Below are 71,652 nucleotides of genomic sequence, written 5' to 3'. Positions count from 1 at the left end.
ATATGGTAGTGGGATGTCAACAGGCCGGTGTTGGAGTACAACCTCCCACTCCCTATGAGATAAGAAACAAATATTTGGATATGGAGTATAAAGACATTGGCGAGTATGTTAACAAGTTGAGGTCAAAGTGGGAAACTAATGGTTGCACAATCATGTGTGACGGATGGACCGGCCCGACCAGATTGTCTATCATAAACTTCATGGTATACTCCAAGGGAAAGACAATTTTTTTGAAGTCTGTTGATGCTTCAGACCATATAAAGAACTACAAGTATATTTACAAATTATTGAGGGATGTAATCATGGAGATGGGAGAGCATAATGTTGTCCCAGTCGTGACCGACAACTGTTCTGCATTTGTCAAAGCTGGAAAAAAGTTAATGAAGCATCATAATGTGTTTTGGACATCATGTGCAGCATATTGTATTGATCTCATATTGAAATCATGTTTGAGGCAATGGGGAAGAGAGAGAATGTTGCTACTGTGGTCAAAAGAGCTAGAACAATCACAAATTATATTTACAATCACGGTTGGTTGTTGGCAAAGATGCATGAATTTTGCAAAGGAGAAATTATTCGTCCAGCTACCACTCGATTCACCACCAACTATATTGCATTAGACAGCCTACTTAAGAAGAAAGCAGGGTTGAAGCAACTATTCACTAGTGATGATTGGGCCAACCACAATTTCAGTCGCTCAAATGCAGGTCGTATGATGGAAAGTATAGTGCTTGATCATGCTTTTTGGACTCAATCAGAACATGTGTGCCAAGTGTTTGAACCTCTTTACAAGGTTTTACGGATTGTTGACACAGAAGTGTATCCTACTATGGGGCAGTATATGAGTTGATGTGTGAAGTGAAGGATGAATTGGAAAGAAAACATGGTGCAAGGTGGGTCATAAAGATAATTGAAGACTGATGGTATAAAACATTATACCACGATTTGCATGCAGCAGGTATAAATTATGTCATAATTTGCAATTCATTTCTTTAGTTGCATAAGTATTATTTCTCTTATTAGAGTATGTGTTTCTTTGAATAGCATATTATTTGAATCCTCGTTACCAATACAGACCTGGTGTTGGAGATGATGGTACCCTTATACGTGCTGTACATAATGTATACTCTAAATTAGACCCTGCATCACCAGCAGTTGGCCAATTTGGAAATGAGGTACACAATTTCTTAAATTATAATAATTACTTTTTTGGATTAAACTAACACGATTTATTGAATTCAGCTAACATGGTTTAAAGATTCAAGAAGAACTTTTGGAGAACCAACATCAGTTGCTGCTTGAACAACAATGTATCCTAGTGAGTGTAAACATGTTTCACTATAAGTTTATAATAGAATTTGTTGGAGTTATTAGGCTTATCAACATTGTTTTTCATTGTAGCTGAATGGTGGATCATGTATGGGACCGATGCACCAACTGTGAGAAAGTTAGCAATCAAAGTATTATCGCAAACAGCTTTCTCATCTGCTTGTGAAAGAAATTGGAGCACATTTGCACTCATACACACAAAGCAAAGAAATAGGTTGGCTCATAGTAGGTTGGAAAAATTAGTTTATTGCTACTACAACATGAAGCTTCAAATTCGAGATAAGGAAGCAGAAATAGATCATGTCAACCGTGGTGACCCACTAGATGTGTTTGATATTGTTGGTGAAGATGATGATACAGAGGGTAACCAACTTTATCAATGGATTAGACCTCTTCATTTAGATGATGATGAAGGCAACCCAGCTCCTAGAGTTGCTGAAGAAGCACGTAATGAAGGGATAAATGTAGAAAGAGTATTAGAGGAGGAAGTGGGATCTAGCAGCGCTGACTCTTTGGAAGAACTTTTGCGCCCAAGACCAAGAAACACTGGAATTCCACATTCTTCCAATCCTACACAACCACAACATCGTGCTGATACTAATGATAGCTCTAGTACAAGATCAGCAGACTTACCTACCACCGGAGGTGGGAATGATGAAGGATATAGTGGAGCTGGAGGTAGTGGAGCTGGAGGTAGTGGTGGTGGATATGGAAACTATGTTGGACCACCTCCCCGATTTATGAGCCCCTTCATTGGTGAGGCAAACTTCACGCATGCAACACAGGATGATGACCATGGCAGTAGGCGGGCAGGACCAGGAATTGGTGCCATAGGGAAGGACTATACTTGTAGAGAAAGAGGCCAGGGGATTTTGTCAAGTCAAGAAGATGACTCGTTATCTATAACTTCGGACTCTGTTGGATTGGGAAGTAGTAACTATGGTTATACTCATAACCAACCATTTCCCTACCCTTCATATCCCAATCATGTTGGGATGGAATCGAGCGACTCATGGAAACAATCCGAGACTCAATCTTCAAATGATTTTGCTTATGGACAAGGTCAACCAATCTCGGATCCATATGGGTGGCATGTTAACAATTACATGCAAAACTATTTTGGGGATTTATCATTTGATAACTACTCTTCACAATACACTCACTCTACACATAGAGATGATGAAGATAGTGAAAAATTTGAACCTAATAGGAACTCTATGTGGTACTAAGTCACTCATGTATCTTACCATGCAATGTATAAAGTGTAAAATATTGTACTAATTCATTATATATAAATGATTATGGTGTGTTTAGACTTTTTTCATTAATTACTACATATTTTCTACACTCACAATGTTTGTCAGCTCGCTATATAATCAACTTGATAATGTTAAATCCATCATGCAATGCATTTCCTTCCAATTTTTTGTGATAAACTAATAGATAATTGACTAAATAAACATCCTGCAAAGTTTCAATAAAAATTTCCAAGTTTTTCTTACAATTTCCGTGGTTTCCATGTAATTTTTATCGATATCGATATTATCCCAATATTTCCATCGATATTTCTGTGTTTTCGGACTACTGATATGTCCGATATTACCGATATTTAATACCTTGAGTATAACATAAGATTTTGTGGTATCCACTAGTGTAAGTATTTTAAATTGAAGATCGAATTCATTCATTATATTCATATAGGTTCAAGGAGTGTAGCTGTAAAAAATCATTAAAATCAGAGTTAAAATAACCATTAAATCGTGATTTTTCGTTGATATTCGTCAAAATTTTTTGTCCCGTTACTTGATCTCTGAATGTTTTTTTTTTGTGATTTTTGGCGTATGCGATCTTGAAGCATATACAAACAAGTTTGACGGTTGGATCATTGAAATTAGTTTCGTAGAATGCGTATCCAATCAAAACGATAGATTCACTAACACTTAAGAGTTTATTTATACTTTCATTCAGTATAACATAAGATTTTGTGGTATCCACTAGTGTAAATATTTTAAATTGAAGATCAGAGTCATTCATTGTATTCATATAGGGTCAAGAAGTATAGCTGTAAAAAATCATCAAAATTGGAGTTGAAATAACCGTTAAATTGTGATTTTTAGTTTATAACCGTCGAAAAGTTTCGTCCTATTACTTGATCAATGAATGTTTGTTTTTTGCAATTTTTGGCGTATGCGATTTGAAAGTATATACAAACATGTTTGACGATTGGATCGTTGAAACTAGTTTTGTAGAATGCGTATCCCATCAAAACAATAGATTCACTAACACTTAAGAGTTTATTCATACTTTCATTAAGTATAACGTAAGATTTTGTGGTATCCACTAGTGTAAATATTTTAAATTGAAGATCGAGTTCGTTCATTGTATTCATATAGGGTCAATGAGTGTAGCTGTAAAAATCGGAGTTAAAATAACCGTTAAATCATGATTTTTTGTTGATAACTGTTGAAATTGTTTGTCCCGTTACTTGATCTCTGAATGTTTGTTTTTTGCAATTTTTTGCTGATGCGATCTCGAAGTATATACAAACAAGTTTGACGGTTAGATCGTTGAAATTAGTTTCGTAGAATTCATATCCCATTAAGTTCAATGGTGTGTGTATATATATAATATTTATTAAGTAGATTTAAATTTATTTATTTTGTACATGCAACACTTAAGAAATTGAATGGTATGTATATTTAAGCTGATCCAATGGTCACCAATTTTTAATATTTAATTATATATATATATAATTATAGTTTTTAGGGGTATAAAATTATTAAATCAATATATATAATTATTATAGTATTTTTTAGGGTTATAAAATTATAAAATTAATATTTTACTTATTGTGTATCGTGTTATCCACGTGTATACCCGAACCAACCCGTTATTTTAACAGGTGCTTATCGGGTTACCCAATAACGACCTGATTCGTTATCGTGTTGACCCGAACACCTGTTAATTTTGTGTCGTGTCGTGTCAGGTTATCGGGTTGTATCAGGAATTGCTAGACCTATTCATGCATCATGCGAATGTTTTTATGCTTCAAGTTCGTTTCAAATATCTTAATTTATTATAAAAGAACCTGATTGGCAGAAAACAACTGAGTCTTTTAATTTGTAGAAGATCATTCTCGAAAAGCCGTAATTACATCTCCAATGCACAATATCACATTCAACAAAGAAAAATTATATTGAATCAATAACATGTAGATCAATTCAATAAAATAATAAATTAATCATAAAAAGAATGATTAAAACGTAACAAACTCTTTTTAGTGTAGCGTCAAGAGCGTGTTGATAACGTGTTGTAGGCCTAATTTATTGAACTATATAAAGGACAGATAGAGCGGGTGCGGCCCAGTAGAGAGAAAGAGAAATGTGTATTTATGAGATGTGTATTATTCCACCAATTGTGCCTTTATTTATAGTAGTAGGGAAGGTAAATTCCTTACCCAATAGGATTACAACTCTAATATGATAATATCTAATCTAAGAAATATTCTGAATATGATAGGATTTACATGATTGCATTTTTAATCTAATAGGACTGCAACTAGTCTAACCCTTTTTATTAAAGCTTCTAAAAAAAGAAACCCCTAAAAAACAAATCTAGAGCTCGAATGAAAAGATGTAGAAAATTATTTAATTCATTCAGGCTGGAGTGACAACTTATATACCACGTACAGCACCACCCTCCATTAATTTGTTACTTCAGAATCTCACGTGTTTCTTTAAAATTTTCAGAATCCTCCAAACTTATCCCTCAACCTCGTTAACACCAATCTTGTCCTCAAGCCTTCCCATCTGTTTTCACTTTTCATATCTAAAAAGGAAAGAAGCCTTTCACATTGTTGTTTCTATATTTGGTAATTTGGTTTCACACCGCCATTGGACTAGGTAGTTTATATATACCTAACGTAGTAACACCGTCTTTATATCAATAGAGACACAAATACTTCAACTGGTACTACTATGGTAAAGTTCCATGGACAAGTTGATCCTCTAAGCCTTGGAGTAGTTGCAGAAGATGAAAAAGCAGCTGAAGATCACATCAGCTACGACGAGCTCAAGAAGCGAACGTGGAAGGATAGTATTCGCTTACAAAAGCTCAACGAGAATCGTAAAATCATTGAGGCAGAAGAAGACGAAGAAGAAGAACTTGCAGAGTCGTCGGCAAACCAAGAAGGGTCTCATCGAAAGAAAATGGCAAGAGCCCAGGATTCGATACTTAAATACATGGTGAAAATCATGGAGGTATGCAAAGCAAAGGGCTTTGTGTATGGGATTGTGCCTGAGAAGGGAAAGCCAGTGACGGGCTCCTCTGATAGCTTAAGAGAGTGGTGGAAAGACAAAGCGAGATTTGACCACAACGCCCCCATTGCAATCGCCGAGTACCTGCCAGCTCTGATATTTGAAGGTGAGTCGGATCATGGCTCTTATGCTCATTTGCTTCATGAACTGCAAGACACTACTTTAGGGTCTCTTCTTTCTGCTCTGATTCAGCACTGCGTGCCGCCGCAGCGGAGGTTCCCTCTGGAGAAGGGTTTAGCTCCTCCGTGGTGGCCCACAGGGAAGGAGATGTGGTGGGGGGACCAAGGGCTTTCTGTAGAGCACGGCGCTCCTCCTTATCGGAAGCCCCACGATCTTAAAAAGGCATGGAAAGTGAGTGCCTTGGCTGCTGTGGTCAAACACATGGCTCCTAATTCGGATAGAGTGAGAAGACTTGTGACGCAAAGCAAGTGTTTGCAAGATAAGATGACTGCTAAGGAGACTGCTATTTGGTCCAAAGTGGTTAACCAAGAAGAATCTCTCATACAGCTTACAGAGAAATGCCTCAAAATCTCAGATCACTCAAACAAAAAGGGTAAGAATTTGAAGTGGCCTGCTACTACTAGCAATGAAAAGAGGAAGATGATAAGTATTGATTTGGGATTAGGGTTTGTGGAAAAGAAATCAAGGGCAGACTATGATCAAGGTCAAGATCAAGATCGAACACTTTGTGCTTCTGATCAAAATAGTGGTGCTGTTAGTGTGGTGGATTGGATTAATATGGAGATAGAAAAGGCCAATCGGATTGATGACAACAGTGGTACTAAAGTGGCAGACGGCTATGGATCAGCAAGCTATTGGGGAGGTGGTATTGATGATGATGATCTAGCTATGGATGGAGCACTGGAGATCCAAAGGGGAAACATGGATTTAAATCGTTCTTCCGAAGATATGTCACATAATTATGACCAAGACTCAACTTCTATTTGGGATTTGGGATATGATTAATTAGTGAATGCACTACTCTTGTATCTTTTAATTAGTTTTCATTTTCATGTAGTTGTTTAAAATGTACCAATAAAATAATTTGTACTAGCGAGACCAATAATTAATTTGTATTACTTGTCATATTGTTCGTCGCATCTCTCATATGCAACAACCACATTGTTGGGCACTTTTTATTTATAATAGCATGACTACTACATGTTAATTAATTAGTTGATTCAGAGGGATAAAGATTTCATGCATTTTATTTGAACAAAAAATTTTCTCACCCACACTTAAATGTACACATCGTATTAATTATTGTATCTTCCTATCTGGAAACTACGTAAGAATGCCTCAGTAGTCAATAGTACATGGATTTTGTTACTTGCCTTGCTAGTTGTTCATTTGGTTTAGAACAAAACTTTTTTTGTGCTAGATTCACTGGCAAACATCTTACAAAGCGAGATCCACTTACATAGAGAGATGTCATGGACAATGCTTACTTTGTTCTCTCTTTCCTTTGTTTTTCATTAACCTTTTTCACTAACCAGAAAAAATATGAACAAAAAGAAAGTTTCGTTGGGGGGGCAAATAATTACTTTCTAGCTTCCTAGTGCAGTACATAATATTCTGTTTTTCACTAACCCGAGTGATCGGATTGGAGCGTCGTTCAAGGTTGTAGGGTGGTTTTGTCTTTGTCTAGAATTCCCACCCTCTTAGTTGCATATGCATGGTGGTTTTTCCTTTGATGACCAAGGCATCAACGTGGGAGGAGTGTATGTCTTTTAGCACTTTGAAGACCAAGGCATCGTTGATCAGTGAACATCAGGATGCTAGATGATGGGGAGGGGTTTATTGATGGAAGCTACCATCTTGGCTCCTTTCAACCTGTTTTCTTTCTTTTTTAGTTTTATCTAGATACTCTTGTCCTCCATAAATGCAGTTGACGTTGAGAACCAGTGTCTCCATTAGCTTTTGGTTTCTAGAAGATTCATGAGATCTCTTGGATCTTTTGCAAAATGTTTTGGGAGTGGGGCGATGGCGCTTCGCATAAGGGTTCAAATTAACAGTTCTCGTTGGGGTCTGAACAAGAATTGCCTCAACTAGTGGCTCTTCAAAACCATAGACAACGTTTTTAAGGGCCTTCACACGTTGACCGCCCCTTCATTCATGAGGCCTTTCGAAACTTGTTAACTGACGCGTTAATCTTTACCAAAGTTTTCCAAATTCGATCCACATCGGGGGCAACTTCGCTACCAGAAGCATTGTCGCGCTCTGGGCTATGGAGATGCCCTGACATTGCTTTTAAAATAGCCATTGTTGTGGTAGAGTCAATTGTTGGAACCAAATTCGCACACTGCTAAGAAGGGTGGAGATGCACAAACTCGTTAACCTGTAAAATAGCAAACAACCATAAGCAGCCAATGACTGGGGGTGGTGCCAACCAAAGGCTTTCTGAGGATCAAGTTAGTAACTTAACTCAAGCAGTATACAAGAGAATAAGTGTATGATTATTGCGTTACTAGAGATGAACCCTAGAAGGGTGTATTTGTATAAACAAGTTGTAATAGAGACCTTTAGGATATGGAATTTGTCTTTAAACCAGGAGAATCTTAGAGGATATGTACGAGTAGATATTGCATCCTCCTACTAGTTGGATTACTTGCGGTACAAGCCAATCTTTAGATTGTAAGGATTCCAAAAATATAGAAAATATGGCTAATTCTTTACTAGATCATGTTTTTGAATCTTGCAGAACAAGCAAGGTGAATCTAAGCGAAGTCGTTGGACTTCGCCCACTGTTCCGAAACAGGATGATGGTGGCATCACTGATCTGTCTGTGCACCTCCATTGTGGAAGCTGTTGAATCCATGATCGAACTTCTAAGGTATTCTTATTCTAATCCATCTTGCTCCAGCCCTAGAAAATCATGGTCCCACAAAAGTGGTGGCTCAAGTAGTGCCATTTTACTCAATGAAATTGATTCTCGGTGTCGATTTGCAGAGAAATTGATTCCCTATTAGCAAGGTTTTGGTGGAGTCAAAGAAATAAACAAAGAAGTATTCATTGGATTAGCTGGGAGACTTTGGGCTTAACAAAATATGAAGGCAGTTTGGGTTTAGGAATTTACAGAAGTTTAACGTAGTCCTTATTGTAAAGTAATGTTGGCGTTTCATTCATGAACTAGATTAAGGGTGGGCAAACGGGTATAGGAACTGCGAGTCGGGGCAGGTAATCAAGGTTCGGGGTGGGTACAAGCCGGTTCCAATATTTTGATAAGAGAAACGGGGCAGGGCGATGAAATTTTAGGGGCTGGCCAATTCCATATGTATAGAAAAAGGGGCCTCAGACCGGCCAATTTGTAATTTCAATGGAAGGACGAACGAGATTGAAAAGTAACCTACCATCCAATCTTAATCGTTAGTTTTATCCTAGGTCTCATTGAGCTCGACTTTGTCACTCGAGTCCTCAAATTCGATTCTATCTCACCATCTTGCATGTGTCGTTCCCTCCCCTCCACGGTTCCACCTACACTCCGTCACTCTCTGTCAGTCATCTCCTCCACCACCTCGACATCACCGTCGTCGCGAGTATGGGACTTAACGACCATCACAACGGCCCAACAACCTCGATTGTCCTCCTTAAGTCCGCGACGACATCCCAGACTTAGAGATTCTCACTGACCCAGTCCTCACTTTCACAATCTCTCTTTGAACCCAGACTAAATCTCTTCAACATTCCCTCTCGAATCTCAATCTCGAATCTCAATAGTTGACAATCAAGTGTTTATGCCAGTCCATGGATCCAACTGCTGAGTTTCCAGCCTCATCTTTCAATTTCTAACCGAGACCGATGTGGCGTTCGTGGCTAGAAGACGAGGTCATATCTATAATCCTACTTGGTAGGAGTTATGGCGTCGATTTGGGAAATCAGTTTTGGTTGATCAAGAAGAACAGTTACGGCAGTGGAAGCAATCTGGAACATTTTGGAGCTCTGTATCAAAACTGAAAAAAAAAAAAAAAAAAAACCAATTGGACACGGGGACCCGCCCCGTACCAACTCGTTTGAAACGGGCCGAGTTAGGTCCGGTTCCCAAACTCAAAATCCATCTACTCGGATTGGCCCGCCCCTAAACCAGATTGTCTTTCAGCTACAATTCTTCAATGCAGATAATTCTCCACTACTTCGTTCCTAGAAGCAAAAAAAAAAAAGTAGGGCGTCATGGGTGTGGGCTATTTGTTGGAGAGGAGGGAGGTTATCCCAAAGAGTGTTCATTGACAGGTAATGGATGCTAGCTTTATTAAGCTATGGGTGGACCAGTGGCTTCCCCCTGGACCCATAGGCCTATCCCAAGCAGAGCAGTTATTGTTGACAACCAAAATGTGGAGTCCATAATCTATCAAACCATAAAAGATTGGGACTTGGAGTTAATTTAACCATTTATTTCACCCCATGAGTACTCCATCATAAAAGAGACGCAAATTGGGGACCCTCAAAGCAATGGTCGACTTGTTTGGCTTGTGGATAAGAAAGGGAAGTATACAGTGATGTCGGGACATCATTGGCTGCATTATAGGGAATTCTGAATCTGATCTCGATGTCTCTCATTCTCAATGCTAATTAGTAATCAGGTGTGGAAGCATATTTGGAAGTTGGAGGCCCCCTAAATTTTATGTGCAAGATTTTGAAGAGAGCTCTTGCATCCAGCGGATATTTTTAGAAGACATTTTTCAAATTCTTCTATCTGTCCCAATTGTAATGAGCAAGAGAAATCGATGGAGAACATGCTTCTATTGTATCCATGGGTAGATCTAGTTTGTTTTGGGGGACATCTACATTATAAGGTGAACAAAAATGAAGTCACTGCTTTTAATGCATGGTTACAATCTTTAATTTGTGCAGATGTGAGAACCAAGCTAGAAAAGGAGAAGATCAAGACCCATGTTGAATTCACTTGTTGGCGTATCTAGAAGGCTAAATATAATGCGGCTATCAATCACAAACCTCGTTCTCCTCTACATGTCATTTAGGCTATTTAATTGTTAGTGGAGCATATATGGAGGCAACTATGAAGATGCAGGATGTGGAGCATATATGGAAGCAACTATGAAGATGCAGGATGACCAACAATCTGACCAGTGTGTTCTTCCTTAAAATATTGTTTGGCCTCCTTCTGAGCCTCCTTTTATTAAGATAAATGTTAATGCTAACTGGAATTCAAGTACAAAATAAGGGAACGTCGGAATTGTGATCAGATATGCTAACTGCAATTTTTGTTGCAGCCATGAGAACCACTATCAAAGCTCCAAGGGTTTCTATGGCTGAAGCTATTGTAATATTGGAGGTTTGTATGCTTGCTAAACAATAGGGTTTTCGCGAAGTCATTGTGAAATCAGACTCAAGAGAAATAATTCTATGTCTACATAACTCCATTGAGAATGACAATTAGGAGGCCTTTCCTATTCTTAGAAAAAATATTTTAATTAGGGCAATCCTTTCAATCATTCCGCTGGTCTTGGGTTCCAAGATCAACCAACATGATGATGGATCTCTTGGCATCACATAGAAGTGCATAGATGAATATTTCTACATGGGTCAACAGACTCCTATCTTCACTTGTGCACATCCTTAACAAGAATGGCTTATCGTGTTCTTCATCTGTTTAAGGTCTTTTGGGAGCATTTTTGAGGTGACATCTTTGCTTACACTGCAACATCTATCTCCTTATATCCCCCCTTACAGTGTTTTTTTTTATGTAGGAGATGCTTGTTTTTCTCCTTGGTTAGTCCTTTGTCTGGATTTTTTGTAATCTTTGGCATTTTGCCCTAGTAATACATTTTCAGTTCAACACAAAAAGAAAAGCTTTAAATTTCGTAAACATATAGTTTGCTCAAGCACGTACGATCGAGGGGTATTCCATTCAGTTTGACATAACTCATCCATATATTCTAGAGAGATGTGACATTTAGCTTGTTAAATACTGACATGACAGATAACTAAACTACGTACCAAATACATAAATAAAACACATATAATGAACACTATGCTTCCAGTCTGATAATGTTCTCTTATCAAACAGTACGAACAAAACTTCTTACATTCACAAGTTTATGATATAATGAAGTGAGGGAATAGGGACTCCATGGTTCTAAAAGACACTAGACCCTAGTTGGGCGGCGGGCTGGGGCCTAGTGCCTATGCGGACTAGGCGGATTTGTATTTGCTAAATAAATTTATAATATTATATATATATATACACACACACATAAAAATCATGCTTGTTGAAAAAAAAAAAAAACATACAACACTAAATATTGTATAAAACTTTAGAGTTGTTTTTTTAACATCAAATATAAGTATATAAAACTCTAGAGTTTTTTTTAAGATCATAATTATTATTGGGCATTATTTTCTTTAAAAAATAAAAAATAAAGTTGGGCCTGCTAGAAATCTTGAAAATGAAGTCCATAAACTTTTAATTAAAAAAACCCTATTAACCCTAGAAAATATAGTCGCACCCACCCCACCTTTCTTTGAATCTCATATGCAGGCTGCCATTTCTCTTTTCTATCTCACTCTCTGCAGTGCTCTCTCTCCCTATCCATTCCTCTCCGCAACACATCATCTCTCTCCCTCTCTCTATTTCACTCCCTCCTTGTCGGATTTCATCAGGGAACCTGAGGCGGGCGCCTAACACCTTCCCATTTTTTCCCACCGATTCGCACCTAATTGGAGTGGCATCCATCATCAATTGGCACCTAGGTAGCCGCCTAGGCCGATTTTTAGAATACTGGGAGACTTAAAGGATGATTTCCTCAAAATACTTTGCCACCGATTTACAGAATTTCATGTTTATGATTGGAACTGTTAATATTATAAATCACTTTGTATAGATCACCTCTGCAAAAAATCAATAAAGTATGAAATCATTTAGTCATTGAATTGTATAAAAACCGATTGACGAATTCAGTAAAAGCATTACAAACTGTCTCTCTATTTGTTACAATTGATTGACTAAACGAGTTTCAATTGATTTTTACAGAGTAATTAATAATACAAATGACTCCAATTATAAACATGAAATTCTGCAAATCGGCCACATAGAGTTTTAAGGAGCTCGTTCTCAACCTTGAGTGGCTAAGTATTATTCTATATAGAAACCCAATTCTCAAAGCTCACCCTCATCATCAAAGAGTCAATTAGATACCTGATTTGCTTATTGCGAATCAACGGTAATTAAAAGGTAATTAGGAGCCAATGACGAATCCAAGAAATTTTCATCATGGAGCTAATAAATACATGCACCTACTTCGGTGTCTTTGACGAGAAATTCTTACATTGATCGTTGCTTCATTTTTTTTGTTTATAAAGTAGCATCTAAAAAATACATATAACGTAGTCGTTTTATAATGCAACTGAATGTTGGGGGACTTTAGGTTGAGGTGGACTTGGGCTTTGATAATGTCCTCTTGTTTGCCTTGGCGCAGGTTCACAACAAGTCTTAGGATATCTCGAAAGAAATACCTTGTCTTAGGAAATACCCCAGTAACATAAATGACCTGGAGATAGCATGAAATATCAAGATAATGACTTGCTCAAGTGAAGTGTGGTGTGGAAGCTAGAAGATTATCAGTTTACATTAGAGAGAAGGTTTGCATGGTTGCATGGCATTCTTAGCTGCATGATTTGGGCTTTTCTAGGGTGATAGTAAGCCTTCTAATGGTTGAGATGTTTGATGGTAGGCTGTAAGAATTACTAAGGTTGCATGAAGGTGATGCTTGAGGCTTGGAGTATACTTCTAGACTAAATGGAACTCTGTGGGCTTCTTCTTGGGTGGTCCCCTCTCACCACGTTTTCTCGATCTTTCATTCTGTGTTTTTTTAATCCCTTTAATATGTTCTCCCCCTCCTTATGTAAGTGAAGGGTTCATCTTTAGGCTTCAAGGGAATATCATTTTGTGGCGTGGTCCTCCCTTCCTTTCTCCCTAGCGCTCATATTATTCCCATTTTGATGTAAACTAGTTGCCTGCCATTGTGCTCCCTTGCTTTCCGTGCACATCTAATCATACAGAGAAACTCTGGGTATTCCCCTGCCTTCACTTGGTAACTGTTGCAAACTGCTCTTCTCCCTAGGACAAGTATTTAATTTGTCCTTGCTCTTCCTCCCCTCCTTTAATTCTCATTCCTTCTTCAAATTTTTCATAATTGCTTTTCTCTCCAAATTCTTTGCTTTCTATGCTGGGTTATGTTCTACCGTTCATACTTCTTTAAGTTATGTGACAAGGCTTTGTTCAGGTAAGGAAATTCTTCCTTTAACCCCTTTTTGAATTTTTTTTTCTCCTTTTTGTCTTTTGTGTTTGCCATGGTGATGAAATTAAGCATGCATCCTTTCTTCTTGATTATGCATTCCAAAGATTTTAGGGTTTCAGCACGGACCCGCAAGGGGTGTTGATATTTCCTTCAAGAAATGAAACTCCACTCCTTGGGTAGCCTTACTGCTTCGAAATTATATGTGTTTGCCCTCTACAATTTCTCTCTTGCTTTCCACATATGTTGTGCAATTGTCATTTAGCCTAGCCCTTTTGCATATCGGTGCGCACTTGAGCAGGATCGATTGGTCAATTGTGTTGATCTACTTGGCATGATTAGCTTGACTACATATAACCTGTTTTTGCTTGGGTACACATATAGTACACCTTTACTGGCTAGATTTTTTATTTTGGGCTTTGATAACATGGCATGTGTAGGGAGAGATGCATGTGTTTTGTGTGATAACATGTAGGAAAATAGTCCCATATTAAAGTCTTAGATTTTTGCATGAAAGGCCTTGAATTTTTTATGCACATACCAGCACATTCGCCTACTTTCCCAGGATGCCTTGCTTGCTTGCTTTCCAGGGTACATCCCTTATTGTGTTTTGCCCTTGTATATTTGCACATTCCTTCTTGCATGTTGCACTGACTTGTAATGTCTATGGTTTGACGCTTTCTTTCCGTAGGTGCATTACTTATTGCCGTTGATGAGTCCTCCACTACAAAGGACCATCTTTGACGAGGCAAGCCACCGCCTCCTCTTAGTTCTCAGAGCAAGGCCTTCAAGGAAAAAGAGCCTTCCTTAAATTCGGTGCCTCCTATTGATCCCAGGCATATTTCTCGATGCTGCATCGAGAGCAGGTTGTTTCCCACTGTGCTGATCCACTTCAAGTTCTCCTATGGTGAGGTTGCTAGCTGGGCGGATTGGGTAAATACTGAACTCAACTTTATGAACCAATGTGTGACCTTGATAAGTGCAGTTTACTCTCAGTCCCTTTCTTCGAGAATCAAGATTTTCCTTCACTCACCAAAAAATCATTGGCTTTGTTGGCTCCCTCAGTCTCTTTCAAAGGGGAAGATAGTGAGGAAATAAGTGCAGTTTACTCTCATTTTCGGGTGTGACGGCAACTGGGTTGTGATAAAGGTGTGTTAATATTTTTCCCTATCGAAGTTGAGGCCTCTTTCAACAATCTGTTTTAGAGTTCTCTGTATGAGCCTCCGACATGTTTTCGTCCTTTCCAGTACATTACCAATCGGACTTGAGTAGGTGGCACCTCTAAAGGCTATGCTACTTACTAGCTGAAGTGTTTTGCTGCCATCGCCAAGTTTCATGGTGACAAATAACCGCGGTTGTCTTCCAATGTTGTCAACCATCCTCGACTGGTACTAAAGCCTGCAAAGATCGTTTCTGGTTTGAAATGCCAGTGCCTTACTGCAACTGAGGAAAGCAATCCTTCTAGTGATTCTTCTCGGAATACGAAGAAGAGTAGGGCATCTGGTGTCAACGAAGGGAAGCCTACAAGTTAAGGGAAGAATGTGGCTTTGGGTATATTTTCTTAGCTTGACATCTCTTGTTAACTTTCCTCTTGCATGTTTTTCCTAAGTGCTTTACATGTTGTGCCTCAGATAACGCAGTGAAACACTTTAGGCCTCGGGTGGTGAATGACGGTCCACCTAGCAATAAGCCTGACTCTTCCCTTACTTTGAAGAAATCGAATAGTGAATGTTCCGCAGCAAAGTTAAAGACTGGTAATAGACTTTGTTCCATTGTTTCTCGCTCCTCTCGCTTTATAGCTGCATGCTAATTATAACTTTGTTACATTTAAGACTCATGCCAAGGAAGTTGCTCATGCTGGCCTTGCCCGTAAGACAAGGGTGCCCAATCGTCTGCTTCTTCCGACACTCCCAAACCTCCTGAGTTTCTTAATATCACTGAAGCATATGAGGAAGAGCTAAGCACTAGGGAAGCTGACAATGATGAGGCAGCTATAGGAGGCTTGGTCGTTGAGGAAAACAGTAATAAAAGTCCCGACTCTGACCTTGGAAGCGGAGAACATCCTCAGGCTTCCCTAGGGAAGGACACAGAAGATGAAGACAATGGTAATGAGCCAAGCTGCAAGGATGATAGTAAAGCAGCAGAGGATGTTGATATTGACTAAGCTGGTGATTTTTTGAATGATGACGTTCAGGCAGAAGCGGAAAATATAGAGGTATGTCTCCCTATTCTTCGTTGATGCTTGCCCTCATATGAATTTGCTACTATCAACCTTCTCCTTAAGTCTTGGAATTTTTATTAGGCTTACATGTGCATGTAGAAGGTAACTAAACTTCGCCTAGAATGTTTTACTCATGTTTTTGAATGTGTGTGTATAATAAGCATGTCGATCGGTTGGAATTATGCCTTGGATACTTCCTGTGAGCCGGGCTCCTTTGTGTCTCGCCTTGTTGATATGTTTCCTTACTTGTGCATGTTTTCTTTGCTTTCCATGTAGGTGAATGATTGTGTTGCAGGGACTATAGAAGATGTTCAAGCCCCTAGTGGCGTTCTTCTTGAGCCTACAACTTTTCTGGAGAGGTTATTTCCCGTAAGGAGCAGGCTTCGATCGAAGAGTGGGCCTCGTGGCATGAGGCTCTCAGGAAGCTCAAGCATAACATTGCTAATGAAGCCAGGGTGTTAAATTTGATTGAGGAACTGATCCCTTCAGGTGTTGGGTAAGTTCTTTTTGCATGCCGGTGATGCAGATGTGAGCTTGATAGGTCTATCTCCCTTCATGTGTGGAATAATTTTTAAGGAGTTGGGGACCCTGCTTTAGGCATGGAGCATACTTCCCCATTGGAAATCACAGAGCATAAGCTGCTATGTTGGTGGGATATGATTAACGATGGGGCAGCTTTGGGTGTGCCAGTGGGTTCCTTAATCAAGAAATTGGGAGAGTTACGTGATACCATGTTTGGGCTTCGGGTATAAGAAGGAGAAAGTTGTCCTGGGTCAATTTGTTAAAGTTAGCAAATTGACGCGTGCTCTCGAATTGCAGTGTAAGGAACTAGAGGTCGAGAAGCTGAAGTTGAAGAAGTTGGTTCGCGGGAGTTCTAGGGAAATAATAGCTTGTCTTCAACTTGCGGCAAATCAATTGCACGCTAATACCTCTAGCAGTTCATTCGAAAGGTGGTGTTCTGAGCTTAACTCCTCACCTTCCCTCAGCTGCGTGCTTTGCATGACTGTTTGCATTTTTCTAACCATCGGCTTCTTTTTCTTAACAGAGCATGAACCTTGAGATGTCAAAGTAGAGTACCATGAAGAAAGTCATTTTCCTCTCTCCACCTTTACTTTTAGTTGTAATTTCCATTTGAACAACTAGCTTATTGCTTTTCAAATAATGACCATGGGGCCGCTTTGCTTTGTATTTTGCTTATTTACCTTTGACTTTAGCTGCTGACATTGAATTTAGCATGGTGCATTTAATCTTGCAATGACATTGGCTTTCTCCTACTTCGAGTGCATGAGAATTTGCTAGATGCAATTCTGTTTAGTCTTTGAGACATAGGCTTGAACTTTTACTTGCTTTCCTGGGGGAAATAGCTGCTCATGTTGCTTGGCACTTTGCCAGTGAGTCCTGAGGAAAGATGGAAAAGATGTTGCAAGTTCCATAGGGAAGCAAAGCATGTCAGGAAAGCTTGACTTTCTAAGCACTGATTTGCATTGGTAAGCTTAGGCTTAGCACTGCTTTGCATCGATAGGCTTAGCATTGATTTGCATTGATAGGCTTTGGCATATTGTGTAAGCATAGCTTTTGGAAAAGCTTTAGTTGCTTGACTCAATGGTTTTTCATGGCGTGTTGACTTGGCATATTGCATAAGCATTGAACCAATGAGCAGCTTGCTTTGCATCGATAGGCTTTGGCATATTGCATAAGTATAGCTTTTGAAAAAGCTTTAGTTACTTGACTCAATGATTTTGCAAGGTGTGTTGGCTTAGCATGTTGCATGAGCATTGGACTTATGAGTAGCTTGCATGGCATTGATAGGCTTAGTGTGGGCTTTTATTATAGCCTTGGCATGATTACTGCTATAGCTTGTTTAGAAGAAATCCTTCTAGTACCCTTGCCAATGTAAAGAAACGAATGTACCAAAGATTTTGACAAAATGCTCCTTCATTTCATTAAAATTTGGGGTACATCAATTGTTGCATGGCTTTACAAGACCTCATAATAAAATGATCATTGCCTAGAAGGAGCTTGCTTTTCTTAAATAAGCATGACCATTTTAGCGGTAATACGGCTTTAGCCACTTTGCATTGACAGGCTCCATTAATGTACCTTTTTTTACTGAGGTCAAGTAGTAGTAGCCACTCTGATGGGCTTCCTTGATCACAAAAGGTCTTTCCCAGTGTGGGGCGAAATTTGAAGGTCTAGAGATCTACCTCTTTATGTGCTTGGCTGTTTTGAGGATGAGATCTCATTCCTTGAAGTTACGTGGCTTGACTATGCGGTTGTAGGCTTTGGTAACTTGTTGGTGGTATAGGGCCACTTTCCTAGTTGATTCTGCTATCTTTTCCTTGAGTAACTCAAGGTCTTTCCACCTCTAGTTTGTGTATGCTACAACATCCCATTGCACATCGTTGAATGCTAAAACTCTTGTTTTGGGCATCATTATTTCCACAGGGGAAATAACTTTGGACCTGTACACCAAGGAGTAGGGAGAGAAACTCGTAGCTTTCCTTAGAGATGTACGATAGGCCTATAGGACGTTTGGAAGATGAGTGTTCCATCCCTCAGCGTAATTGTGCACCATCTTGTTTAGGATTCTTAGCAGTGTCTTGTTTGTGGCTTCGGCTTGACCGTTTCTCTGAGGATAGTACAGTGTGGAGCGACAATGCTTGATCTCGTAAACATCAAGTGTGGCACTTACTTGTTTGTTCACAAAAGGTGTGCCATTGTTGCTCACTATTTTGTAAGGTATACCAAATCGGCAAACGATGCATTCCCTAATGAAATTGGATATTGCTGCTCCCGTTACTTTCCTGAGAGGGATTGCCTCTACCCATTTTATGAAGGATCCATATGTGGCCTTCGGAAGCTGGATTAATTGTTCTATCAAATCAAGCCCCCAAGTATGGAATGGCCATGGACTGAGCATGTCTTGCAGTAACGTTGGAAGCTTGTGGATTAAGTTTCCATGAACTTGGCATGCATGGCATCGCTTGACCATGTTGTGTGTGCCTTCCCTCATGGTTGGCCAATAGCATCAAACATGTATATGGTGCATGATTTGTGATGACTCAGCTAGCCCAAGGAATTTCAATGGTTCCCCATTGAATCTCTTCCGATATAGAGTTACCCTATCCACGAAGTACTTCTTAGCTATCCCTTTTAACTTGCTTGCATCCCTGACATTGCTTGGTAGTGTTACATCAATAAAGAAGGTTAGGTATGGGGACCTCCAATCATCAGCGATGGAAACTGCAAGTGCCTCGTCTAGGGAAAAAGTTATGCTGCATTTTGGACAGTCAGCTTGGATGCATATGGCTTGTTGCTTCATCTATGGCCAGTAGTACCCTTTTCTTTGTAGTCAACAATAAAGACTCATAACTTGGTCGACTCTACATGTGGTCTCATGGATGTTGTGCGACCGCCTTTGTGATTCCTTTGGTTCAAGGCATCAGGTTAGCACTACTCCGGGCAGAAACTTGTAGAGTGTCCTAGTAACATTGATGTACTTCTTAAGGCATTTGATGTTGAACTCTCTACTTGGCTTAGAAAGTTCCCTTCTAATAGTTTCCCTTTAGTCGTCACCTTTTGGAGCTTCCTCCTGGAATGGTGCGTTAATGGTTAGGGTCTCTCTTTTAATTACAGCAATGTTGTGTTGTTCTTCGACGAAGGTAAGCTTGGAGCCAAGTATAGCTAGGGTATCCGTAAACCTGTTGATTGTGCCGGGAATGTGTTCCAACACCACCTGCTTGAAGCTTGCCATGAGTTTTATGGCTATAGTGCAGTATGGTGCCAAGGTTATTTCCTTCACCTCGAAGCTTCCCTAGACCTGGCTCAGGACTAAATTCAATTCCTCTATGACTTGTATCTTCCTTGAGCCCATTTCCTTGGCTGTGGAAATGCATATGATGAAAGCCTCATACTCAGCAACGTTGTTTGTACATGGAAAGCTTAGCTTGAAGGATAATGCAATGACTTAGCCTTCTAGATTGATGAGTATAACACTAACTCCTCCTCCCATGGTTATGGAAGAACCATCGAAATGCATGACCCATGGCTCATCTTCTATCTCAAGCAGCGAACCAGGGACTTCCTTAGCAATGATGGCCTCTTCTTCCTTGAGGAATACTGCTAGCATGTCTATCACAGCTTGGCCTTTGATAGCCTTAGGCGCTACACATATAATATCGAACAAAGAGTTGGAGCAACCAACGAGCCAAAATGCCAGATAGTATAGGTCTAGTAAGCAAATACTTTACCAAGTCAGACTTTACCATAAGGTGTAGTTTGTGGGCTAGGAAATAATGGGGCAGTCGTCATAATGCGTAGACAGGAGCTAGGCAGGTGCGTTATGTCTTCTCATAGCGGGTTTCAGCGTCTCTTGGTTATCTGATGACATAGTAGATTGGTGCTTCTTCCTCCGTTGGACTGTCCTAGGCAAGTAGGGCTTTTACGTCAGTGCTTGTTGAGGCTAGGTAGAGCTTGAGCGGAATGCCCGGGATTGATGCCTTCATGGTAGGAAGGTTGGGGACTAATTACTAGACCCATTGATAGGCTTCACTACATTCTTTGGTCTACACGAATTCCTTCTATTTCTTAAGCAGTGGGGTAAAGGCTCATGTTGCTGCTGTTAATCTTGGGATGAAACGCCGAATGTAGGATAGCTTCCGCATCAAGCTTTTCAACTTATTTGCATTTGTTAGGGGTATGAGAATTCTAATGGTGCACACCTTGTCTAGATCTACATTGATGTTGCACTGATGCACCAAGAAGCCTAGGAACTTACCTAAGGAAACACCGAAGGCGCATTTCTTGGGGTTCATCTTCAACCCATATATTCGGCATCTTCCCAACATTTTCCTTAACATTTCCTAGTATCTTCCCTTAGCACTTCCCAGTGTCTTCCTTGGTCTTGGATTTCACGACAAGATCGTCCATATAGTCTTCCACTTCCTTCCCTATCATGTCATGAAAGACTGCCGTCATTGCTCGTTGATATGTGGCACCGGCGTTTTTAAGTCCAAATGCCATGACGGTGTAGTAAAAGTTTCCAAACGACGTGAGGAAAGTCGTCTTCTCTGCATCTTTGGCAGATCTCTTGATTTTATTGTACATGTTGAAGCCATCCATGAACAACATTAAGCCTTGCTCTGAGATTAAATCGATCATGATATCCATGTTGGGCAGTGGGAACTCATTTTTTGGGCATGCTACATTGAGATCTCATTAGTCAATGCATATCCGGATTTTGACAGTGTGTTTTTTCTTTACTAGGACGATGTTGGCTAGCCAAATGGGGTGCTTGATATGCTTGATAAATCCGGCAACCAGAAGCTTTTCTACCTCGACTTTGATTTTAGCCTTTGTTTTCGGATGAAAATTCCTCCTTTGCTACATAACAAGCTTGATTCCAGGCTGTGTATTTAGCGTATGGCATATTAAATTCGGATCAAGGCCTGGCATCTCTTCATAGCCCCAAGCAAAGATGTCTTTGAACTCTTTTAGCAAGCTGACTAGTTCTTTCTTTTCCTTAATAGTTAAGTAAACACTAATAGAAATCAATTTTTTTGCACAGAGGGGTCATCACTTAGGTTTACCTCTTCAAGCTTTTCCGCCACTGTAGTGGATCCATCTTGCATGCATAATTTTCTGCAGTGATTCATCTTCGGCAACAGGTGTATGCATGTCTTCAGATTCATTGGAAATTTCACCTGTTTGGCGTGCAACACCTCCATACTCGGGGGCATTCCCACACAATGTGGTCAGGCCCCCCAACCTATCATAAGAGGTAGACAACGTGACTGTCGGAAAGCACGACCTTGGAGCATTGAGGTGGAATGTAGACAAGAACATTGGCCTCTGGCTGTATGCGTTCTCTTTTTGCTAGGAATTCTTGGTCATTGAGGTCTCGAACTTCTTCCTAAGGGGGTAAAGTTATCCCTAAAGCCTGTGATATCCCACTTTTTGTAGAAATCATTGCAGAACTCAACATCAGGATAATGAACTTCATTTAGGTTGAACAACATCTGGTTTCCTGGGATGCGAATAGGCCTCAGACCAATCCTTCCCTTGACGCACTGGTGGAAGGTGGGAACTACGAGTCTGTGCTTGTTTATCCATGGCCTTTCGAGCAAAGCATGGTAAGCCACGTTGAAGTCCATCATATAAAACTTAGTAAATGATCTAATATGGCCGATCTTCAAGACAATCTTGATATATCCAATAGTTTCCTCGTTGTTATTCCCAAACCCATTGATAGAGATTTGAGACCCTACCACCTTTGACGTTGGGACACCTGCTACAGTAAGCATTGCCAAGGGCAGAATGTTGATGAATGAACCAGTGTCAACCAAAGCTTTGCTTGATGAAGACGTTATTGATCTGTCCTTCCAAGTACAGTGGCCATCGATGGTCAGGGAAAGCCACTTCCATGTCTTCGTCAATGAAGATGTTGGCGTTGTTGCTCTCAAAGAAGGCCCTTTGCAGTTGGGCAACATAACATTGAGGGCCATAGTCCTTGAAAACATGCATGAGAGCTTCAGCAGCAGTAATCCTTACTTCCAGACCGTATTTAAGCCGGTTGAATAGGGATTTAAACTTCGGGTTTTCCTGGAAGACCTTAGGAAAGGTAACGCTCAACCGCGTCAGCTTCCATGTTGGGAAGGCTATACAAAGTCACAACCGTCATTTCCTGGCTAAACAATTGCCCTTCCAAGGCTTCCTCATTGTATTCTTCTGGCATATTGATCGTGAAAACTTCGTCACTTAAGCTTGAGGCAAAATTCATAAGATTTGCATCCTCATTTCCCCATCATTCAACTTGAGGCCACGAAGTATCATAGCTCTGTGGCTTTGATTTTTTGCACCAGTAAGCCTTCTCCATGTTCTAGGAAAGTTCCCAAATGGCTTCCGGTGGCTTGGGGTTGTTGATCCAAGGGTGGTAGTCATCATCATCTCTGGAGCATGTGATGACGGCTGTCATCTCTTTCCCTAGACGCTTCGGCAAAGGGTCAATGTCTATGGCTTGCGTCTTGCAAGGCAGCTCTAGCGTTCCTTCAGGGATTTTTGCATAGATAATTTTTCACAAAGTTTGGCATACAATAAAGGGATATCCCACATACTGATGGTAGCGACAATACTTGGGATCCTTCATATCTTCCTTGGAAGAGGTTTTTTTATGAACGAGCAGCTTGATGGCCCCATTTGTGAGCATGGTATCGAGGATGGCTTGGAATTCCTCATCGTTGCATGCTAGTGGAGGATAGGTTTCCCTATCACTCTCCCTTTCCATCTTTTTCTATGGGTTGTAGTCAGATCTGTCATCCACAGTTAGAGCATGATGAGCTTCTTTCTTGTTAGTTTTCCAGGATCTCCTCATGGAAGGCTTGATTGACAAGATGGTCTTCCTTAATGCTTCTAAGAGCCTCGAGAATTGGCTGATACCGATGTTCTCCAATACACCCTGTAGTCAGCTATAATGTTGTTGATGCATATCTCCACAAGAGCTTCCTTGTCCTTCTCGTCATAGCAGTCAAGGGCGAGGTCTTGGAAACGTTTACCAAAAGTCACCACATCTTCCCCATGCCTTTGACACGTATTGTTGAGCTGAGTTGTTATGACCCTTTCCTCATACTAAAAGTACTTTGTATAGAACTTGTCTACCAGCTCTTCCCAAGTTTAGATGAAACCTGGTGTGAGGGTGGTGTACCAAGTATAGGCATGATCAGTTAGGCTTTTCAAGAACTCCTTGAGACGTAGGTTGCAATTATGAGGACCCAAAGTGTTAATGAAATGGCTGATATGTTCCTTAGAGCTCATATCCTTTAGGATATGGCATGTGGAAAATGCTTGTTGGATATGGTGGCTCAGGAACATATTTCCAGTCATCAAAGCTCCTATACAGCTCATTTTTTAGCAGGGCTATGACATCTACTTGAGTGATAAAGGATAGTGTTTTCTCAGGACCTTTGCCAGCAGCAGCAGCTGACTCCTCTTGAGAAGCCTTTTTCCTGGGCATGCAGTCCTTGTCACTGGCCTTTTCACTTGGCTTCGGGATTCAATATTTCAACTCTTTCCATGACACAACAAGTTCTTTTTGGGCTTCACCCAAGGCATGAATGGCTGCGATGATGTCCAGCATGTCATATTCGTCCAAGTTTTCCGGTCTTTCTTGGCGTTGGCCTTCACGTTGAGACTCGTTAAGTCGGGAAGCAGCTTCGCCTGCGTCTGAGGCATTACCACTCCTGGTAGTGTTCCTTCTAGATCTTGAAACCATTGAATGAAGATTGCGACCTGTCCCCAGCAGAGTCTCCAATTTATGTAGGGGACTTTTAAGTCGAGGTGGACTTGGGCTTTGAGAATGTCCTTTTGTCTCCCTTAGTGCGGGTTCACAACAAGTCTCGAGATATCTCGAAAGAGATAGCTTGTCTCAGGAAATGCCCCTGTAACATCAACAACTCGGAGATAGCATGAAAGATCAAGATAATGACTTGCTCAAGTGAAGCGTGGTGTGGAAACTAGAAGATTTACATGAGAAAGAAGGTTCGCATGGTTGTATGGCATTCTTAGCTATATGATTTGGGCTTTCTTAGGGTGATAGTAAGGCTTCTAACGATTGAGATGTTTGATGGAAGGCTGTAGGAATTACTAAGGTTGCATAGAAGGTGATGCTTGAGGCTTGGAGTATACTTCTGGACTAAATGGAACTCTATAGGCTTCTTCCTGGGTGGTCCTCTCTCACCACGTTTTCTCTATCTCTCATTCTGTGTTTTTCTAAATCCCTCTAATGGCTTCTCCCAGTCCTTATGTAAATGAAGGGTTCCTTTCTAGAGGGTTCAAGGAATATCCCTTTGTAGCTTGGTCTTACCTTCCTTTCTCCCTAACTCTCTTATTATTCCCATTTTGGTGTAAACTAGCTACTCTGTTGAGACATGCAGATCGCTTCTTCCCGAGACGCAGCTTCCCCAAGGCGGCCTTCCATAGACGCTAATTATGGTAGCGTGCCTCGTGGCTTTTGCGTGTTGGCTGTATGTGCAAGCTGGGAAGGGAAAGTTAGCATTAAATGCTTGACTTGTTAGGCTTAACATGCATTTATTGCAAGAATCTGGTTTAATTCTAACTAAGGGAGTTCGCCTACTAAGGAAAGGGATAAACTAGGCTAGTTCTCTCTCAATGTTGCCCACGTGAAATGCAAAAGGTATGAGCTTGGATCTTTGAGCTTCCAAGCATCCCAAAGTCTTCCATAGGACTAGTTCAGTATGGGATCCCAAACCAAAAAATGAGATCTTGAATCCCAAACCGAACATTTTTAGGACGAGAATCCGAAGACCGATCCCAAACTGAAATTTCAATATTCTCAAATTTCGGGATTCCCGAAATATTTTGGTGATTTTGGTACGGTTTCGGGATTTCAATTCAATAGGAATTTCCCTTCTTGTTAATGGAAGGCCCTGATTAATTCAATTCAAACCTATAGATATTGAACATACAAATCTAGAATTAAAATAGGAGAAATTGACCATGCAAATCCATAAATCCAACCAACAATCCACATAAAATTAATCAAAAAACCAAGGGAAAATTAATCTAGAAATCCAAATCTAGAAATAATCAAAAGCCCTAAAATGGTAAATCCCTAATTCAACATGCATCCTAAATATAAAATTAATCCCCAATTTGTAAATCCTCATTCGAAACCTCATTCAGAGAGAGCTTCATAAAGGATAGAGAAGGAAATGGATCAAGGCCAGAGACGAGAGAGCTTCGAAAGTTTGAGAGAGAGAGCTTCTTACAAAATGAGGCTCTCGGCTATAGCTCCTTCGTATCTCTGCTTCCCAACACGAAGACTGCTTCTCTTTGCCTCAAGAATCAAAACCAAAACAAAAGCTTTGTGTTTTTCTCCCAAACCGACAAGGCATCCCCATCACATGCCTTTTTCCTTTTTATTTTATTTTTGTACCTCAAAAGGCTCCTGCTTTTTATTCTTTGTTCTTTGGTAGCGCTAGGAAGTAGGAACCAAAAGCAAAAGGAAAAGAAGATTTCAGGATTTCAAGATTACCGAACAAATGAAATCTAGAAACCAATCCCATACAGAATATCTCGGTATTTTTCGGTACGAGATTACCAAAGTTTGAGATAGTTTCGGTTTTGGGATTTTTTTTGGTTTGGTTTGGAATTTTTGGGAATTTTTTCCAACCCTAGTCTTCCATGACCCCATTTTCACGTAGGCCCGATAACTTTCCGTAACCATCCACACCACAATCCACTTGGCAAGTCCCGAATATGTGACTTGGGCTTAGCATGAATTGTGGCTAAGGAAGCATGGCGTGATGAATAGGCTTGAACATGGTGTGAATATCCGGCTTAATCACCGTGCCATGGCATGCTTGTAAATATATTCCTCGTTGATCTCGTGCCTTGGCATGTACTTGGGCTGGAATGTAGACTTTGCATGACAATTGGGCCTTAGGACTTGGTTGGATTGGTGTGTGACTTTTTTGGGCCCTAACACTGAATTATAAATTACTGCTACCATTTTGATGTTACAAAAAAATAAAGGGTAAATTACACAAAACCACCTCAACTATAGGTCACACCACAATCTCTTACCTTATGTTTTAAACATTGTAATGTCATACCTCACTTTTTTTTGGGTTGTTCTGAACATAAGAACAATTGTTTTATCTGGTTCATGTTCATCGTTGGCTGGTGAACAATGGAAGTTTTCTTGCCGGCAACTTTAGGTCCAAAGACCACGAAGGTCATGTTCATCTGGGTCGTAGCAAAAGCAATTATGGACGATGTCTTGACAGGGGCTTGTGGGAGAAATTGTGAACGACAATGTGGCTGCTGATTTTTGAAGAAAAATGTGAGGGTGCAGCTAAGTCGTTGATTCCGAGGCTTCGTGGGGTGTCAAGAAGAGGAGGGGTGTCGAAAGAGGTGCAGGCGGGGCTGTGGTTTTGGTTGTGATGAAAGGAAAACGGGTGGATGTAAGGGTAGGCACGGGTCAGGCTGGGCCCAATTTTAAAGGAACCGGACCCTACCCGCTTTAAACTATAACGACACGGGTCAAGCCGGGTACAAAGATTTTTAGTTTTGGAACCAGACCTTACTTGACCCATTTCAAACGGGTTGGTTTCGGGAGGTTCCACAGGTCTAACTTTATTTTTTTTCAAAAATACATTTTTATCAAATGGAGCTGCAGTTGCTGCACTGCAGTGCACAATAACAGCACAGATTACACTTACACTTATAGGAGCATTGAAGGCTTGAAGTAGAGATTGTGCACAATAGCACATATTACTATAATCTCAAACCCGTTTGCCCACCCCTAGGTGGATGGATGGGGAAGAAAGAATGGAGGGCTTGGTTGGGGTGGACCCCACTCCTCTTATTTAATTTTTTTGACAAAAATTACTTTTTAAAAATTAATTTATTTTTATAATTTTATTTTTTTCATCTACGTGGCCTTCCATGTCAAAAAAAATATAAACCTTATATTTGCCACATCATCACTTAATGTCCAATTTAACGGATTAATTAATGAAGGTCTAGCATTGCAACAATTTCATAAGTTGAGGTATGACATTACAATGTTTAAAACATAACGTATAAAATTGTGCTGCCACCTATAGTTGAGATAGTTTTTTGTAATTTACTCAAAAATAAAATATACATAAAACGAAAATTGCTCCTCTTCCACTTCTGGAAATTAAACGTAAGAACTCAAAAATATAGGTTACCCCGTCCAACCGTCAGCCCAGTGAGGCCAAGGTGGATAATCATGCTATTCAACCAAGGTTCAGAGGCGATTCAAATTCATGTATGCCTAAGTTGTCAACCACTGCCTAAAACTTCAGAAATACTAGCAATTACATGTCCCTTGTGACCCTTTTCAACACGCGACATTCGAGTATATAAGTTTCAAGCTTCAATGGTATACATATGATCTGTTTATCTGGTTTGTCTAAAAAATTTCAATGTTAGGCCTGTGTTCTACAACTCTGTGTTGCATTTTAGTTAGCGGCCGCAGATCTGCAGCTTAGAAATAAACTCCGGAAAAGCCCGAACAGGTTAAAAATGGTCGTCCCCTGCAAAAACGAAGAATATATGAGGGAAATAATGGTACAATTGCAGAGAACAGACTGAGTTATATACGTTGGCTAATAAAAACGTAAGTGAATAAATACAACATAGATCAGCATCTCATGAATATTGGACCACGGAACCAATTCTTGCGTAACTGAAGGTTGACATTCAACGGAAAACACAGTTATACTGTACATAGGTCCATATGAGATAGGCATAGCTAATCCAAAATAGTAAAAATTCAGTTTGATAACTCCACTCTTTCAACAGGTAAAAATATGAAGTGCAGATGTTAGGTATAGAAGTTACCTGCTTTTATAGAGTTCAAGGCAACCTTTTATCCAATTCTTGCCTGTAAAGTGCTAAACTCTGCATGCAAAAAGTATAGCAAGCAGCAAAATAAAACATCTAGGAACGATGACTAGAGAAAGAGAAAAATTGGACTACTAGGATTAAGCAACAAAATAACAGATAAGTGCATAGAGAAAAACAGAAAGGAACAAAAAAATATAAAAGAGTATTTTTCCACGTTCATCACCCTCTTAGATTGACCCATAAAAGACCTATTTTTTATATCTAACTACCAGAGTTAAGGGAATATGGTTTCATGTGCCAACTAAATATAGATCAGAGTATTTGAGGCAATTTTATTTCAAATGAATTATTATCTTGCTCTCCCAACAAGGGACGGGTCCAGTGGTATTCCTCCTCACTCGTAAGTGAGAGGTCTTAGGTTCGATTCTCACCAACTGTGAATTTGAACCACGTAATTGCTAGCACATTGTAAGGCTAAGCCCATTTCCCTCCCCTTTTGTGTAGATAATATCGTTTGTTCAAAAAAAAAAAAACCAAGGAATGGGTCCAAGATTTAAAAATAAGGTGGGCCCAATTTTCCTCAGCTGAACTAAATTTTTTTATATAGACTAAATTCATTAGCCAAAACAAAACTTAACCTAATAAAAGCCTAAAATTAGGTATTGACTGAAAAATATCTAAATTAGAGTTTTTTTTCCTTTTTATAGGAAAACTAATGAAAAGGTCTTGAAAACTTGAGTTTTAACGATAAAGACAAAATAAAGGGTAAGATGAATAGTACCAGGATAAACTATCTAAATTAGAGTTTAGAAACAAAATTATAAACCAAATTAGAAGAAGAATAATCGTAGAAGACAAATTGGAGTATTAAGAAGAAGGATACGAGCAATGCTGAAAAAGAAACAAGTTAATCATAGAGAATGGACAGTGAACTATCGAGACTAATCCCAATGAATAGGCTAAGTTCTTTTCTTTTGGGTTGAAGAAGTATGTGCAAGTGGGATGGTTGGATAGATATGAGTTGGGTTGGCTGGAACTAACCTAGCTTTATTTCTAATTCTTAGAACTAGGATGGGCTACAGCCACCTCAGACTCCCTGGATCCATCCCAAACTCATAAAAAACCAATATCATTGATTATTCGCCTTATAGTCTTAGGGAAATGACCTCTGCAATCCATTTTTCCCCTCCTGCACACCCGTCCATTTTTCTAGCCATTCGGTTGAATAAATCAAAGGAGGAGCGAGGGCCAAAATTAAGAGGGATGTGCATAAAGTAAAAAGAGAGTGCACAGATCACTTCCCATACTCTCAATGACAACAAATTCTGAAGGACATGTGAGACCCTTTACTGCCTTGGCTAAACAGCATTGAGCCATGTTGTTCAAATATCATGACAAGACTAAAGTAACATATTAATTTAAAGCAACTTCGTGAAATTGTAAACATGAAAACTATATGCCTCTTTTTTTCAGGAATGAGCACAATTGAAATAGGCACAGTATAGTAGAGGAAGGAAACAGGTTGGGGACATGAGCATTTGTGCAGCTCTAGGGGGAATTCATGAACACAAAGAGAACCCAACTAGGCACAACTCATTTAATACTATTAAAGATAAAGAAAAATATCATAATCAAATTCAAATGGTCGCAGCTTAAGCCAATGACTCTTATAACCAGAGGAAAAACTAGTGTGAATTTTCAATTAGTTTTAAGATTATGTTGCCTATAAAAGTTTCAAATTTTGAATTGAAACCAGCGTTGATACTTTAGCCCTTTCAAGTAAAAGCTTAACCCTGGTTCTTTTGATAAAATAGCCTAAACCCTAAATGTTTCAAAATATATAGTCTGAACAGTCTCCAAACCTCTGATTGTTCGGGATTGTTTGAATGAACACACTACTCCAATTCCTCGAAGGCCCCTAATAATTGAAATGAATTTGAGGGTAATTGAAAACCACACACAGCAAGATGCAATGTTTCAAGATTGCAACAACCTAGAAGAGCAGAGAGTCCATACCTTAGTATGTGCATACACACCAGGTTCTGTTGGTCCAACTGGACTTCCCCTCCTCATAAACTCTCCCTCCTTATAGATATAGAGCAGTGGTACTCCGGTTGATAACTCTAACCTAATAACCTGATTGACATGAAATACTGAAGATTATTTTTACTAATAGAAAATACTCATAGGTGGTACGAAATTTTGAAGGTACGGTTGTTACCTCTTGAGAAGTTAGTCTCTCGAGATACATAATAATAGACCTCAATGAATTTCCGTGGGCAGCAACCAGAACGTTCTTTCCAGATTGTAGTTGTGGTTCAATCTGCAATGTAATCTTTTCTCTTCAGGTACTTACACATCAACATGAGTTGAACCTCTAGAACATACACCCAGCTTTTAATGGGAAATGTATGTTAATATCAAATACTAGAACTTATCTGCTAACCTGTTCTCTAAAATAGGCTACAGCTCTTTGAGAACACATTTCCAAACTCTCACCACTGGGAGGAGGAATATCATAACTCCGACGCCACTCATGCACTTTCTCTTTTCCATATCTCTCAGATGTCTCCAGCTTATTAAGACCTTGTAATTCACCATACCTGTAGAATACAACAGCTGGTAATGCTAGCTACTCAACTTCTGTTAAATCTAAGATGATTACAAGTTAAAGAAAAAGCAAATAAGAACGTACATTCTTTCGTTTAATTGCCAAGCAGTTATAACTGGAATTGATTGCTTTTTAGTATCTCCACTGTAAATTTGACTCCATGTTTCCGCCTGTCTACTCTCGTTATGCACAATGATTGGCACCTGAAAAGCATAACAAAAATGTTTATGTGAAATCGATATTCAAGTAATGATTAATGTATTTCTCTAAAAAAACAGTCTAATTAATAAGTCAACCATAAAGTTAGAATATCTAGATATTAAATGGTAAGATCAAAATCAGCTTGCTTTCTCTCTCCTTCGGACCTGTCTTGTAACGCTGTTTAACAATATTGTGTTGCAATCACAAGTACAGTCAACCTGCTAGATGCTAATCATGGTAACAAGGCCTGTGAGTGCTGCAAAGACTTTTGAACTTCCCCCGATGGTTTGTTTTGTTGTTAAAACCTTAACGATTAATATTGTGAAAAGTATAAATTAATGAGTGAAGGAACCAGAACAAAAAGAACCACCATTTTCCAGAATGTGCATTATATTGGTTTTTTTATGATCTACACCAAACAGGCAACAGAGGGTTCTAAAAGTCCCTGAGTGGTTGATAAAAGTATGAAACAAGAACATTTGGGTGGATATCTCTAACAACTTCAACCAAAAGTCCGGATACAAAATATAATTGGACATTTCTTCATATGAACGTCAAAATCTTAAAGATCTTGTTGAAAAGGTTCAACTACATTTTCCATTCTCAAAATCAACAGTTGACTTTGTTCTATACATAAATGTGATAAATCAGTGGATGGAGAATTCACATTATCTCTGAAATTAAATTGGAGGAGCAATGATGCATTGCTTTGGCTTAGGTGGAAAGTTATGGGTAGGTTCTAAGGTCAAAATCCTTGCCATAAATATGAAATTCCTAGACCACTCACATATTGATGCTTCACACCCTCCACATGTGTTGCTGATAAATGAACCAATAATGTACTTAACAAATTACTACATTTATAGTAACGATTCAGTATTTCAAAAGTAAAATTTGTGCAAAAAAAATCTCAAAACTTGAGCAAGATACCTTCTTCCGGCGGTGTTGAGTCATGGCAAGCATAGCCGTCATCTGTGCACGAATTAGCGAAGATGTGTAAATCATATCTACAGGGATGTTGCTAATTCTCTTACCAGCTTCTATTGCTTCATCAACACCTCTCTTGGTTAAAGGCACATCAACACAACCGGTGAACAAGTTCTTCTCATTCCACAAAGATTCGCCATGACGAATTAAGACCAAAGAACTTTCACCTACAAAGAAGAGTATAGACAAAACAATTAGCAGAGGACTCGCTGATTCACAAACGAATAATTAGTGTATTGAAAAAGAAATGAACACACTTGATATCTTTTGAGCATTGTTGGCAATACCTTGCGAGGTAGACAAAATTGGATCAGTTGTCGAAGCTTGGGAAGACGATGAACAAACTACGTGCAGCTTACACTGTCTAGAGCTACAATGTTCTTTTCTAAGCAGGCGAACATCGACCGCAAAATTTTTAGAGATAAATCTGAAAGATGACTGCCTACAATTTCTGGCAGAGCCAGTCTCACCAACTGAACAATGGAGGTGAAAAATTCCAACAGGATGGCGAAAAGCTGTCGCAACCATTCTGCTAACATCCAAAGAAAAACCCAAAATCAAAACCAAAGTTAAAAAGGACGTCGAAAACCACATTGAAACAACAATTTCATTCCCTTTTGACAATGCAGAGTTACTAAAAGTAAGAGAATGGAATCTAATTCCACCATCAAGCTGATACCCAATAATCATCATTCAATCGGGTCTTTATATAAAATTTCCCAAAGTTGAAATCACTGAAAAAAAAAAGCATCGAATTCATGAAAATAAAAGCTGCAGAGTTTAGATTTAACGACACAGGACACAAGTCAGCTCGAATGAAGAAAAAACCCAGATCGAAGTTTCATTCCGAATACGAGTTAATATACCTTCTCAATAAAAAAAAAAGGCCACAAGAAAAGAAGGAAATACAGAAAAAAAAAATGAAGGATCATGCTTTGGAACAGTCAAGAAGTTAAAGAAGAAAGAAACAGGAAAAGTTACTCACATGAATAGAAGATGGGTCTGTGGGGAATCTGCGAGTGGACTCGATCTGCAAAGATTTGGAGGGAACGATGCCTTAAGAGAGAGAGAGAAAGAGAGAGATGGAGAGAGATGGAGAGAGATATGGAGGTTTTTACAAATTAGCGGGGGAAGTGGGGAAGGGGAAACACAGAATAAGAAAAGAGGTGGCGAATTTCTTGTTCACTTTTCCCACGGCAAAAACTAACATTTCACCAACCCCACCTTAACGACGCCGTAGAATCCTTTGAAAAAATCTAAGAAAACTAATGAAAGGTTTTGAAAATTTTGAGTTTTAACGATAAGGACAAAAGAGGTCGCACTTGGTGCGATGGCAAGTGCCTTCGCCCATGAGCGGTAGGTCTCGGGTTCGAGACTTGGGAGCAGCCTCTCCATAAATGGGGGTAAGACTAGCCGACATTCACCTCTCCCAGACCCTGCGTAAAGCAGGAGCCTTGTGCACTGGGTACGACCTTTAACGATAAGGACAAAATAAAAGGTAAAATGAATAGTATCATAATTGACTTTTTAGTATAAAAATATGATTTTTTGTTAAAGTTCTCTTGAATCTAATCAAAGAGAAATGATTTTTACGCACAAAAACTTATGTTTTCTTTGGAAAGCCGATTTGTATAAATAAAAAAAAAAAATCACCTGATAAAAATAAATAAAAAATGTTTGGAAGGATAAAAAAGACACAAGTGATACAATTGTGTCTTTTTTTTGCATTTAATGTGTTTTTTGTCACATAGTATTAGGTCTATAGTGGTATTCGTGATCAATTATAAGTAGGGGTAGGCTAGAAAAATTGAAAACCAAAAAAGTCGGACCAAATACCGTATCGAAACAAAAATAAATAAAAAAAAGTAACTGAAAACCGAATTGGTTTGATTTCGGTTTTGGTGTTTCAAAAACCAAACTGAATCGAATAATATAAATTAATATTTTATTTATTTAACAAGCTTCAAATGGCTTCACAAATGAAGGAACAATCAAAACTTATTGACATTGAAAGGTGTGTGAGAGCCTTTGAAGATATTCTCTACGGTTTTGAGGAGGCACTAGTTGGGGGAATGCCCATTCAGACTTCAGCGAGGATTGTTGATTTCAACCCATGTGGGAAGCGTGGTCGCCCCACTCCCAGAACATCTCGCAAAAGATCTAAGATATGGGATTGTGATTTTTCCAGAGTAAGAGTAAGGTGGATAGAAATATGCCTACTTTAGAAGTCCGGTCATGGACTCAACTGACTCCATTGCAGAGCTGATTGAACAAATCAGTGATGCCACCAGCATCCTATTCTGGAATCAATGGGCGAAGTCCTTTGACTTCGCTGAGATAGACCATGCTTGTTTGGTAAGATTTGGGAACCTAATTGCACAATAAATCAAAAGGTTTCCTATAATCTTAGAGTCCTTACAATCAAAGGAATGGTGTGTGCCGAAAGTAATCACATTCCTGAGAGGATGCAATATCTACTTCCTAGTTTTCCTCTAGGATTATCCTAGTTTAATAAGGATTCTACTATCCTCAACTGGTATAAATACATCGTTCTAAGGTTCGTGTTTGGTAACGCAGTCTCTGCATACTTATTCTTTTGCCCACTGCTTGGGTCTTAATATTGCTTACTAACTTGATCGTTGGAGAGCCTTTAACCAATACACACCCATCCGGTCTTTGGCTCTCACAACAGTGGCAAATTTGGTTCCAACAATTGGTGCTCTCGTTGAAAGTTAAACTCAAGATTCTCCTAACCAGATCACTCTACCACAACCACGAATGTTGAAGAAAGCTTTGTCAACACTAGCGTCAACTAGGCATCTAACGATGGTCCGACCTTAAATGTCTCTGTTGCACAAGTCGATGGTAACGCTACCCCGATGCCACCACTACTCAAGGAGCAAGCAATCAAACTCCTAAGGCAACAACCACCCTAAAAGAGTGGTAAGGATCGTTGTGAAAGGCCCTCTCTTGCCATGGAACATGTATGACATACTTAACTAAAGATCAACTCTACTATGGAGCAAACATATGCTGCCTCCTGCATGGAGAACCAGGCGAACTTTGTGGATGTGGAGAAAATGATGAAGGCTTTGCAAAACTCCAGCGTGACTACCCTAAAATCTCAGATCCCTATCTTTGGCTATGGCAATATAAGCACCATAACCCCAAGTGGACAACCCATCGAGCTAACTTCTACTCGAACCCTAACAGACGTCTTTGATACGAGTACGAGCTTGCCTCATGATGGTCAAATCGTCCGCCGTGTTGCCACGGCCAAGATGCAAGCTCTACAGAATCAATGACCCTCAAGTGATACCAGGGCTCACCTAATGCAGCCTTGACAATTGACTTTCGAAGAGCTCAAGAGATGCCGAATCACTAATCATGGAATAGTCGTAGATGATCTAAGGGATACTTAGCCGCATATACCTGAAAAGGTTGTCATGAAAATCAGAAGCCCACTCACTTCAACAATCGAGTATGCTCCTCCACCATACCAGTTCTCTCAGCCCATATTCAAATATTTCATAAATGACTTTGGACTACCATATCATGCATTACAAGAATGCCATGACGATGTATAGTAACAACGATGGGTAGATATACAAGATGTTCCCCTCCACCTTGAAGAGACCAGCCATGAGATGGTTCTCGGAGTTACTGGCATGGCCGATCGAAACGTGGTGTGGAATCTAGAAGATTATCAATTTACATGAGAGAGAAGGGATTTGCATGGTTGCATGACATTCTTTACTGGATATTCTAGGCTTTCCTAAAGTGATAGTAAAATTTCTAATGGCTGGGATGTTTGATGCAAAGCTATGGAAATTACTAAGGTTGCATGGATGGTGATGCTTAGGGCTTGGAGTATGCTTCTGGGCTTCTTCCCAGGTGGTTCTCTCTTACTACGTTTTCTCTATTTCTCCTCAGTGTTCTTCCAATCCCCCCTTTGTAATGGCGTCTCCCTCCTTATATAAGTGAAGGGTTCTTCTCTAAGCTTCAAAGGAATCTCCCTTTTGTGGCTTAGTCTTCCCTTCCTTTCTCCATAGTTATCTTATTATTCCCCTTTTGGTGTAAACTAGCTACACTGTTGAGACCTGCAGATTGCCCCTTCCCGAGACGCGGCTTTCCCAGGGCGACCTTCTACATGCTCTAAATCTAGTAGCGTGACACCAAATAGAATTTGGAAGGTTGAAGGTTGTTGCTTAGTAATTTAATTCAAAGATGGTTCATGTTCTCATTAAGTTTATGCTTAGTAACCTCTTCATGGAAGGTAGAAAGTTGTTCCATGCCTAACTATTTAAAACCACTACCCATGTATGAAAATCATTCAGAAATTAAGAATTACTTTTAAACTTGGTTTAGTGAAAAGTGTTTTTCTTCCTATCCGTAAACTCTTATCTCTTTGGTGGATTCCTTAGAGTGGCGAGTTGTTTATCTTTGAGTACTCACTTGTGGTTTCTCTTTTATCTCCGTTATCCGGTGTCAAATTGGTTATCAGAGCTCTATTCGATCATGGTTGGGAAGCATAGGGGTCGTGGAGGCCGACAAGCTCGCCAGGACTCACCACATATGCGTGAAATTGAGATGGACAACCTAAGGAGACAAGTGCAGCAGCTTTAGCAGTGTCTTGAGCGCTATGAACCTCTAGAACATGATGATCCCCGTCATGAAACAGAGAATGATGAGGAGGAGAATCCTTTTATAGGTGACCAATTTCTAAATCTTAATCTTCCTCCAAAGTTTGATCTTTGTCCAAGTGGTTCTTGTGAAATTTGTTGTGTTATATGTCGTTATAATTTTGTGTATAATGATGGTGATGATGAGGGTACAATTGATGTGGTTGATCAAAAAGTTTTTCAGTCTTTGTCAAATTTTTATTACAATGGTGATGAAGATGTGATTACAATGGTTGAAGAGTTCCAAGAACAACTACATAATGAGGCAAAAGTTGTTGACATCCATAGAATTCATGACACTTTTTGGGAAGATTTCATTGTTCGAGATATGAGAAGGAAACCCTTGGATAGAGGTTTTCAAAATGATTTGAATTATTTCTTCTCAAAAGTTATGAGTATGAAGTAATTCGGAAGCACTATCCCAATGTGATTGTTTTTAAGAGGAAACAATTGGTTCATGCATGGTTTATGAGAATATGGAAAATCAAAATTAATTTGGACTGTTTTGCTACTAGGAATTTTTCAAGGTCTTCAAATTTATTGGTGCTAAATTGGCTATTATGGAAAATGTTAGTTGGACATCCGAAAGATTGAGGAAGACCAAACAAAACTCAAGGACGAGTTATCGCGCAGCAGAAGCGTATGACACTGAATAGAATTTGGAAGGTTAAAGGTTGTTGCTTAGTAATTCAATTCAAAGATGGTTCATGTTCTCATTAAGTTAGGTTCATGTTGTCATTAAGTTTATGCTTAGTAACCTCTTCATGGAGGGTAGAAAGTTGTTCCATGCCTAGCTATGTAAAACCACTACTCATGTATGAAAATCATTCAGAAATTAAGAATTACTTTTAAACTTGGTTTAGTGAAGAGTGTTTTTCTTCCTATCTGTAAACTCTTATCTCTTTGGTGGATTCCTTAGAGTGGCGAGTTATTTATCTTTGAGTACTCACTTGTGGTTTCTCTTTGATCTTCGTTATCTGGTGTCATAATGCACTTCATGGCTTTTGCGTGTTGGCTGTCTATGCATGCTGGGATGGGAAAGTTAGCATTAAATGCCTGACTTGCTCGGCTTAACATACATTTGATACTAAGGGGGTTGGCTTGCTAGGGAAAGGGATAAACTACACTAGTTCTTTCTCAAATTTGCCAAAACCAAAACTGAACCGAAACTTCAGTTTGGTTCGATTTTCTTTCAGTTTTTTTCGGTTCGTTTTTTTTGTTTTTTTGGCTTCTGTTCGGTTCAATTTCGGTTTATTTTTTATTTTTATTTTTTATGTTATAAACTTGATCTTTTTTTAATATGGAATTTAGAAAATAGGCTTGAATTGGTAGATTGATAATAAGAAAATGGGAAAAGTGAGAAGGTAGTTGTACATATACAAGATTGTATAAACCAATCTTATTCTATCACCAACCTCAATTGCAAAGACATATGATCACCGTATCTATTTCAAAAGCAAACAAATAGCGAAGCTCTTCCAAGTTCCAAAGCCTAGCAAAACTTTTTCTATAACTAATGTAATATCCTCACTAATTGAATCAAGTATGCTCTTTGAAAAAGCCCTAGGCTTAGTTTCAAATATGGCAACAAATTTTCACAAAAGAAACATCATGGGCATACATTCATAAAGTGTAACGGGATTCGGTTTGGTTTGGTTCGGTTCAATTTTTGAACCTCCAAAACTGAAACCAAACCAATAAGGTTTGATTCAGTTTGGTTTGGTATTTCCTTTTTCGGTTCAATTTTTTTGGGTTTTTTGATTTTTCGGTGTTGGTTCGATGTTCGGTCCGGTTTTTTTTTTTTTGGTTTTCAGTTTGTTGAATCACCTCTACAAGGAGCTGCATGTGATTTATTATGCTAGTCGAACTCTCAATGATGCACAATTGAATTATGCCACTACTAAGAAAGAGCTTCTAGCCGTTGTCTTTGCTTTAGACAAATTTCGTTCTTATCTCACTGGTTATAAGGTAATTGTCTACATCGATCATTCAACTTTGAAGTATTTATTATCCAAAAAAGATGCAAAGCCTCGGTTGATTCGATGGGTGTTGTTGCTACAAGAGTTTGATTTAGAGATACGGGATAAAAAAAAAAAGGGGGTTTAAAAATGTGGTGGCAGATCATCTTTCCCGAATTGTACATCATGAAGGTGACAATGAGTAGGTCCCTATTTCCAAAACATTCCCTGATGAGTAGTTCTTTACCGTTAAATCTTCAGTCACTCCTTGGTATGCATATTATGTCAATTATTTAGTTTAGTGATATCATGCCTCCTAGTTTGACTTGGCAACAGAAGAAAAGATTCATTTCTTTAGTCAGACATTACTATTGGGATGAGCCATATTTGTGGAAGCATTGTCTAGACCAATATAAAAGACTATGTGTGCCTGACGATGAGATGGAGGAAATCTTGCGACATTGCCATTCTCTAGCATGTGGTGGTCATTTTGGTGCTACAAAGACTGCTGCCAAGGTACTACAATCTGGTAATGTCTCAAGTAGACATCAATGTTGTTGAATAATATTCTAGAAGTTGAACTTTTTGATGTATAAGGTATTGACTTCATGGGACTATTTCCATCATCTTATGGCAACCAATACATCTTGGTAGTTGTGGATTATGTTTCTAAATGGATAGAAACAATCGCTTTACCCACTAATGGCACCAAGGTTGTTGTTCAGTTTCTTCGGAAGCATATTTTCACTCGCTTTGCCACCCTGCGTGCCATTATTAGTGATGGAGGCAAGCACTTTTGTAATCGTCACTTTAATGCTCCCTTGGTGAAATTGGAATCATGCATAACGTTGCTACACCTTATCATGCACAAACTAGTGAGCAGGTTGAGATTTCTAATTGAGAGATCAAGTGGATTTTGGAGAAGACTGTGGGACTTTCACGCAAAGATTGGGCTGCAAAGTTAGATGATGTGTTATGGGCATATCGGACTGCATACAAGGCTCCAATTGGCATGTCTCCGTACCGATTGGAGTTTGGGAAAATGTGTCATCTACCTATGGAATTGGAGCATAAATCTTATTGGGCAATGAATAAGCTTAATTTTGAGATAGAGTAGTGGGAGAAAAGACAGCTTTTTAATTGAATGAGATGGAAGAATTTCGGAATGATGCATATGAAAATACTAAGATCTACAAGGAATGTACCAAAAAGTGGCATGATCAACACATTCTTCATCATGAATTCTATATTGGTGAACAAGTTCTTTTGTTTAAGGGGTGTGCTATCCACACACCCCTTTTTACTTCTCACACATCCTTTGTTAATTTCTGTCTGTTGATCTTCTTCAATTCATCTGATCTGACGACCAAAAAGGGTGTGTGAGAAGTAAAAAGGGTGTGTGGATATCACACCCCTTGTTTAATTCTCGGTTGAAACTCTTCCCTGAGAAGTTGTGAACATGATGGCCTGGTCCTTTTATAGTTGTTCAAGTTTTCCCTTACGAAATGGTTGAAATTTGTGACTATGCAACGGATACTACATTCAAAGCTAATGGACAACAATTGAAGCCATATCTTTCTGCCAATTTTGAGCGACCAAAGAATATTGTAACCCTTGCTTCTCCCGAGTGATTGCAATGCCAAGTCCATTCATTATTTTTCTTGTTTATTATTTTTGCATTTTCTTCCTTTCTTGCCCATACTACTCATTGCATCTTTTTGTTGTGGTTTTACTTTGAGGACAATGTTTAGTTTAGCATTGGGGGAAGAGTAGATTTTTAATAGTTGTTTTTTTTTTTTTGTTAGTTGTTAGGTTGAGTTATTTGAATTGCTATTTTTTAAGGTCAAAAGCTAACGTTTTTTATGTTCCAAGTTTAATAATATCAATTTCTTCACCCATATGATGATTTGAACATGTTTAGCTTGTCATTTCAAATGTGTTTGGAGTGGTATTGCTGTTATAAATTTGTAATAGTTTCGACTTTTCAATATCCGATCGTATTTATGTCGTTTAATTTCCTAAGATCCCTGAGCTTCCTCAGGGGCTATGCTAATGTCTTTTTCAGCGGTTTGCCTCCCAATGTAATGGACTAATTCAGAAATTATCAAACAACCTTTCGGTTTTTATCCCAATCCTTGATAGATTCCAGAAAACCTTTGTTTTTAGTGTCATACGTTTGTAATCCTTCACGGTTGTGCTGCATCATAAACCATTGGATGATAGCTTCATCAATACTATCAAGTTATTAGAATGAAAAGCAATAAATTAGAATGAGAAAGCGTTGCAAGTGGCTGGAAAGCAATATTTAGAATGAGAAAGCGTCACAAGTGGCCATTTACCAGTGGTGGAAAGGTGTTATGCTCTTGTATGATGGCGTGGTTCAAACTCAGTTGGTGGCTAATCTAACATTTAACTTACTAACGTTATTGCTCGAATAAAGAAAAGAATGAGAAAGCATCAAATTAGAATGCTAAATTCTAATTTAACTAGCAAATACATGTGCCTAAAACGAATTAATGAAGAAAATATATGATACCTTGTGCATGAGGAGTGCAGTCTGAACCCAATAACTACACTCTTCATATATGGTCTAAAAGCCAAATTTTAAGAGTAGATTTTGAGTAGGGAAAGTCAGGTCACTGAGGTGCATGAGCGTATTTTATTTATTGTAAGTGAGCCTGTCAATTGAGCCTTTTCTTCTAATTGAACTCGGCTAGAAGAAGTAAAGAATATCGAGGAGGACCATAAGATGGTCTAAAACATGGGAAAGGACGAGTATGTGGCCGAGGAAGATGAGCCTCAACTTGTTGAAGTATCCATTGTAAGCTTTGTTAGAGCTGCTCACTTGTTTAATACATGCTTAAGAGATTGAGATCATAAGAAATTTGGATTGACTATACTTGTAAGCTATTAAGGAATGTATGTGGACTGATATATAGCTAAAGTAATTCTGCTATGAGTAGATATATCTATACTGATAAATAATATGGTTTCGTGGTGATAAGGGTTATCAGTTTGATAGTTTGATAAGGATTACATGATGGGAAGTATCCTTATCAAACACCACCATTTAGGATATAATAGGGTCCCCTGCTCTCACACTAATTACACACAAAAGATATCAAGCCCCATTGGTTGTAGCAGTGCATTTGGTCTGTGTTGAGAGTATAGTTCATTGCAGCAATGGCGTCACAAGGTTAGTGGTTAATTTGGTATCGTGATTTACTTGTTCTGCATATATTGATCTTACATTTGGTATTAGAGCTTTCACATAGCAATTAATCCTAAAGAGGAAAGCATAAAGAATTGTTTTTTTTTTTTTTTCTTTTTTTTTTTTTAACTTTTAGGTTAAAAACTAATTACGTATTATACGGGGAGAACATGTGTATGCATATGATAGCTAAAGCTATCTGTGCAATATATATGATTGTCATTAAGAATACGAAATTAGTATTGGCACTGGGATTGAAGCATCATCACTGATCATCTAAAGATGTTCAATAGCCTATGTTTTGATCTCAAGTGGCATGGCACTCTACAATCCAAGGTATGAACACAGTTACTTCTTGCAATCCATAAAGGATTGTAACAATGACTACAGAAAAAACGTATGTTGGCTGTGAAGGTGCTATGATTAAAGAAAAACCTTCATATAACTCGTTAATTAATGTGAAAATTACTTGACACACAAATTAAACCCTATTGATGACAATTGTAGCAAAGATGTAAGTAGGGATCGTTCTAAACCGGGGATTAACTAGGGCTGCTAATCTACTCAAATTAAACTCTAAAACACTAAACTAGACTTAAAAACACAAGAATAGACTCTATAGACTCTAAACTGACCTAAGACACTCAAATCTGCAAAACTAAATGAAATTGACTCAATTCTAAACCTAACAAGTGATTTGGACGAAATTAAAACTTACTTTGACTTAAAAGATTAAAAGAAAACATTTTGTAACTTAACTAACTCAAAAAACACTTAAAAGACTTAAAACAGCACAATACTAACAATTAGACTCAAAACAGATTCTAGAGATGAAATTGGACGAATTTAAGACTAAACTAAGACCCAAACAATGTTTATGGACTAAACCTAACCTATATTGACTCAAAAGACTCTAAAGAACCTAATTAGGACAGATTCTGACCTAATAACATAAAACAGAAAAGGGTGTTTGATTTCTGACGAAATTGAATTAAAACTAAACAGATTGCAAATCAAAGTAAACTAAAACGAAATTGAGATGAATTCAAGGGTGAAAAGATAGTTAGAGGATCCTTCTCCACACATGAACATATGCAACATAAATCAATTTCCAGTATTGTTTCTTTAAACCATGAACGACAATGCCCCAAATTAATCGTGAATGCACAAATTAACTATCAGATTTCCCTAAATTCATTGAATTGGATGAATGCATGCAACAACCCAAATTATTCTTCTCAAGTTCCCTATATGAACAGCATGATAGAGATACATTCAAAGATCATTAAATTCCATGGAAATCATAAGCATTGACAAGGCAATTATAACTATGAACTGCATGATATTTTTGCCAAGAATCTACTTAACATGATTGTGACTAACAATCTCCACTACTTGTAATTATAAGTTTCTAACGATTAGGTGAAAGTCCCTTATAATTTAGCATCAGATTCAAGCATGCAAACTAAGTAGGCCTCCTTAATCAACACACAAGAATAAGTTATCAATCAAATAGATAAGTAAATCGTATTCATGTTTTATGAAACAATAACTGAAAGGAATCAGTTCATATTAACATATGTTCATGGCTTCAAATTCACCACTAACTAATAAGAGTTTAGTTCCACATGTTCATATCAATTGAAAAGCAAATTGAAATAAACATCAAAACTGAAACGAAGGAAGAAAGATCTATGAAAACTCCCAAGGATGCAGATGGCTTGCGCACAAGGCCCTCCTTCATCAATGGAATGCACGACAAAGCTCTCATTCTTCTCCAAAAAGGTGCGGCAGAGATGTATATGGATGTAGGATGGTGTTTTGTGATGTAGAATGGTGATTAGGTTTGCGGCAAGGTGTTTCTGAATGGTGTGAAGGGTGGTGACGAATTTAGGCTTTAAAAACACATATATATAGGCACGGCAAAGCTAGGGTTTTCACAAAATCTGATGGGAAAAGGTTAGGGTTTTGGAGATAAAAGGCTTGGCCCATCCAAGGGAGAAAAGAACTAGGGTTTGTGCAGATTTTTAGGCTTCTAGAAGTGTTAGGTGCGGCACAACCCTAGGGGAGATAGATTAGGGTTTAAACTTAGCAGATTTTAAGGCTTAGGGCCTAAGGATTCGGTTTAGGGTTTAAATCAACAAAGAAAAGGATTTTTGGCCCACTTAGTTTCTGGAAAGGATTTGTAGAAACCAAATCCACAAGGAAAAGGGCCTAACAATTCAGAATCCAAGAGGGAAGAAGCTTGAGAGGTGCGGTAAGTGTTGGAACCAAGGTGAAAAAAAATTAGGAAACTTCCAATCCAAGAATAGAAACTTTCAAGAATGGAAACCTCCAACTTTAGAAACTTTGGCTTCCAATTCTGAACTCTTTGTTCTTCATGTTCATTTCTTCATTTCTTGCCTCCTTTGATCTTCAATTCCGTCCATCCATTTGACTCCAAGCATGTGATATCCATTTGATGCTCAAAACTGCTCCAAAAGGCTCCAAATTGCACTTTCTTGCATACTTTGTCATTTGGACCTACAAACACACGAAAATAGCTTAAAACACTATAATAACCACAAACTAACTATAAAAGTGCAAGAAAACAAGCTAACTAAGTCGCATAAATATGCTCCTATCAAATTCCCCCACACTTAGCTTTTGCTAGTCCTCAAGCATAACAAAGCAAACAAAACAAACAAAACATAACCTAAACCTTCCAACATTTGCCTCAGGGATTTCCAATGAAACATGACACATTAAAAATCACTACTCACATAGATTTTAGTTATCCTTACCCTCAAGCGCATACTTAATCACAGTCATCACTTACTATTTCGCATTTAATCACATAAAACAACATTTTGAATGTAGTAACATGCCTTAGAGAATTCCCTCAATTCCTCACCGGATATACACTCTATTTTCACACAGAATTTCTGACTACACTCCCTATACTAGGTATATGTGAGAAGATTGATGTAAATATATAGACTAACACTCACATAAGTTATAAGCGAAGAAAGCACTTTCTGGAATTATTAATGCATGTATATATATATGATCTCACGAACGGAATGCTACTACTTAGACACGAGAACTAGGGATACCATATGCTCATACCAATCCCAAACTCCACATATTGAAATACACAACAACCAAGATTAAAGTCTAAGGGTTGTAATGGGGCTAAAGGTATTGGCTAACAAAGAAAGGTAAGGAAAACAAACGTTCTTAAAGCAAGAGTAAGCAAAGTACTGAAATTAACTTAGAATTCCCTTTAGAATTCAGAAATCAACTTTTAAATACAAGGGAAGATTCATGCAACACTTAGGGTCAAATTCAAGCTTTTTGGACCCTTTCTTCAACAACCAACACTTTAGAGCTCCTTTTCATATATTTTTCAGCTCTTCTTTATTCTTTTCACAACTTTTCTTTTTCCTTTCTATTTTCCACGAATTTTTTTTTTCTTTTTCTTTTCTACCCGTGCCTCTTATAAGACTTTGGCACCTACACACTTTTGAAAACCTTCCCCCTCACTTGTTTTCTAGAACAATGTTGATCAAAAGGAATTCCCTCTAAGTCTTGCTCCACTATACTTTAAGAACAAGGGTGTGGATAGTCCTATTCTAGGCTAGGTAGGGATAATGTGGCTAACAAAGAAAATAGGCTAATTAAGGCTCAAAGGGGTTAAACCTACAAAAACAAATGCATGGAATGAAGGCTTTTTGGCTCTGGTGGTAACTACTAACAACTTCATCCTGTTATATGTTATGCACTCAATTTCAAGTTTTGAATGAAACGGGTATGAGTTCTAGTATTTGGAACTAAAGTGATAAAACGCATTCTTAGTAGCAACCAAGCAAAGAATAATGAGATCATGCAACGACTTTAGAAAACAACAAATCACAGATTAATAACTCTCCAAATAAAGTTTAGGCTCAAGTCTCTCAGGGTTGTAGCGTTAGTTTGAGTTCCTTCCTTCAAGCATGTTACAAAAACTTATTATTTTTTGCTTTTGTGATTACATGTGAATTCGTAAACGTTAACTACAACCAAGCATAAAACAAAGAGTATATCAAACTTCCATCCATGTTTATAACTTTCTTTAACAGTCATGCAATTAAAAATCAAATCCTCATCCTTGTGTTGGAAGGTACCCTAAGACACAAACAAACACACAAAAACAACTCTTTTTGGGTTTTTCAAAACAATTTTTCAAATTTTTATGAGATTTTTGGATTTTTATGTCAAAACACACTAAAATGCACCAAAACAGCTTAAAAAGACTTAAAAACAGTAAGGAACAACTTTGGAAGTTATGGGTGATAAAATCCCACGAATTTGAAATAAAAACACTTGGTTACCCCCCACACTTAAACCAAACATTGTCCTCAATGTTTCAAATATAGACTCACATATATGCAAGCAAACAACACAACTAACAAACACGACAAACATGGCAAAGTAAAAACAAGAAAGGGTAGAGTTTAAGAACGCAAATCTGGTTATGGAGCTCGAATTCCTTCAATCCCTCGTTTGAACACATGGGTTGCCTCCCAAGAAGCGCTTGCTTTAACGTCTTCCAGCCGGACGATACCTCCATTTAAGCTTGAATAGGGCCCACGGCATGGAGGGGTATGTCCTCCACGGCATGCTCCTCAAATGTCGCATAATAGGGCTTCAAACGGTGTCCATTGACCTTGAATTCATGTCTCGTCTTCAAACTTTGAATTTGGACTGCACCATGAGGAAAAACATTAGTAATGACAAAAGGTCCAATCCATTTAGAACGCAACTTACCCGAAAACAACCGAAGACGGGAATTGAAAAGTAACACTTTTTGCCCTATAGAGAATGTCTTGCCACGAATCATCTTGTCATGGGTGGCCTTTGCTTTCTCCTTGTAAATGAGAGCGTTCTCATAAGCTTCCTTCCTAATCTCCTCAAGCTCATTCAATTGCAATTTCCTATGGATCCCAGCGGCATCAATGTCCATATTGAATGTTTTGACGGCCCAATGTGCACGATGCTCCAAGTCAACCGGAAGATGACATAGTTTCCTATAGATTAGCCGAAATGGGGACATCCCAATTGGTGTTTTGTAGGCCGTTCTATATGCCCACAATGCATCATTTAAGCGCAAGCTCCAATATTTTTGAGTTGGTCCCACTGTCTTCTCCAAAATTTGCTTGATTTCCTTATTTGAAACCTCGGCTTGCCCACTTGTTTGAGGATGATAAGGTGTGGAAACCTTATGCGTGACATTGTACTTCTTGAGCAACGCCTCAATGGTTCGATTACAAAAATGGGATCCTCCATCACTAATGAGCACTCTTGGCATTCCAAACCTTGCAAATATGTTAGTTCTAATAAAATCTGCAACCACTTTAGAATCATTAGTACGGGTGGCTTTTGCTTCTACCCATTTCGAAGCATAATCCACAGCAAGTAATATATAAAGAAAACCATGGGAGGAAGGAAATAGACCCATGAAATCTATACCCTAAACATCAAAAATCTCAACAGAATATATAGGATGTTGCGGCATTTGGTCTTTTGATGTTATAGTACCCATTCTTTAACAACGATCACAGGTTATACAAAAGGTTCTAGCATCTCTAAAGATCGTAGGCCAATAAAATCCACATTCTAAAACCTTATGTGCTATGCGTTGTGTGCCAAAATGACCCCCACATGCATAAGTGTGATAGAAAGTTAAAATCGAATGAAACTCAGAATCATGCACACACCTACGTAGAATCTGGTCAGGGCAATGTTTCCACAAACAAGGGTCATCCCAAACATAAAATCGTGCATCCTTCTTGAGTTTATCACGTTGGTGCTTATTTTGGGTGCTTGGGACATGCTTAGTGACCAAATAATTAACTAGATCGGCATACCATGGCTCACTTACCTTAATGGACATCAACTGCTCATCTGGGAATGTCTCTGGGATGGGCACAACATTGGCATCTTCTTCATGCACCATTCGGCTCAAATGGTTAGCCACCACGTTTTCACTTCCTTTCTTGTCCCAGATTTCCACGTCAAACTCTTGGAGAAGTAGCATCCAACGAATAAGCCTTGGCTTGGCCTCCTTCTTTGTGAGCAAATACTTCAAAGCTGCATGATCAGTGTAAACAATAACTTTAGTTCCAAGTAGATATGAATGAAACTTATCTAAAGCAAATACAACAGCAAGAAGTTTTTTTTCAGTGGTGGAATAATTCAATTGTGCATCATTCAAAGTCCGGGATGCATAGTAGATGACGTGTGGCTTCTTGTCCCTCATTTGTCCCAAAACAGCCCCTAATGCATAATCTGAAGCATCACACATAAGCTCAAAGGGAAGGCTCCAATCTGGTGGGACTATGATGGGGGCCGAAGTTAGCTTCTCCTTAAGGTGATTGAATGCCTTCTCACACTCATCATCGAACTTGAATGTCACATCTTTTTGAAGAAGTCGGCAAAGGGGTTGGGAAATCTTGGAAAAATCTTTGATGAATCGCCTATAGAATCCTGCATGTCCAAGAAAAGAACGAACCTCTCTCACCGTAGTGGGAGAGGGTAAGTAACGCACAAGATCTATTTTTGATTTATCAACCTCTATTCCCTTTTCAGAAACTATGTGACCTAAAACTATGCCTTGTTTAACCATAAAGTGACATTTTTCCCAATTCAAAACAAGGTTAGTTTCAATGCACCGGTTTAAGATTAAAGTGAGATTATCTAAACAACCATCAAACGAATCACCAAAGACACTAAAGTCATCCATGAAAACCTCAACAATCGTTTCCACAAAATCTGAAAATATACTTACCATGCATCATTGGAATGTGGCTGGTGCATTACACAACCTGAATGGCATTCGACGATAAGCAAAAGTGCCAAATGGACAAGTAAAAGTAGTTTTTTCTTGATCATCTGGAGCTATAACAATTTGATTATATCCCAAATAACCATCTAGAAAGCAATAAAAAGAATGACTGGCTAACCTTTCAAGCATTTGATCAATGAATGGCAAGGGGAAGTGGTCGTTCCTTGTGGTGGTGTTTAGCTTCCTATAGTCAATGCACACTCACCAACCGGTTTGGATACATGTAGGCACAAGCTCATTCTCTGCATTCTTCACCACGGTGACTCCTGATTTCTTTTGTACAACTTGAACCGGTGAAACCCAACGACTATCTGAGATGGGGTAAATGACTCTACAATCAAGAAGCTTGATAATCTCCTTCTTCACAACTTCCATCATTGGAGGGTTAAGTCAACGTTGAGCCTCTCGAGTTGGTTTAGCCCCCTCCTCTAGAAGTATGCGATGCATGCAAGTTGTAGGGTTAATTCCCTTAATGTCGGCCAATGTCCATCCAATTGCCATTTTATGCTCTTTCAACACCTGAATCAACTTCTCCTCCTTCAATGCCGTGAGTGATGAGGAAACAATGACGGGCAATGTCTCGTCATCTCCCAAATATACATACTTTAAATGGTCCAGCAACGGTTTAAGCTCAAGGACGGGTGCCTGAATCACAGAAGGTAACAACTTGTTAGTAGAAACGGGAATTGGAATTGGGTTAGGAGCCTTACCAAGATGTTGTGGTAATGACTCAAGGGTAGCAACCATCTCTTCTATTTCTGCACTAGGAGGCACGGCATAGGCATCATCATTCTTGCCGTGAGTATGCTCAATTGCTGCCTTTGGTTTGTTAAGTCCCACTCCATGTACTATGGTGGTTTCAAGAGGATCCCTCTCCAATGAGTCAAGGTAGTCCTGCGCCAAAACATCAAATACATCAATAGCGAAACAAGAATGATCATCCTTAGGATATTTAATAGATTCAGAAATATTGAAATCAATAACATCCCTATCAAATTCCATTGTGAGTGTTCCTTTAAACACATCTATCTTGGTGCGGGCTGTTTTCATGAAGGGTCTTCCAAGGAGGATCGGCAAGGATGTGGAATGGCTCGAATCTTCCATCTCAAGCACATAGAAGTCTGCTGGAACTACTAAGTCATTAACCTGCACCAAAACATCTTCCAAAACCCCTTTTGGGTATGCATTAGAACGATCGGCTAATTGAATTATAACGCCATCGTTTTTAAGCTCTCCTAGGTTCATAGATGCATAAATAGAGTATGGCATGACGTTAATGGATGCACCTAGATCTAACATAGCATGCTCAAACTTGGTATTTCCAATAACACAAGGAATTGTAAAACTACCTGGATCTTTGCATTTTGGTGGTAGTTTTCTTTGTAAAACGGCTGAAACATTCTCACTTACCTTTACCACTTCTTTGTTTGAAATCCTCTTTCTTGTTGTACAAAGTTCCTTCAAAAACTTTGCATACCTTGGAACTTGTTTAATTGCATCAAGGAGTGAGATATTGACGTGCACCTTCCTAAACGTCTCCAGAATGTCTTTTTCATCCTCTTCATTCTCAGATTGCATGAATCTGCTAGGAAAAAGAGCATTTAGTGGAATAGAACTTGAAAAATTCGAATTAGGACTTACCTTGGTCGAATTGGATGGTTTGGGAAGTGTAGGAGTGCACGGCAAGGTTGTTTCCTTCCTTACCATGGGTGTGTTTTGGACATCCTCCTCTTGTTGCAGCTTTTCGTCCTTTGTTTGGGCAAGTTTGGATAGTTGGGAGTCCGTTCCAACTTCTTTTCCACTTCTCAACGTGATGGCTTTAGCAGTTTTGAACCCTCCATTAGGATTCACAATGGTTGAACTAGGGAGTTTTCCTTCTTCTCGAAACTGCCCCATGAACTCTGAAATCTACCCTATTTGCCTCTTTACTTCACTTATCTCCTTGGCTTGATGTTGTTGGCCCTGCGTTAAAGAATTTAGTAATTGAAGAAGTGTATCATTATCTAGTGACGAACCTGAGTTAATTTAGGCAGATTGTTGTGGGACTTGTGGTGGTGCATATGGCCTTTGAAACACCCCGGGTGGTGTTTTCCGAAATCCCCTTGTTGGGCAGGTTGTTGTGGCTCTCTCCACTTGAAATTGGGATGATCTCTCCACCCCGGATTGTAAGTGTTGGAGTATGGATCGTTTCGTGGCTGACTTTGGCTCCCAAAACCCACGACATTGGCAGATTCCCACCCTCCATTCTCAATCAATTGAGGGCATTGGTCATTAAGATGTCCTTGCATAGAACACACGCCACAAACACTTGGTCCTTGTATCTTCATCCCTTCGGCCATCTGAGATATAATAGAAGTGAGGTTAGTTAATTGTGATTGAATGTCAGACATAGAACTTACCTCATTAACTTGATGCCGTGGGGGGTCTCTTTGTCCAAGCCCTTCGTATTGTTGTGCATTTAGCGCTTGGTTGGCAATTAAGGTTTTTGCAGCCATTGGTGTTTTGTCAACCAATGCACCTCCCGCTGAAGCATCTAGCATTTGTCGCTCAATTGGAAGAAGTCCTTCATAAAAGTATTGAAGTAGAAGTTCTTCTTTCATTTGGTGCTGAGGACATGAGGCGACAAGAGCCTTAAAACGCTCATAGTATGCTGGAAAGGACTCTCCTTGGCTTTGTTGAATGTCACTAATCTTCTTCCTCAAGAGAATGACTCTCAAAGTGGGGAAGAACTTCTCTAAAAACACCTTCTTCATGCTTTCCCAAGAAGTGACCGTCCCAAGTGCTAATTCATAAAGCCAATCTTTAGCCTTTTCCACAAGAGAGAATGGAAAGGCCTTCATCATCAAAATGTTCCCATCGACATTGATGGGTGTCATGCTCGAACAAAGAACTTCGAACTCCTTGAGATGCTTGTTTGGATCTTCCATGGACAACCCATTGTATTTGGGAATGTGATGTAACAAGCTTGACTTCAATTCGAACTCGTTGGTCTTGCCTTGAGCAGCCAAGGGGTATTGAATGCAAAGGGGTGCGGCATTGGCCAACCCTGAGGCCAAGAGTTCTTTTATTGTACGATTATCCACTGCCATGACTTCTTCTTCTTCTTCAAATTCAGATTCGGCCTCTGAACTTGAACTAGGTGGATTAGGTTCTGGTTGCTTCCTCTTTCTTCTCAAAGTTCTTTCAAAATCGTCGTCGAACTCCAAGATATTTGCACTAATGTGTTGAGAACTACGAGTCATAAACTAATACCTGAAACAAGGAAATAAACACAATCAGCAACCAAGTATTAAGGCACGGTAGAAACACAAAAAAACACACACACAAACTCACGGATAAACATAAAAGAAAATACAAAAGACACGACACAAACAAGGGATTAGCAAGTTTGCTAATCCCCGGCAACGGCGCCAAAATTTGATGTGAAAATTACTTGACACACAAATTAAACCCTATTGATGACAATTGTAGCAAATATGTAAGTAGGGATCGTTCTAAACTGGGGATTAACTAGGGCTGCTAATCTACTCAAATTAAACTCTAAAACACTAAACTAGACTTAAAAACACAAAAATAGACTCTATAGACTCTAAACTGACCTAAGACACTCAAATCTGCAAAACTAAGTGAAATTGACTCAATTCTAAACCTAACAAGTGATTTGGACGAAATTAAAACCTACTTTGACTCAAAAGATTAAAAGAAAACAGATTGTAACTTAACTAACTCAGAAAACACTTAAAAGACTCAAAACAGCACAATACCAACAATTAGACTCAAAACAGATTCTAGAGATGAGATTGGACGAATTTAAGACTAAACTAAGACCCAAACAATGTTTATGGACTAAACCTAACCCATATTGACTCAAAAGACTCTAAAGAACCTAATTAGGACAGATTCTGACCTAATAACATAAAACAGAAAAGGGTGTTTGATTTATGACGAAATTGAATTAAAACTAAATAGATTGCAAATCAAAGTAAACTAAAACGAAATTGAGATGAATTCAAGAGTGAAAAGATAGTTAGAGGATCCTTCTCCACACATGAACATATGCAACATAAATCAATTTCCAGTATTGTTTCTTTAAACCATGAACGACAATGCCCCAAATTAATCGTGAATGCACAAATTAACTATCAGATTTCCCTAAATTCATTGAATTGGATGAATGCATGCAACAACCCAAATTATTCTTCTCAAGTTCCCTATATGAACAACATGATAGAGATACATTCAAAGATCATTAAATTCCATGCAAATCATAAGCATTGACAAGACAATTATAACTATGAACTGCATGATACTTTTGCCAAGAATCTACTTAACACGATTGTGACTAACAATCTCCACTACTTGTAATTATAAATTTCTAACGATTAGGTGAAAGTCCCTTATAATTTAGCATCAGATTCAAGCATGCAAACTAAGTAGGCCTCCTTAATCAACACACAAGAATAAGTTATCAATCAAATAGATAAGTAAATCGCATTCATGTTTTACGAAACAATAACTGAAAGGAATCAATTCATATTAACATATGTCCATGGCTTCAAATTCACCACTAACTAATAAGAGTTTAGTTCCACATGTTCATATCAATTGAAAAGCAAATTGAAATAAACATCGAAACTGAAACGAGGGAAGAAAGATCTATGAAAACTCCCAAGGATGCAGATGGCTTGCGCACAAGGCCCTCCTTCATCAATGGAATGCACGACAAAGCTCTCCTTCTTCTCCAAAAGGTGCGGTAGAGAAGTATATGGATGTAGGATGGTGTTTTGTGATGTAGAATGGTGATTAGGGTTGCGGCAAGGTGTTTTTGAATGGTGTGAAGGGTGGTGACGAATTTAGGCTTTAAAAACACATATATATAGGCACGGCAAAGCTAGGGTTTTCACAAAATCTGATGAGAAAAGGTTAGGGTTTTGGAGATAAAAGGCTTGGCCCATCCAAGGGAGAAAAGAACTAGGGTTTGTGCAGATTTTTAGGCTTCTAGAAGTGTTAGGTGCGGCACAACCCTAGGGGAGATAGATTAGGGTTTAAACTTAGCAGATTTTAAGGCTTAGAGCCTAAGGATTCGGTTTAGGGTTTAAATCAACAAAGAAAAGGATTTTTGGCCCACTTAGTTTCTGAAAAGGATTTGTAGAACCCAAATCCACAAGGAAAAGGGCCTAACAATTCAGAATCCAAGAGGGAAGAAGCTTGAGAGGTGCGGCAAGGGTTGGAACCAAGGTGAAAAAAAATTAGGAAACTTCCAATCCAAGAATAGAAACTTTCAAGAATGGAAACCTCCAACTTTAGAAACTTTGGCTTCCAATTCTGAACTCTTTGTTCTTCATGTTCATTTCTTCATTTCTTGCCTCCTTTGATCTTCAATTTCGTCCATCCATTTGACTCCAAGCATGTGATATCCATTTGATGCTCAAAACTGCTCCAAAAGGCTCCAAATTGCACCTTCTTGCATACTTTGTCATTTGGACCTACAAACACACGAAAATAGCTTAAAACACTATAATAACCACAAACTAACTATAAAAGTGCAAGAAAACAAGCTAACTAAGTCGCATAAATATGCTCCTATCATTAATCCAAAGGTTCTTGAGTCTATGATATAAAGAATGGGGATTAAAGATTAATATTTTTCAAGTTGCAGCCATGAACCCTAGTTCCATGAATCTCAACACTGTTGAATCACTCACTGGTGTCAACTATAAGAAATGGAAACAAGAATTGGAAATCATTCTGGGTGTCATGGATATGGATTTAGCATTGAGAATTGAGGAACCCCCACTACCTGTCATTGGAAGCACTTCCAGCTAAACATCAAAGAATGGAAAGTGACAAAAATCGAATCAAATCTTGCTGATGATAATCAAAAGAACAGTGACTGATGTTGTTCGTGGAGGATTCCCAGAGGCAACAAATGCAAAAGAGTTCATGAAATCCATTAAGGAGAAGTACAAAGAGTACGAGAAAACTAAAACTGGCAACCTCATGAATTCACTCACTTCAATCAGGTATGATGGTGAAGGAAGTGTACGTGAATATATTCTCAGAGTCATCGACATTGCTGGAAAACTCAAAAATGTGTACCAATTTCTCAAACCTTTTTGGTCAATGTAATTATGAATTCACTCCCAGATTCCTATACTCAGTTGAAAGTTTCTTACAATGCTTTGCAAGAAAAGTGGTCAATGTAAACTCTATTTCCGTTGGGGAGGAAGTGAGAATTAAAAAGGAGAGAATTGAAAAGGGTGAGTATGTGAACTATGTCGAAGGTCATACCAAAAACAACAGGTCCGAGGGTGCCAGGAAAGAAAATGCTAGAAATATTCCCCTCTCTAAAAGGACTTTCAAACTTAACAATTCTACAGTTTTCAAATGTTATTTTTTTTTTCAAATGTTTTTTCTTGTTTTAATCCAATTTAACTGAAATGCCTAGCAGACCTTGGTGGCTTGATTCGAAATCAAAGTCTTAGTTAGCAATCAAAGTCATGGCAATAGTAACTGTTAGGCTAAATTTATATTTGGTTTTTGCTTAGAACTTGATAACATGGTTTATGTATCTTCTATTAGAATGAAATTAGTTTCAGTTTCGAGGTTGGATTTGCTAGGTTTTTTATTTTACTTTGAATAATAAAGGCTTCAACATTTTTTATTTTACAATTTTTCTCATATATGCACCAGTTCTTTATGTGATGGTATATTCAAATTTCAATTAAATAAAACTGAAAATATTTTCAATGTTGAGAAAGAAAACCACACGACCAAAGAAATCTTCAAATTTTTGGGACATGAGACTTGGTCATATTTCAAAACCTAGAATGGAACTTTTGATTAAAAACCAAATCTTGCCTCCATTGAATTTCAACCATTTGAATTTTGTATTGATTGTGTCAAGGGAAAAATGACAAACAAAAAAAAAGAGGGTTCAACTAGGAGCAAACAACTTTTAGAAATAATCCATAGAGATATTTGTGGTCGTTTTCCCACACAAATAATTGAAGAAAATAAATATTTCATAACTTTCATAGATGACTTTTCACGCTATTGTTACATTTATTTGATTTCTGAAAAATCAAAAGCCTTAGAAGTTTTCAAGATTTATACTATGGAAGATACATACAAATTGGCTGACCCCCCTGGACTCTTTGCTTTATTTTCAAGAATATGGAATTGTAGCTCAATATACCAACCTGGTACACCCGAAAAAAACGAAATGGCTGAGAGAAGAAATAGAACCCTAATGGACATGGTAAGGAGTATGATTTGTAGTATTAATCTACCAAGTGCTTTTATCGAATTGGTGATGGACAATCATGAAAGCACTAGAACTAATAAATTCATATTTGAGGAAGATGGGGAAATGGGGAATAATGTAGAACAATCACCGAATGCAGCACCAATGATTGAATTTCCAAATCAAGTGGAAGAAAGTGAGGGTAATTGTAATGATGATTATGTCATTCAACATGGCAATTGAAATATTGATGTGTTGTTGCATAGTGAGCAGTAAACTAACGATCATGCAGGGTACGTGGAGATGGCAGCTCCAAGTGACAATGACCACCGACTGGAGCATGGCACTGAAGTTGGGGTGTTGTTGAATGATGAACAACATGCAGGAAATCAGAAAGCACAGGTGGAGGAAGCAACTGCCGATGGTAGCAACCACCGACTAAATTGACCAGTCTTGGCAGTCGGTGATGTTCCACCGCTTTTGAGGAAATCAAATAAGGTAAGAAAGTTAACATTCTCATCAGATTTTGAGTATTTGGCAAAGTCAGATTTTAATTTTAGAGTTCGATGATCCTGGGACTTTCAAACAAAGTCATCTGGAGTCCAAAAGCAAGCAAATGGTTAGAATCTTTGGAGTCTGAAATGTCATCAATGGAAGAAAACAGAGTATGGGAACTAGCGGAACCAAGAGAAGGCATGAAACCGATAGGTTGTAAGTAGGTGTTTAAAACCAAGAGAGACTCAAAGGGAACTGTGTAGAGACATAAGGCCAAATTGGTGGCCAAGGAGTTCACTCAAAGAGAAGGTATCGATTATAAAGAAACTTTCAGTCCAGTATCAACGAAAGATGCATTCAGAGTAATTGTGGCGATGGTGGTACATTTTGACTTGTTTAAAAATGACTCTCTTAAATGGTGATTTGGAGATGAAAGATTTAGGTGAGCCCTCTTATGTGCTAGGCATCAAGATTAAAAGAGAAAAAAAAAAAAAAGGATTGTTAGGGTTGTCACAAAGAAGTTACACTGAGAAAGTTTTAAAGAGATTCAACATGTCAGCGTGTGGCACAACTGAAATGCCTATATCAAAGAGTGATAAGCTAAGCAAGAAGCAATGTCCCATAAATAATTTGGAAAAGGAAACGATGAAGGATAAGCTTTACACATCATTAGTAGGGAGCTTAATTAATGCTCAGGTTTGTACTAGGCCAAACCTAGCTTTTACCATCAGTGTTTTAGGGAGATTTCAGTCTAATGCAGGAAAATCACACTGGAATGCTGGGAAGAGAGTTCTACGGTACATGTAGAAAACTAAGTCCCATATGTTGGTTTATAAGAAGACTGAAAACTTGGTCTTAGAAGGATACAATGACGCAGACTTGGTTGATTGCCTATATGATTTGAAATCAACTTCAGGCCATGTGTTTATGATGGCTAATGGAGCTCTCTTGGAAGAGTACCAAGCAAGACATCGTTGCATTCTTTAACAATGGTGGTTGAGTACTTGTCTTACTGTGAAACTGTGAATTAGGAACTTTGGTTAAAGAATTTTATCACTGGGCTTTGTATTGTTGACTCAATCTCAAGACTCATTCAGCTTTACTGTGATAAACAATAAGAGATCCAATGCTACAAGGAACTTGGAGATTAAGTTTCTAGTTGCTCGTGAAAAGGTGATGGATGGTTTGGTTAAAATTGATTATTTGGAGACAGGTTCTATGATTGCAGATCCGTTGAACAAGGCCATTCCAGTGGCAGTATTGAAGAAACATATAAGGAAAATGGAAGTGCTGGAAATTTTTGGTACTGCAGAACAGTGGGAGCTTTGATCATGTTTAAGATATTTGTTCTTGGACATTGGTTGATTCAGGTACTTTTTGGAATATGAATTAAAGTATTTATGTTTAGATCATCTTAACTAATAAAGTATTATGTTGCTAGTTGCAAAGGTTTCCTAGAAATTGCAGTGTTATAGTTATGATACAGATACATTATGAAAGTGTATTTTGGGTGACAATTTGTTTGAATTGTTGCAACAGAAAAGCAACTTAAGGGTCTCAGTGCGAGAGAATAATGTGGACTAGTTTACTGGTCTTGGAAGGAGGACCATAATGCAGGTGTATTACAGAAGCATTCGTATTTGCATCTTGTATTATTTTTCATGTCTTAATGGAGTTTCATGTGTTTGATGGTTTCATGATAGTAATTTTGGGGATAATGTTTATATATTGGAGCATGACTTCCCTTTAGTTCTTCATGAATGCTAACTTATGACAGAAACTTGTTGTTATTGGGGTTTTGTTAATCATATTCTCATGGCCATTCATGTATGATTTCTTTTTAGAGCTTCTCATTTGTCTAACACGTGCTTAAGGGATCGAGATCATATGAGATTAGGATTGATTGTAGTTGTAAGCTATCAAGTGTCACGGGATGACTCTTTAAGCCTTCCGCCCGTGCGGCACTTAGACTTGAATACCTCGATGAACAAGCTAAGTAAGCCTTCGAAGCCTCGCTTCCCCGGATCGAATCACAAAGAAAGCTAAGATAGCTTGGAGAATGCTAAGATCACTTAGAAGATGGGAGAAAGGAAGCTTTGTATTGAAAGTTAAGAGAACTTTACAATTGCTTACAATTCTTGGATGGTTTGGCCAAATGGCCTTACCTCCTATTTATAGGCCTAAGTCACCTCCTCAATGGAGGGTTCTAGAATCCCCTACTTACATCCAAAAATATCTAGCATAGTTCTAGATACAACTTGCCTAATCTAGATTATTCTAGGTGAGGCTTAAATATGTACACTTGTGTGGAATGTTCCGGAATGCTCTAAGATTATCTTGAATGCTCCGCCACGTTCTTGATTTCTCCGGGACGTTCCAGAAGCTTCCATGAAGACATGGCTTCATGGGCTTGGCTTCATGGGCTTAGATATATGATGTCTTGGGCATTTTCTTTGTTTTTAACATGCGGCCCGTGACATCCTCCCCCACTTAAGCCGTCGACGTCCTCGTCGACTCTTGCCTCTCGAATGTCTGAATCAAGTCCTTATATTGCCATAAGGACGTCTCCTTCTCCCATGTTGCTTCGGAGTATGGTAGCCCCTTCCATTTGACAAAGTACTCCACATGCTTTGGTTGTCTTGGTCGCACCACGACACGCTTGGCTTCAATGCTCTCCACTTCTTTGTCAAATGCCTCCGTCATCAAAGGGGGTGCTCGATGAGACTCACCTCGACTTGGTTCCTCATTGTCCGCATGATAAGGCTTCAAGTTGCTCACATGGAACACTGGGTGAAACTTGAGGCGGGGTGGGAGTTCCACAACATACGCGGCTTTGCCAACCTTCTTGATGATAGGGAATGGTCCCTCATATTTCCGCAACAAGCTCTTGTGCAAGCCACGAGTACTCTTGTGCTGAGACGCATTGAGCTTCACAAAGACTTGGTCGCCGGTTTGGAACTCCACATTCCTTCGCTTACGATCCGCCCATTTCTTCATCTTCTTTGAAGCCTTCTCCAAATGAGCTCGAGCAAGTTCGTGGGCTAATTGCCACTCCTTAGCGGTTTTGAAAGCGGCTGGACTATTCCCCGTGTAGCCAGTCACGATCGTGTTCGGGGTCAAGGGTTGTTGCCCTATAGCCAACTCGAACGGACTTTTTCCCGTCGACTCCGAACGTTGCAAGTTATAAGAGAATTGGGCAACATCAAGTAACTTAGCCCAATCTCGTTGATTGGCACTAACATAGTGCCGCAAATAAGTCTCCAACAATGCGTTAACCCGCTCCGTTTGTCCATCAGTTTGGGGATGAAAAGCTGTGGAGAAGTCTAACTTTGAGCCAAGTAGCTTGAAAAGCTCCTTCCAAAATCTACCCGTGAAGCGAGCATCTCGATCACTGACTATGCTCCTCGGGACACCCCAATACTTCACCACGTGCTTTAGAAACAAGCGTGCAGCTACTTCGGCTGTGCACTCCACAGGTGCGGGTATGAAAGTGGCATACTTGGTGAATCTATCGACCACGACGAAGATAGATCCACATCCATCAGACTTGGGCAAATGTGTGATGAAATCCATGGTTAGACACTCCCATGGTCTTGATGGGGTGGGAAATGGTTCCAACAGTCCTCCCGGTTGCCTTTGTTCCACTTTGTCTTGTTGGCACACAAGACAAGTCTTCACGTATGAATCTACATCATCCCGCATTTGTGGCCAATAATAAGCGTCGCTCACCAAAGCCAACGTGCGGTGAGTGCCAGGATGTCCTGCCCACATTGAGTCATGGCACTCCTTAAGGATTTCTTTCCTTAAGCTTCCCCACTTTGGGACGTAGATCCGCTTGCCCTTGGTGTATAGCAAGCCGTCCTCAAGCCAAAACCTTCTTGTCTTCCCATCCTTGACAAACTCCACAATGTTCTTGGCTTGGACGTCATGTGACAAACCTTCTCGGACACGATCCAAGAGATGGCTTTGCGGCTTGAATACCGTAGCCATTAACTCTACTCGTCTGCTTAGAGCATCGGCCACCACGTTCTCCTTTCCTTGCTTGTACTCTAGCTTGTAATCAAACTCCGCTAAGAACTCTTGCCACCTTGCTTGCTTAGGTGTGAGCTTTTGTTGGGTTTGAAAGTAGCTAGTGGCAACGTTGTCCGTCTTGATGACGAATGGGGTACCAAGCAAGTAATGCCTCCAAACTCTAAGGCAATGGACGATGGCGGTCATCTCCTTTTCATGGGTCGTGTACCTCTTCTCAGCATTGTTTAGCTTGCGACTTTCATAGGCTATCGGATGTCCCTCTTGCATCAACACTCCTCCTATGGCAAAGTCGGAAGCATCAGTGTGCAACTCGAATGGCTTACTAAGGTCGGGCAACCTTAGTACAGGCTCCTCCATTAGGGCCTTCTTCAACCTCTCAAAGGCCTCTTGACACCGGTCCGTCCATTCCCATGCCTTGTTTTTCTTAAGAAGGTCTGTTAAGGGTGCCGCTATAGCTGAATACCCTTTTATGAATCTCCGATAGTAGTTGGCTAGCCCCAGAAAGGATCGTAGTGTTGGTACCTTGGTCGGCGGTTCCCACTCTTGAATGGCCTTGATCTTGCCCTTTTCCATCATAAGTTTCCCCTCCTTTATCTTGTGGCCGAGAAATTCTACTTCTTTTGTGGCAAAGGAGCATTTCTCCTTCTTGACATAGAGTTCATGCTCCCGAAGGGTCTTGAACACTATGCGCAAGTGCTTGACGTGCTCCTCCAATGTCTTGCTATAGACAACGATATCATCAATGTAAACCACGACAAACTTGTCAAGATAAGGATGGAATACCTTGTTCGTCAATGTACAGAATGTTGCAGGGGCATTGGTCAGACCAAATGGCATGACTTTATACTCGAACGCTCCATATCTGGTCACCATCGCCGTCTTCGATTCGTCTCCAGGGGCTATCCTCACTTGGTAGTATCCCGATCGAAGATCTAACTTTGTGAAGTACCTTGCTTCACCAAGTTGATCGAATAAGTCGGCGATCAACGGAAGTGGGTACTTGTTCTTGATGGTAATCTTGTTCAATGCTCTATAGTCGATGCACAACCTTAGGCTACCTTCTTTCTTGCGTTGGAATAGGACGGGTGCACTATATGGGGACTTGGAGGGTTGGATGTAGCCAGCATCAAGTAGTTCGTTGAGTTGCTTCCTCAATTCCTCCAACTCGGGTGGCGACATCCTATAAGGTGATTTGGAGGGAGGCTTAGCACCAGGCTCCAACTCAATCGCATGGTCGACCTCTCTCCTTGGTGGCAACTTCTTTGGCAATTCCTTAGGCATCACGTCCGCAAACTCCATAAGGACGTCTTCTACTTGTTTCGGCAAAGGCCCATGCTTCTCCCCTTCATTCAACATTAGGGTTGCAAGAAATGTGGCCTCGCCTTTCTTCCAAGACTTGGCAAATTGAATTGCCGACAAGTGTTGGGTGCACTTCTTGGCTTGCCTTTCCAATGGCACTAGGCAAGGTTGTCTTCCATCGGCCAGGATACAGAAAATATTGTAGAAAGGAATGGGAAAGGCTCGTACCTTGTCCATGAACTCTAACCCAATGACTACGCCATAGTCGTCCATCTTGACTATAGTGAAGTCGATCTCTCCCTTCCATGCGCCAATGTCTACTTGTACATTGCGCGCAACTCCAACAATGGGGGTGGCGTCGGAATTTACCGTCTTCACACTACCAGGCTCCTTTGTGACTCGGAGGCCAAGCCTTGCGGCTTCCTCCGACGTCATGAAGTTGTGTGTTGCTCCCGTGTCCACCAACACACGCGTCGTCTTGTCACCAGTCTTGACGTCGACGAACAATGATCCTCCCCCAACTTGAGCCTTAGGTTGTGGGAGGGTTGTCTGGATGGCATTCAGTAGACGGATGCATCCCATCGTTGCATCGTTACTCTCCTCGGCCTTGTCTTCCTTGAAGGCCATGGCCTTAAGGGCCTTCTTTTGTGGGCAATCTCGCATCATGTGAGGGCCGTCGCATAGGTAACAAGTGGGTTGCCAAGACTTACCTTTGCCTTTGTCATGCTTATCGGCTTTCTTCTCCTTCGGTTTGCTTGTCTCGGCCTTGTCCTTCGACTTATGTTCTCCCCCACTTCTCTCATGGTTACCCTTCTTCCCCGTGGACTTGGAATCACCTTGGTGGCTTGATTTAAACTCAATCAAGGATTCGGCAGCGGCAATGGCATCAGACAATGTTTGCACATGTCTCCTTTGTAGTTCGAGTTTTGCCCAATTTTGCAATCCACTCATGAAGTACATGAGCTTGTCTTCCTCTAACATGTTGGGCACCTCGAATAACAAGCTCACGAAGGCGTTGACATAGTCTTTGACGCTCCCCGTTTGCTTGAGCCACCTTAGTTTCTCCTTGGCTTCGTACTTGGCATTTTGGGGATAGAAGTGCAGCATAAGATCTTTCTTAAACTCATCCCAAGTGGTGAGAGAGAACGTACCTTGCTCAATCTCCATGCTCCGACGACGCCACCACATAAGGGCATTGTCAGCTAAGAACATGGTTGCCGTTGAGATTTTGGACTCATCATCTTCAAGCTTCAGGTACTTGAAGTATCGCTCCACGTTCCACACGAATGTGTCGAGCTCCTTTGCTTCCCTCTTCCCATTATAGGATTTGGGTTTAAAGGAGTCGATTACCTTGGAGTCCAACGACTTGATTTCCCTCGACCCTTGCACGAATTGCTTCACGACTGCTTCTTTACAAAACGCCACATCTCCCTTGAGTTCCCTTGTGTCCTTTATCTCTTCTTGAAGCGCCACAAACCTTGCCTCTATGTTGTCAAGGTGAACCTGGACTTCCCTCCGCATCTTGTCTGCCATGGTGTTGAGAGCGCCAAGGAGCTCATCTCGTAGCCCTTCCACCAAGCCACGCAGTTCATCCTTACCATTGTCCACCATGGTTTGGATTTCCTCCTTGTCGACAACATCCTCATCAAGTCGAGTATCGAACTCGAGTATGGTTCGTTCCACCTTCTCGAGTCGCTCCTCCATGGTCTCCATCGATGCTTGCAAGTCCTTTAACTTTGGCTTGCTCTTGGCAACGTCTTGGACCTCGGCAGTACACTCCCTTAGATCGGAGACTCCGGACACCATCTCTCCACTTGCCATATCCTACTTTCCTTCAAGTGATTCACGAGCTTGGCTCTGATACCAGTTGTCACGGGATGACTCTTTAAGCCTTCCGCCCGTGCGGCACTTAGACTTGAATACCTCGATGAACAAGCTAAGTAAGCCTTCGAAGCCTCGCTTCCCCGGATCGAATCACAAAGAAAGCTAAGATAGCTTGGAGAATGCTAAGATCACTTAGAAGATGGGAGAAAGGAAGCTTTGTATTGAAAGTTAAGAGAACTTTACAATTGCTTACAATTCTTGGATGGTTTGGCCAAATGGCCTTACCTCCTATTTATAGGCCTAAGTCACCTCCTCAATGGAGGGTTCTAGAATCCCCTACTTACATCCAAAAATATCTAGCATAGTTCTAGATACAACTTGCCTAATCTAGATTATTCTAGGTGAGGCTTAAATATGTACACTTGTGTGGAATGTTCCGGAATGCTCTAAGATTATCTTGAATGCTCCGCCACGTTCTTGATTTCTCCGGGACGTTCCAGAAGCTTCCATGAAGACATGGCTTCATGGGCTTAGATATATGATGTCTTGGGCATTTTCTTTGTTTTTAACATGCGGCCCGTGACACAAGGAATGTATGTGGACTGATATATAGCTAAAGTAATTCTGATTTGAGTAGATATATCTATAAAGATATGAATAATATGGTTTCGTGGTGATAAGGATTACATGATGGGAAGTATTCTTATCAAACACCACCATTTAGGATACAATAGGGTCCCCCGCTCTCACACTAATTACGCTCAAAAGATATATATCGATCTTACATTCATAACCCAGAAGAATCGCGATCTTAACTTTGCTATACCCGAGGATGAGTATCCAACCCAATCTGTGGCTTGGTGGTGGCACGTCTACGCAACGTTCACAAGAAGGGCAAAAATATCCTCGTCGGCCAACCATTTGGCCGAAAAGGAGAAACAAGTAAATCTTCTTTCTATACTAATTTTTATATATGAAGAGGATGGTATACCCGGTTGCATGCATACTTCTTGTTCTGATTACGTACCGCAACAAACCCATGGATATAAGGAGAGTCGCAGAGGGAACCACACCACCCGTCGTTTTCAAATTAATTCGAAGGAAAGATTTCACCTTTCCCAACAGCTTTTACTTTCCACCCAACAGTTGCCATAATTCTTCATAACTATAGGAAGCCAAAGTAAAAGTAAAACCCCTGACCAGTGCTGGTAATTACATATTTGTTGGGTCATACAAATTATAAGGCTTAACAATCATTTTTTGCTTTGTTTTGATGCAGCAGAAGAATATAGTTTACGAGGAATGCACTTCCCTTTCACCGCTGCTTTCTCTTTCTTCTCTTCTTCTACAGTTTCTGAAACAAACCCAGCCTTGGTGCTCCTAGTCAATATATTAATCAAACACCAAAGTTAGTTAACACATTAAAGGTATCGAGAACGTGCTAATTATATATATATTATGCAAATTCGGGACTACATTATTTAATTAATCACTTGACCCATATGCATGAAAATCGTTGTCACTTACCTTTCTTCGTTGTAGGAATTTGATCTTTTAAGCCCAGGCCTAGGTTCAGCCAAAACTCGATCTTGGTCTTTCATGGCGTCCACAATACTCCCACTAAAATACTCTTTCTCCTCTGCCTGTAAATTCCCAAACCTTGGATTCTCAGACATGCATTTAATCATGTCCTCCTCCGCGGCCACCGCCACCTTCACTGCAGCCTTATACACAACCTCTTTCCGGAAGCTCTCGCTGCTCTTCTTCACATGATCTGTCGCTGTTGTGTGTTGCTTCAGACTCACACATGGTGCATTTTTTGCTTTGGATACTGCTGAGCTCCCGCAAGCTATGAGCTGAAGCAAAACAGAGTTCTTGCTCTGCAGTGCTGAGGACTTGGAATCCGAAACCACAACTGGGTCGCCGTCCTCGAACCATGTGGACAGATTGGTGCGCTGGCTGGGCTGATTTGATGCTATATTATTAACTGATGGGGTTGGAGTTGGAGGAGGAGGCGGTGATGACTCGGGGTGAGTTGACACAGTCGGGCTTTTGCGGGTTTGTGGAGGGTCTTCTAGTTCGTCTGTGGAGACCCCTCTGGAGCAGCGAGAATGGGGGGTGGTGGAGCTGGTGTAGCTTGTTTTCTCATCCTCATAGTCCACCAGTTCTTGTTCTTCTTGTTCGTCCTCAGAGTCTTGGTCTTGACCCTCCTCCTCCCGATACTTGTCTGCTTCTCGATGATGATGATCATGTCCTCTGCTTCGAGTCGGAGCGAGTGGAGATCTCCTTTTGGACCCAAAGTTTGAGTCTTGCTGCTGCATCATCTGTTGGTTGCTACTCATTTGCAGTTGATCTAATCTTTCTACATACAAGAATTATTAGGGAACTTTTAGTACATCATCTAAAAGAGTACAATTGTTTTAAATGTTAATAATGTAGGTAGTTAAACGGAAACAGACAGAGAGGGACCTGCAGAGCAGCCTTCAACTAGCTCTGATCCCTTGAGTACATACTCAGCTCCTTCTGCTGGATAAATTATATCGTTTTCGGCTAAATCGTTCCACACATAACCACTTTTGTAGCTCCTAAAAAGATAAAATACATTAGATTAGCCTCAAAAGATAAAAATATAACGAAAAATCTACGTACTCCGGGTAGTAGCTACTACTGCAGTTAATCAGCAGTGCACACCTTTTGCAAGACCAAGAGTACAAGGCGGGCATGCCTTTGCCTCTAAGAGCAGTCAGCCGATCCATTACATCTACATTTGCATAGTCGCATGGAAATATATTAGCAATAACCAAGGAAAATAAGAGACAAAAAACGAAGAAGAGAGATTTGTAGCTGGTAAAGAAATTGATTATTTAATTTAACCTCTCAAACGAAGCGGGTGATTGGCCAAGTGGGTGATTTCCATGTAATGAGGATGCTCGAGATGGCCATTTCTTGAGAGATAGTAGACAACTTGAAGTTTTTTTATGGCTCTTGGTGGCTGCTGCATAACTTCGGCTCTGTCTGTGCTGCTTTCTCTCAATTCTCTGGTGATGGTAGGTCTTCTGAAACGAACATCCATGTTATATATTCAGATATTCTTCTTCTTCTACTCTGCTGGGCGGTGGCTGGCTCCGTAATTTAAATTTCTCGTCCTTGGTGGTTGAGAAGTTTACGAATCGAACACCACCCTTTATAACAGGGCAGTAGATCGGGCAGCTCCTAAAAAGTCGTGAACAAAGTTCAATTTTTACTATAAAATTAATTAATATTACAAAAAATAATCTAATTTACTTATAAGTTCATGTAATGTCTTTCCTTTTATTATTGTTAAATTCATTTTCAACATGATGTGTGACAAATTTTCAAATATAATACATAAACAACATGTACAACAGGTGATGTAGCATATGTAGCCATTAAATTTTACGAGATAATATGCTCTGATATCGTAATAAAAAAAAAAGAAATTTCATAATAACCTAAATTGACCGTACGAAAAATTTATTTATAAATATATGTAAATTCTCTCTTCCGTCAATATAAAATTCGTTAGGTACAATTGCAGAATGACACTGACCTACTTTGGATGCTTTAATTTTGACTTTGGGTTTGCTCTGATCCCAAAAAGAGACAAAGGGATCATGAGATGAGATCGCTTTTGCAACCACAATTTGGTGAGCTTTTTGTTTTACCACTGCATTCCATGATCCTTTAACCAAGATATACATGTGTGTGTGTGTGTGTTTATCTTTGGATTAAGTATTATTGTTAAAATCTATTAATTTTTTATATGCAAGATCTAACCATTAGTTTTTTGGATTACAAAATAGTATGTATTATGAAGAAAAAGATGCACACATGAACCTTTTTGTAAATTAATTTAGGTGATAATCAAGTAAAAGTGACTCTTTATTTGACCATGTCGCATAAATTGGACAATATGATATGTTATAAGTAGTGTGAAAAATTAAGAACAACATTATTAGATCATAACATGCACACATGAACCTTTTTGTAAATTAATTTAGGTGATAATTAGTCAGAATGACATCAATTCCTTTAATTAGTTACTTGATACCTTTAATAATGATTAATCAAACAGTAATTGAGTAAGATCACGGGCCGAACAATAGGCTCTTGCAATTTCAACCGTGCATGCTGTGTGTTTGGAAAAGGATCATCTCCCCTTCTAATATATTTCCCCTTCTAATCTCTTTCTTATTCTCTCCTCCTACTTGAACTATTACGATCAAATCACATCAACATTTTATATTGATTTTTCTATTGAGACAAAGGATAAAAAGCTAAATGTGAGAGGAGGGGAGAGAAGAGATTGGAAATAAGAGGAGAGAGAATCCTACTACTGTGTGTTTATTGTGGAGCCAAAAATCATACATGGATTATTTTCCCAGAAGGACAAGACTGCCCCTATTAAATAGCGAGGAGCAGCCTCATTCACCACGCGCAACTAAGGTAGAGCAAACAGAGATTAACGACTGCTCAAGGCATCCCTGCCCATAGGAAAAGTCAAAGGTATTTATGATAAAATAATTTCTTATTCTTATCATACGTATATTCCTAATCGGAGAAGATCTCTTTCAAGTAAGTTATCCTAGTTCCATTTATTTAGGATATTCACCTATTTATTTTAAGATATTTATTTACAAATATCTTAGAATATTCCACCCAAAATACCACCTAGGGCCAGCCACCCCTAAACCCTAGAGGGCCTGCCCATGCTCTTCTCCTCTCCTACAAATACTCTATTTATCTCCAAAATTCAGTAAGTTTTAGCTACCCTTAAAGAGGCTTTTTGCTTCCCACAAACACTCAAACACATTCTTTTCAAAATTCTAACTTTGGCATATGAGATTCTTCTGCCAAAGCCCCCCCCCCCCAAAATTCATCGTGGGCGCGTGAGGCTTTTAACCTTAATCTTAGGTGTTATTATTTTGCAGGTGCAGATTCGTCAATCAAGGAAAGGTGAAAATTTGCATCCATAAATTAGTGCTTTCATTAAGAGCTCTGATTCGAAGCCTCGAAGAAGACTCTCACTTTCAACTTCCTTTGTTTGTAGATCCACGACTACAATGGCAGAAAATTTAGAAACCACAACCAATGGGACCTCTTATGTTGAAGGACATGGACCAACCAATGGAGATCGCGACATGGCTCCACGCTGTCGCTCCTCGAGGCTTACCACGGTAAAGACTGTACCTTTGCCACCATGACGTACCATGGCCATGCCAGCATCGGCAAATGTCGTTATAGTGGCCTACGGGGCAGCCTTCACTCAACGCGAGGAAACCTTAGGGCATGAAGCCCACAACGCAAGCAGCTAGTAGGTCCAGACTGCTGTTGGCCCTTGGCAGTAGCCTTTGATACCTACCACCTTCACTTGGACGTGAGCAGCCTAGACTGAGGCAGCCCAAGCAACGCCAACCAAGGTGGCCCAACACCCATGTGCCCAAGGGTATTTTCACCCCACATTACTACAGATCTGACCTATCCTGGCTCAAGCTTTGCACCTAGAGTCTATTACATTTCCATAACTCAAGCAGACGTTTACCGTCCCGCTCTTCCATTTCAAATAGCAAACAACACCTATCCCAACAGGTCGTCGAACGGACAAGCGCCCTCGTGCAGCAAATTACCTTGGTGAATCAGCTCTGGCAAAGACTGAGATGCAGCATGCCCTAGATGAGGTGTCCCAAGGCAGGACAAGGACATGCAATGATGTTTCTCTCCAACGATATCCCGGTAAGCAACCCCTCGATCAACCAAGAATCGAGTGTTCTGGCAGTGTACACTCCCGCATGGGCCCCCGAGATAAAGAAGAAGTATGATCATCTCCTCAACATCAAGAAAGATCCAAAAGAGTCGCTCTATGACTATGTTAAGAGGTTCAAGGCAAAGAAAGCAAAGATAATCGGTTGCAACGACTCGATCGCCAGCGTAGCCTTTCAAAAGGGACTCCTAGCAGATCATTCCTTTTTTTGGAGAATTGATCATGAAATAATGCTTGACTTGAGCAAACTTATTCGCTATGGCAGAAAAGCATGTGCTTTGGGATGGCGCCTGACGAGTAATCAAGGCACCTGAGCAACCTTAGAAAGAGTCCAAGGCAACCTAGAAGAAAGTATACAAGAAGTAGTCCAAAGATTGAAATAGGCAGGGGGCCAAGTGCAGAGACCGGTCTCCGACAAGAGGAGGTCAAGCCACCAAAAACTATACTAAGTTCTCGATCCCGATCAACCAGATCCTCTGTGACCGCAAGAGTGGGCATTAGTTCAAGCTGCCAAGATAATTTAGAGGAGATACTTCTGAGTTGGATCACTCCAAGTACTATGGGTTCTAACGGGGTCTCGATCACATGACCAACACTTGTTATACCTAGAGGGAATACCTAGAAAAGCTGGTGAAATAGGATAATGTGATAGATACCTGGACAAGTCAGTTGCGCAGCCTAATAAAAATGTAGACAATGAGCTGCTTGCCAAGACTATCAGAATCAACAGCATTTTCGTCGAGTCTGAATACTTAGGGGCCACAAATAACTCTAAGAAGAGGAAGATCCAGTAGGCTATAACGATCTTCCAAGTTCAGGCAGCTGATGCCAAACCTAGACCTATCGTTGGTTTCACCGAGCAGGATGCTGAGGGAGTTGACTTCCCACACGATGATGCTCTGGTAGTGTCCGTTCAACCGGTACACGTTATAGTCGACAAAGTGATGGTGGACAATGATAGCATAGTAAATCTACTTCAGCTATCTGTCATTCAGAAAATGGGTCTAGAAAACACAATAATACACTGAGCAGAGGTACTCACCAGATTCAACAAATACACCTCAACTGCTATTGGCAACATAATACTCAATGTGAGAACGCCACCAATAGTCTCAAAGCAGATGTTCATTATAGTAACGACCCGTCTCCCTTTAATGGGATTTTGGGAAGGCATTGATTAGTGAATTTGGGCACCGTAACCTTTGTTGAGTACCAGAAAATTCGATTCCGCATCCTAGGAGGAAGAGTCGAAGAGGTCAAGTCTGACCAGGCCCTATCCCGACAATACATGGTGTAAATGCTGAATAAGTAAAAAAAAAAAGTCTTTCACCCCTGTTAGAGCTACCAAGGTTGAGAATGACGAGCCTACTACCAAACAGTAACTACAGCAAGCAGATCAAGACGATGGCATTCAGGAGGACATGCCGACATAGGAAAAAGGGTGAAATCCAGAAGAAGACGTCAAATACATCATTCTTGATCCCAAGTGGCTAGAGAATACCACTAGAACCGGCTCACGACTGAGCCTAAAGGAAAAAGAAGAGCTCATGACTTTTCTTAGGGAAAACCATGATGTTTTTGCATAGTCACCCTCTGGTATGCCCGACATTGATCCCAAGGTAGCCTACCACAAACTACATATCGACCCTGCTACCAACCTGGTGATCCAAAAAAGAAGACACTTAGCTCCAGAACAAGTAGCGATCATTCAGAAATAGATTAGTAGCCAGATTCATCGAGGAAGTGGCATATTTAGTATGGCTAGCCAGCATTGTGCTGGTAATGAAGAAAGAGAATGGCAAGTGAAGAGTATGTGTAGACTACACTGACCTTAACAAGGTTTGCCCGAAAGATCTGTTCCCTGTCCCTTTCCCTCGAATTGACTTACCAATGGACTCAACCGTAGAGAACCAGCTGCTCTGCTTTTTGAACTCATATTCCGGCTACA

General features: G+C 39.6%; 3 protein-coding genes and 2 long non-coding RNA genes across 6 annotated transcripts; 3 read left to right on the top strand and 2 right to left on the bottom strand.

The window, feature by feature from the left end:
• The first annotated feature begins 5,252 nt into the window (after positions 1-5,252).
• LOC126631116 (putative ETHYLENE INSENSITIVE 3-like 4 protein) lies at positions 5,253-6,731 on the top strand. The gene has a single exon (XM_050301271.1). The coding sequence runs from the start codon at positions 5,307-5,309 to the stop codon at positions 6,609-6,611; it is 1,305 nt and encodes a 434-aa protein (XP_050157228.1). The 5' UTR covers positions 5,253-5,306; the 3' UTR covers positions 6,612-6,731.
• A 21,053-nt stretch (positions 6,732-27,784) lies between these two features.
• On the bottom strand, positions 27,785-33,472 carry LOC126633867 (2,3-bisphosphoglycerate-dependent phosphoglycerate mutase 1-like). 2 transcript variants are annotated; one of them, XR_007627155.1, is made up of 10 exons: positions 33,296-33,472; positions 32,598-32,839; positions 32,254-32,477; positions 31,207-31,325; positions 30,958-31,114; positions 30,733-30,834; positions 30,528-30,647; positions 30,374-30,429; positions 28,506-28,565; positions 27,785-28,198 (listed from the first exon to the last, which is right to left on the bottom strand). XR_007627155.1 is itself a non-coding variant. In XM_050304408.1 (9 exons), the coding sequence occupies exons 2-8, from the start codon at positions 32,836-32,838 to the stop codon at positions 28,521-28,523; spliced, it is 1,008 nt and encodes a 335-aa protein (XP_050160365.1). In that variant the 5' UTR covers position 32,839; positions 33,296-33,470; the 3' UTR covers positions 27,785-28,198; positions 28,506-28,520. The 2 variants fall into 2 exon arrangements, 1 of the variants encoding a protein (XP_050160365.1); XM_050304408.1 differs by lacking the exon at positions 30,374-30,429 and having other exon boundaries at positions 33,296-33,470.
• Positions 33,473-43,802: 10,330 nt separating this feature from the next.
• LOC126618759 (uncharacterized) lies at positions 43,803-55,991 on the top strand. Its single transcript, XR_007621851.1, has 2 exons — positions 43,803-44,005; positions 53,834-55,991. It is a non-coding gene; the product is annotated as an uncharacterized LOC126618759 (long non-coding RNA).
• Positions 55,992-57,416: 1,425 nt separating this feature from the next.
• LOC126629819 (uncharacterized) lies at positions 57,417-58,515 on the top strand. Its single transcript, XR_007625868.1, has 2 exons — positions 57,417-58,137; positions 58,307-58,515. It is a non-coding gene; the product is annotated as an uncharacterized LOC126629819 (long non-coding RNA).
• A 5,607-nt stretch (positions 58,516-64,122) lies between these two features.
• Positions 64,123-67,085, bottom strand: LOC126632548 (protein SOSEKI 2). Its single transcript, XM_050302976.1, has 5 exons — positions 66,797-67,085; positions 66,614-66,683; positions 66,392-66,507; positions 65,450-66,284; positions 64,123-65,302 (listed from the first exon to the last, which is right to left on the bottom strand). The coding sequence occupies exons 1-5, from the start codon at positions 66,993-66,995 to the stop codon at positions 65,176-65,178; spliced, it is 1,347 nt and encodes a 448-aa protein (XP_050158933.1). The 5' UTR covers positions 66,996-67,085; the 3' UTR covers positions 64,123-65,175.
• Positions 67,086-71,652: the final 4,567 nt, after the last annotated feature.

The sequence above is a fragment of the Malus sylvestris genome, chromosome 1 (genome assembly GCF_916048215.2).
Source record: "Malus sylvestris chromosome 1, drMalSylv7.2, whole genome shotgun sequence".
Classification (NCBI taxonomy): Eukaryota; Viridiplantae; Streptophyta; class Magnoliopsida; order Rosales; family Rosaceae; genus Malus; species Malus sylvestris.
The sequence above is the reverse complement of the archived record's forward strand: the minus strand, read 5'-3'. Positions and strand labels throughout refer to the sequence as shown.

What these genes read in the sequence shown, in the direction of transcription:
- LOC126633867 (XM_050304408.1), bottom strand. Translation starts at nt 32,838, where the DNA reads ATGGTTGCGACAGCTTTTCGCCATCCTGTTGGAATTTTTCACCTCCAT. An exon ending in AATTTTGTCTACCTCGCAAG is followed by an intron (nt 32,478 to 32,597) that starts GTATTGCCAACA and finishes TCTTCTTTGTAG; the next exon opens with GTGAAAGTTCTTTGGTCTTA. An exon ending in TGGCAATTAAACGAAAGAAT is followed by an intron (nt 31,115 to 31,206) that starts GTACGTTCTTAT and finishes TGTATTCTACAG; the next exon opens with GTATGGTGAATTACAAGGTC.
- LOC126631116 (XM_050301271.1), top strand. Translation starts at nt 5,307, where the DNA reads ATGGTAAAGTTCCATGGACAAGTTGATCCTCTAAGCCTTGGAGTAGTT.
- LOC126632548 (XM_050302976.1), bottom strand. Translation starts at nt 66,995, where the DNA reads ATGGATGTTCGTTTCAGAAGACCTACCATCACCAGAGAATTGAGAGAA. An exon ending in TCACCCGCTTCGTTTGAGAG is followed by an intron (nt 66,684 to 66,796) that starts GTTAAATTAAAT and finishes ATGCAAATGTAG; the next exon opens with ATGTAATGGATCGGCTGACT. An exon ending in TACTCTTGGTCTTGCAAAAG is followed by an intron (nt 66,508 to 66,613) that starts GTGTGCACTGCT and finishes TTATCTTTTTAG; the next exon opens with GAGCTACAAAAGTGGTTATG.